Genomic DNA, 71,760 nt, shown 5'->3' on the forward strand with positions numbered 1-71,760 from the left:
CCTTTATTGCAAGTGCATCATTTGTAATTACAAATGATTACATCTTCAAGGTTAATTGGAGAGGACTACTTTTATGTGACCATTTCTGCACACATATCTGTCTGAACAGCCTATGTATAAATTAAACAGATCTTCAACAAATTCCCCTTGTTGGACTTAGAAATCAGCCTCATCCACTTTTGCAGAAACATAAGGTCAGCCACATACTGTAGACTGGACAATCACCAGATCATTGCCTGAATGCAATTTCTGCCCAACAGGGAAACAGGAGGTGTTGATGACGGCTGAGAGTAGAACCACTTTTGTACCAACACTTCACAGTCAGTCACAGAGGCCAGAGCAATGTTTGAAGAGCAGCTCCCTCAAGCACGACGGTGCCTAACTGCGCAAACAGAACGAAACGCCAGGTACGGATCTATTGAGTTTAAGGAAATGGGGGGGGGGGCCTCTGATTGCTGAAAGTAATTTTAAAATACAACACATTACATTATTTTTGTTTTCTTTAACTAGGGATGGACACAGAATTTTAACTTGAGGTAATCCAACTCTAGGCAAAAATGATTGACAGCTGCTGGATCACATGGGTCAGTGGAAAATAGGTGTAACTCTTGAGAACGAAAAGAATCAAATCCACCACAGTCACCTACCGCATCAAAGTGCTTGAACGGCGAAATGGAGATTTGTTTCAGTTTGGGGCCACTGATGATGATTGTGGATGCAGTTAAGTGAGAGCTGATGATAATTAGGAAAGACACAAAAAGGGTCAAAGGTGGCCGAGTGTCACTCCAGAGGACTGCCATCAGCCACGGGGCTGCGGGTGTGTTCATGTATACATATTTGCGCCTGCTTTGATAGCACCTGTAATGGCTCCCATCTGAGTCTCACCTCCCCCCTGAGATGTAGTGAACTACGTATGTGTGTAATAAGGCAATGGCATGCGAGTGGCAGAAGGCCGCTTCCTCTGCAGGTGACACCTTTGACCTCTCATCTGTTCCCTGTTGGCAAATGGAGGAGGAGGAGGGGTAGAATGGAAAAAAGGAAGATTCATGTCAGTCTGCATTCTTTAAAAAATACAGTTGTAGAATGGCGAGTGCCAAACAAAAACCTTGCTTAGCAAAACCTTTGGAGAATAGTTAAAAGTACTTTTCTATTGCAGGAAAATAAAACCGTAATCAAACATTCATCCAAGCATAAGAATTAGTCAGCATGTCAGTTAGACCAGCACTCGAGACAACTAGAAGCCAGTGGATGAAAATTTCCAGTGTACAGCAATCGAGATGAGGAAGGTGAGACCAATAGTTTTAGCGAATGTCTGTTACAAATACGCAGTAGCACTTCATTCAATATTTCTAACGAGTACTACTTTTTTTGTGATATGGAGTAGGAGAACATGCAAAATTCATTAGTACTTTCAGATATGCAGTTCCACAGTTCGTTTAATTTGCCTTTGTACTTTACAAGGGCATCATGTAATTTTACTTTTTGTTCTTTTTTTTGTTTTTTTTGCATATATGCCAATCTATGCAAGAGTAACCATTTTAAAATCCCTACAGTATCTATTCCAAAACAAATTTGCTCATAGGTGTGAATGAACGTTGAAAAGGTCATCTTTGATTGACTGGCGACGAATCCAAGGTGTTTCAGTGCCTTGCTCAAGGACACCTCAAACTAACATCTCTCCAACAACTAGTTGCAATTCCTCCTTCCCTCCTCACACAAAACAAAGCAATGGAACCTGATCAGTGATGACGACCAGTCAAGTGGATGGATGATTTGTTGTCAGGAGTCGGCTGATGACGTTGGGAAAGCCAATGTTATGTTGCCATTCGTCCACTGGGTGTCACTTTTTACCTTGTCGTGCTCCGTTTGCATTATTATTACTATTATAAGATGGAAAAAACAGGGACATCAGCAGCATGGAGGAATGGCGCATTAAAGACGATGATGCAACCGATTCAGAGAGGCAAGATATTCCCCATACATGGCCTCATTTCAGGGAATAGTTTGATGTTAACAGCTCCAAGAATGATTAGTAGCAAATGTGTTGTTGTGTCTTGTGCTTATAGCCTAAAAAATTTAACTACTGCCATTCAAAAATTCTCCAGCTAATGTGAAATAATTTTTTTCGGTTGTCATATGACAACTACGATAATTTAGAATTAATTGTGAATTAGTTCACAATGTTGGCAAAGCTAATGAAACATGTTGTTTTGATAAAAGCCTAAGCCAGCTAGCTGTCTTTTTTTTTAGTTCATAAAAGTGTTAATGTGCAAAATTTTAATTATTTTTTTCCTTTGTGCTAACTTATCAAAATGGGTGTTAATTGAGAGTAAAAAGCACGCCCACGATCCTAGCGAGGAAAAGCGGTACGGAAAATGGCTGAAGTATGTTATTTTTCTTAACTATTGTATTTACATTCAAGAGCCTGTACTTTTTAAACTTTACTTATAAGAGTTGAATCAGTACTTCTTCACCAACCTATTTGCACAGTACAGTACAGAGTTTGAGAAGGCTACTTTTGCTACCTCTGCAAAAAACTATCATGAGTTATCAGGCACGTGCACAGACATTTTTGGGGGCATGTGCTCCAACCAAAAATAGGAAACCCATGGCCAAAATTATTCATACTATTAAGAAATAACAGTAGTATATGTTTAACTTATGCATTTATTTCTGTTAACAGAATCTTCACCTGTACAACTCAATTGGGGGAAAAAAGGGAGGCGAAGTAAAAATAAACAACTGTGATATGATGATAGCACAACTCCACACACCCGCTTATAAATGGGGATGTGGCTGTGTTCAGAATTAAGCAATCACATTCAAACTCATGTTAAATGGGGGGGTCACCGCATTACCCCAAATAAATTAAGGTGGGAGCATATGTACAATTCCGCCAAGGACTCAAATAAATACCCCTCAAATATGAAAATATTTTGGGTGGGGATGACAGAAAGTTTAAAGTTTTTTTTTTGCTATATGAATGCCATCCATCTATCCATCCATTGTCTTCCGCTTATCCGAGGTCAGGTCGCGGGGGCAGCAGCCTCAGCATGGAAGCCCAGACTTCCCTCTCCCCAGGCACTTCCTCTTTCTTCCGAGCGGATCCCGAGGCGTTCCCAGGCAAGCCGAGAGACGTAGTCTCTCCAGGGTATCCTGGGTCGTCCCTGGGGTCTCCTCCCGGTGGGATGTGCCCGGAACACCTCAACAGGGAGGCGTCTGGGAGGCATCCTAAACAGATGGCCGAGTCACATCATCTGGCTCCTCTCAATGCGGAGGAGCAGCGGCTCTACTCTGAGCTCCTCCCAGATGACCGAGCTTCTCACCCTATCTTAAGGGAGAGCCCGGACACCCTGCGGAGGAAACTCATTTCGGCCACTTGTATCCGGGATCTTGTTCTTTCAGTCACGACCCACAGCTCATGACCATAGGTGAGAGTAGGAACGTAGATCGACCGGTAAATTGAGAGCTTCGCCTTTCGGCTTAGCTCTTTCTTCACCACAACAGACCGATACAAAGTCCCCATCACTGCAGACGCTGCACCGATCCGCCGAGGGACACGGTCGAACGCCTTCTCCAAGTCCATAAAACACATGGAGACTGGTTGGGCGAACTCCCATGCACCCTCGAGGACCCTGCCGAGGGTGAAGAGCTGGTGCACTGTTCCACGGCCAGGACGAAAACCACACTGCTCCTCCTGAATCTGAGATTCGACTTCCTGACGGACCCTCCTCTCCAGCACCCCTGAATAGACCTTACCAGGGAGGCTGAGGACTGTGATCCCCCTGTAGTTGGAACACACCCTCCGGTTCCCCTTCTTAAAAAGCGAGGCCACCACCCCAGTCTGCCAATCCAGAGGCACTGTCCCCGATGTCCACACGATGTTGCAGAGGGGTGTCAACCAGGACAGTCCTACAACATCCAGAGCCTTGAGGAAATCTCATCCACCCCCGAGGGCTTGTCACAGAGGAGCTTTTTAACCACCTCGGCGACCTCAACCCCAGAGATAGGAGAGCCAGCCTCAGATACCCCAGACTCTGCTTCCTCATGAATAGAATGGTAGAATTGAGGAGGTCTTCGAAGTATTCTCCCCACTGATTCACAACGTCCGGAGTCGAGGTCAGCAGCGCCCCATCCCCACTATACACAGTGTTGATGGTGCACTGCTTTCCCCTCCTGAGACGGCGGATGGTGGACCAGAATTTCCTCGAAGCCATCCGGAAGTCGTTCTCCATGGCCTTACCAAACTCCTCCCACGCCCGGGTTTTTGCCTCAGCGACCACCAAAGCCGCATTCCGCTTGGCCAGCCGGTACCCATCAGCTGCCTCAGGAGTCCCACAGTCCAAAAAGGCCTGATAGGACTCCTTCTTCAGCTTGACGGCATCCCTAACCGCTGGTGTCCACCAATGGGTTCGGGAGTTCGGCCACAGCTCCGGTCTTTTAGATGACTTCATTTCACCGACACGTTCTGTTTAAGTGATTTCTTGATTGAACACTTCTGGAGGGATACAGGCTTGGGTGTGGTCAGCGAAAATGAACTCGGCATTCCAAAAAATGTGATTAGTCACTGTTAATTCATGATTTAACAAGAGGGCAATTACCTTTTCAGACAGGGCCAGGTAGTTTAAAAGTTTTTTTTCCTTGAAATCCCATGCCACCATTTTTTTTTTATATATAATCTTTGATGCCATTAAATCAGTTTTGCAAGATAATCTGGGTTGGAAATGCCCAGAATACCCCTTTTCAAACTATTCTAGTTGATCTTTTATGTCAGGCAATTGAGATGGCCGGATTTCTAAATAATATTTGATATGGAAATAAAATTTGCTCTGATTGGATGATTGTTATTCTTAATTTTTAATACGGAAAACAGTTTTGATCTGATTGGTCCTTCGCGATATCACTTGCGGCTTGCAGCTACCAAGCAATCGCTGCATTTGGATCCTTGACGGAGGTGAAAATTAAGAGAGGGAGATATTTTCAGGTTATGCTCATCCCATTCATTTGAATTGAACCTGCGCATGATGAACAACGCTGGCGACACTCAATGCAAGCTTTGTTATTTCATCCACACAAAAATTTGAAATTAGTATTGTTGTCAAACAACATTTTAATTCCCACTCAATTCACAGCAGTTCCAGGTTTTAAGCAAGAATGGCTGAGACTCACACGCTTAAAACGTGGAAATGCCGTGAATTGAGTGGGTACCAACCACGAAGGAGGCAAGTACTTGAATTTTAATTGATGAAACTACATCACAATGACAGCGATTTCAAATCTACCTGTTTTGCAACCCTTATGCCATTTATTGCCTTTTGCATTCAATCAACAAACCACATAGATGTCGAACTTAAACCATGTCACAGATTCATTTTGACTTGTGTTATGCATTAAAAAAACTGTATAAATTGCTTTTATTTTGATGGCATGGGACCTTTAAAAAATAAAATAAAGTAATTTTTTTTTTTAAAAACAAGAACTTGAGAAGACGCCAAATACTTTTTCGCAACATTGTATGGGTTGAATCAGTACTTCACCATTATATTATTTATTTATTTATTTTGCATATGTTTCTGTGTACTTAATTACAGATTTCAGTAGGCTACATTTTCCACCTCTGCCAAAAGTTACTGTTGTTGCATTGGAAAATATTACGAACAAATGCTCACTGTGTCTGGCACAAGACTACAAAGATCACCTTCCTTTTGCAGCAGAGCGAACGTTTGATTTACATGACCCAACCCAAGAGTTCAGCAATACACTGAAAGAAATAATTCGAAAGAGGTTGAATTTACTTAATTTTAATATATAAGTTGCACATGATTCTATGTGGTAAACTGTAAAAGAAATTAAAGTAGTTTACCAATTTAATCATATGCAAACCTATATACATTATACACTCACTCGTCTTTGGGGGCGGGGGGTGGTATTCCTCTACTTTGCGAGTTAAGAGTTTATGCTATACGTATGTGTACTTCCGTTGAATTTTAAAGTCGAATTGAGGGTAATAAATAGCGTTGTATTTATAGAGCCAGTGTACGCTCTTATGACGTGCCGGCAAAGAATAAATGATTACGTCGCATTTTACTGCCGAGAATAATACTGATTTACTTCAAAATTAAACAACTTAGGACACCATTTCAAGACATCAAACATTAATCAGGCTGTGAGGAGGGAGGAATGATCCTGAAAATGTTGGTTGTCATTTTTTAAGACAAGCCGCTCGATGGCTTCCCTGTCATCGTCATCACCTCGGTCACGAGTTTGCATCGCGTGACCGCGCCCTCTACGTCACGATTGTCCTCCAAGTGGACGGGCGCGCGCGTCTGAAGCAAACAAGTTCAGTCCAAGCTAAAAATAGTTAGGACGTGGTATCGCTAGGTTGTGGGGCACGTCTGGTGACGTAATTTATGCTCTCTTCTCTTCTGAAGGAGTAATTTGACATTTTCCACAAAGGTCCGTTTTCCCTTGTGTGTTTTGTCACTTGTTTGTGACGCACTAAGGATGAAAAATATCTTCCCCACGGGCTGCTAACACACTAATTGTTTCTAAATGCATATTTACACGCACACAAACACAGAAAGCGCACTGAACCCATTTGGACAATATTTCAGGGGCGCACGTTGGGAATAACGATTTAAAAAAAGAAAAACAATTTGTGGTTTAGGAAGGTCCGCGTGCTTCCGTGCACTGGCCGAGCTGAGTAGGATTAACGAATGGGTCAAGGAAGGGAGCAGCACGGATGACTCATACTCAGTATGGACACCGAATATCAGTGTGGGCGAGGTGTGTGTGTGGGGGGGGGGGGGGGATTTAAAATGTTTTCTAAATCACTAGTTCCAGCTACCCTTTCAATAGCGAAATGTTGAGCCACCTGCACGGCACAGGAAAATATGGCATTGTATAGTTGTAATGCTTATACCAGGAATAATCCTATGCTTATAGCCAACACTTGCATTTTCAGTCCAACACCCCGTTCGTTCGAAATACAATTCAATTCAGACATGTTTGGTGTCGCCTGCCACTGTGACCTGCACTGCGCGCGCGCGCGAGCACGCACGCGCACAAACACACGCACACTCACACACACACTCCGTAAGTGAATGACGGCAGGTCGCCATGGAAACTGCGTTACGCTCCGGGCACCCGGAGAAGAAAACAAGAGTGAGTGAGTGGAGTCCTCATTTCAGCACCGAGCGCCTCGTGGACAGCGCCCGGGTGAAGTGGAACCCCATCACATGTCTGGTCAGGTACAGAGCCGCATGCAGAAGCAGCAGCGAGCCTCGCCAGCCTGGGTCGAGACTTCCCAAATTAAAATCAACACTCTCCTCAGCCCATCTCAGCGTGACTCAGGGTGGTTCCACGCGGTTTGATCCCAACAGCGAGAACAGGAGCCAGTGGCTCTGCTACAGCAACAGGTAATACCGGTCAGCATTATGAGGTTGGTTCATTCACTTCTGCTACATGTTGCAACATTGATGTGGAGTTAACATGGATTTTGATCGAACCAATGAGATCCCTGGCTCACTTCTACTGTTAGGTAGTGACTGACTATAAAACTCCATGTTAATTTATGAGTCAACAACTTGGACTGTATTTACAAAAAGAGTAAAGAGTAACAATTCTTTTGCATGACCCGATGAAGCCTGAGAGGCGAAATGTCTTCTAAGACAACCAGAACAGTCCAGTTGCAATGAAATGACCTGCATGGATGAGAATATTCGCAGGCATGAAAGTAAAGAGTTAACAGAATCGGTCATGTTCTGTGGAATAGTTTACGCTTATTGTAATCATTATAGGGTTTGTGGTCTTGCTTACCTCGGTTCCTCCGCAACTGTGTGCTTTGCACTGACTGACTTGACCTACGTTAAGGCTAAATGGAGAGAGACTATTTCTTAGTGTTTTATTTTAAATTTAGTTCTGTGTGTACCAAACCGGAGCATTATGTGCGAGCTGAGCTGATACGCCTGGATGAGTCACTCGGGCTGCAAGTTTGCAGAAGAGTGTGAAAGGGGAGAGGGAGACAAAGGGGCCAGCTGTACAGTAATCCTGCAATTGCTCTTTGCTTTCCAAAGACATGGTTTTATTGTTTTTATGGTCAACATTAAGGACTGTGTTTATCGCCTCTGTATGTAATTTTCTTGACAGAAGTTCTTTTTGATAAGCATACACATTTCCCCTAATAGCACTTCCCCTGTATTTTGCTTTTGTCACTGAACAGTTGAAGCGGAATCAAGTAAGTACCAAAGAAAATTGGTGATTCATATTTACTGAAACTGCAAGACGGATTGCAAGATTTATAAACACTGTCTATTGTAAAGTGTTTGTGGTTGTTACAGACTCTAAAGTCTGACAAATGACTGCCAGAGCACAGCCCATTATTATTGTTCATTAGTATCCCAGTGTTTGCCTTTGCATATTGACAAATCATAGCAATCAGCCATATTCAGCTGTATCAGTGACTGACAAGTATTGGTTAAAGCAAACAGTAGATCATAATAGGCTGCAATGAATCACATTTTCCCAGTCAAACTAATGCACTTGTTCCCTGAAACACTTAACTTATGCCCACAAGCACAGTGTACTGCATCTCATGACACAAACTTAAATGGTTAGATAAATGTAATTTGGCCTATTGAATTTGCAGAGACTGAATGATAAGTCCATATGTAGAGGGTGCATGTTGCGCAACTGCCTGGAAAACTAAATAAAATGAACAATCTGATCTCCAACCTTCCTCTAATTTACTCCAGTTACCAAAGGTGTAATGGGAAAGCTTGGGTTTGCTCATACAGATACATGGGAATTATTTCCAGTAAAATATTCACATGTGCTGTGTGCACACAGACACTAAAGCAGATGTGTGTCCTTAATTTGTGACGTTGGTGTGATTAATGAAGTCTGCTGGCAATGACTCATTCAGCTTAACCCTTGCATCTACTCATGGACACAATCACATGATAAATACTTCAGCTGTCAGAACCGATGCACATTATTAATTTTTGTGTTGGCCTTCATTATCATGTATCCTAAGTATAGATATCAAATAAACATGGCTTATAGCTTTATTCATATAAAGTTTCAGACTGAGAGGGAGTGTTAATAAAGTCTCTGTTTCATTGGATACCGGCACAGTGCATTATGCATTTCAGATTCAGTTATCTCAGTGAAACACTTCTCCTTACTTTGTTGTGATCAGGTTGCAACAGAGATGGATATTTATGCAAAGCAAAGCTTCATGAATGACTATGCGTGTCGGTTTGTCAACACAGGAGTTACATGAGCATTGTGGAAAAGCTGTCAGCCAAGCTGTGACTAGCAGCAGATATCAGACTGCCAGAGACACTCTCTCACTCCCTCTGTTTGTATCTGTGAGGGAGCCAGTTCAACATTTGTTGGTTTAAATATTAATAAACTCTCATGTTGGTTATTTGTCCCTCTTTCAAGGCAGCAGCATGTCTGAATTCAAATCCAGTCAGCGGTTCCACAGCCTGAAGCCTGAGCAAGTGGCAGTTCTCCATCAGGTTCTATCAGACATTGTTCCCATCCACGGCCGTGGGAACTTTCCAACACTGAAGCTTCGTCCTCGAGACATCATCATTGCTGTACGGGCTAGTCTGCAGAAGCAGGGGATCATGGTGAGAGACGTGCGTTTAAATGGCTCCACAGCCAGCCATGTTCTGGTTCAAGATAACAGAATGAGCTACAAAGACCTGGATATCATTTTTGGGGTGGAGCTGCCCAGTCAGGAAGAGTTCCAGGTAGGACTTAAAAAAAAAAAAACATTTTTAAAGTCAGTGAAATATTATGTGCTGTTATTTCCATTTAACACAGTTGCTCTACCTACTGTCTTTGTCAGACTGCAGTATTGACTCTTGTGCTTTTCATTTTGACACAGAAGTAATTTTAATCTAAACACATTCAATACGAATTTATTTTACAAGCAGGCTAAATTGAATTACACCTGAACCCAAAGTCTAATATTGCAAGCCATATTGCAGTCATTATTTGCAGTTTTTGTCATATTGTTGCCCTTTTCCCACAGGTGATCAAAGAGTCCGTACTTGGTTGCTTGCTGAACTGCCTGCCAGCAGAGGTCAACAGAGAGAGGATCAGCAGTGCAACGATGAAAGAGGCCTATGTCCAGAAGATGGTCAAAGTCTTTAATGACCAGGACCGCTGGAGCCTCATCTCATTGTCAAACAACAGCGGCAAAAACCTGGAGCTCAAATTTGTAAGCATGCTGAGGAGGCAGTTTGAGTTCAGCGTTGATTCCTTCCAAATCATTTTGGATCGTCTTCTTGAATCCTACCTGCAGGAGTCGCAGCACAAATATAATAATGTTATACTGAAGGACCAAGAGGCAGAGACGAAAGATGTGTCTTCTCTGCTTAAGGCCAGCACTACAGGAAAAGACAAAACCAAATTTAAAAATGTATCCCTTTTAGAGAAAGGGGCTTACAACAGCAACACAGAGCTGAAAGATGAGATGCGTGGAAAAGAAAATGCAATACAAACGACAAAACACTCCACGCAGGAGGGAGATAACAAAGACAAAACACCCACAGAGCTAAAAGAGCACAGAGCAAACCCTAATGAACCCAAACTCCCTGGGCATGCATCTTTAAACCTGATTGCAATAGAGAAACAAACCACTGAAATCAAAGAGGCTCAGTATAAACGCAAAGATGAGTTATTGCCCTCAGACTCAACTGGACTAGTATATTTAAATCACACTGCACCTTGTAATGAACAGGAAGTATTCACAGATACTGTTGGACTGAAAAAAAAGCAACAGCCAACACCGACAGAGTCCGGAAGACTGACAGAGAACTGTAACAGCAAAGAATCATCCGAGAAAAAAAAGACCTCGAGGTCTGTGTGTTTGTATAACCCAGATGTCGACGCATCACAAGTAAGGGCAGACGACAGTGTAGAGGATGAAAAAAAAATTAAAATTGATGTAGTGATAGATGCCAAGATTAAAGGGGACATGGAAAAAGGTGGAATTTCAAATGAAGTTTTAACACCGGAAGAAAAGCCAGACCATAGGCAGGCTGATGAATGTGTTTGCGCCATCGCCGTCACACCGCTTTCATACAACAACACACTCGAAACACAGAGCACAGTACAGATTGAAAAATCACCTGACAAACCTGACAACACCGCGGATACTCAGGACACACCTGCACCACCCGGCCTTGTTTCTGACAAAAAGACCTGCTGTCCTCCTTTTTGTAAGAGCTCAGAAAGACTCCCTCATATGGTGGTGCTAAAGCACTCGTCTCCAAAACCCCCACGTAGGATGTGTAAAAAGGTTACCACCATTCCTTACCCTGGCCCAGCTTTCAAGAGTGACTCCAAAACAGATTCCAGTTTACATCCAAACTCTTCCCCAGATGAACCTGATCTTAATGGAGAGCTAAGACCAAAGCCCAGTCTTTTTACAGCGACTGGTTTAGACCCCACAACAATCACAATCTTGACTACAACAAGCCCTAGGCCTGAAAGCAACCCAAACAGTGACCTTTCATCCAATCTGGACTTCCCCTCCACTCCTGATCCCGCCCCTGATTCTGTTTCTATTCTACCTCAGGAGCCAGAATCGTCTCATTTAATCACTGAGTGTTTGTTTGTGACTGACATTCAAAGCCAGGAGGAGAGACAACAATTGCCTGAGCAAAGGCAGTCTTCCCCTACAAATACTGCTCTGCAACTGAAACAAACAGAATCCCCCAATAGCCCGGATTCATTAGTTTCACACATTGATGAATCCTGCTCAAATGCTGAACAGGCCACACATACCTCAGAAGCTGAAACCAATGATGAAGAGGAGAACAGGGAATCATTGGCCAAATTAGATCAGCCAAATGGCAGCAATGAAAAGACCACAACCCTACAAGAGACCCCTCCACCTCACTCACCTTCCTCCTCCCGCAGTATCACCCCCCTTGTTTCTTGTCTTTCCCTCCCTGTACTCAGTTTCTCACCTCCCCGCTTCACCCCTTCACCCCCAAGTCTCAGCCCTCCACCATGTGTGACTCCTCCCTCTCACTGCCTCCCGTCTGCGATGCTAGACACTGCCAGCCCTGTGACCAGTTGCGGTTCTCCGCCCTTGAGCTTGAGCCCGACCTCATCCTGCATCAGTTCACCTGCTTACCTCACCCCACCTATGCTTAGCCTCAGCCCTCCCCCTGTCTGTCCAACTCCTCCTTCTCCGTGCCTCAGCCCTCCCCTTCTCTGCTTCACTCCTCCAGTGGAATCAGAGGAACCCATGTTTCCGATATCCTCAGATACAGGGCCTTTGATAGACAAGTCAGACAATGATGAACAGATTGTGGAGCCCTCTACAGTGCACGGAGACCCTGTCCTGCAACTTGAGGATAAAATAGAGCAGACTTACGTTTCTTTGTTGACTCAGGATCCAGAGCCTGCCTCTTTTCCAATCACACTTCCAAGTGCAACCTCACATGCACTTCCACAGTCTCAGTGTGGAGAACCAACTGAACATGCCCCCCAAAACACAGATGAAGCATTTAGCCCTTTGTCTGAGAACAAGGAGGCCCAGAAAACAACTGCAGACATCACTGAAGAGAGCTCAGCTCTGCAAGCAGCAGGCTGTGTCCCTACTGTCGAGGTCCTGGCTGAGAGCATGTATGGTGACTTTGAGGCTGCCATGGCCCACCTGCGCTATCGCTTAATTGCTACAAGGAATCCTGAGGAGATTCGAGGTGGCGGCTTGTTGAAATACAGTAACCTACTGGTCAGGGATTATCGACCGGCTAGTGAGACTCAAATAAAGACACTGGAGCGATACATGTGCTCACGCTTTTTCATTGATTTCCCTGACGTGCAGGAGCAGCAGAGGAAGATCCTATCCTACTTGAAGAATCACTTCATTGGTGAGGAGAGAAGCAAGTATCAGTACCTAATGACACTACGTCGTGTGGTTGACGACAGCACAGTGTGTCTGATGGGCCATGAGAGGCGTCAGACTCTCAACATGATCACAGTGCTGGCACTGAAGGTTCTAGGAGAACAGAACATTATCCCCAACACGGACCATGTCACATGCTTCTATCAGCCTGCTCCGTACCTTGCAGAGCACAACACCCCCTATATAACAGAACCCAATTACTGCAGCTACTACATACCCCAAGGGGGATCGACTCTACTTTACCAACCATACCCCTTGCACTTGCACACACAGACGGGACTAGTTTAACTGTAAAGCAAACATGCATGACTAGCTATACAAAACACACAGCAAAGGGAAAACCTGCTTGCATGAGCGAGGAGCTGGAGAATAGAAATACCGTTTGGCCTATAACCAACTTTTCGGGAGTGCAAGGGGTTGTACTTCCATTTGTACTCTTAAGTTCAAACAAAAAATGTAGTAATGATGAAAAAGAAAATCTAGTATTTTTCCTGAAAATGCTGTGCACCAATGACTCAACTCTTTGGTATCCCTGGGACCAAAGACGGGTTTCTGACCTTCACGGACATACAGATGTACCTCCAGGTTTTTTGATTCCTGTGTGTTCTTCTCCTGTTCTTACTGTGCAGTTCTTAATACGTTTAGAATGTGGACCTTGCCTGTGATTAATATTGTAGTCCATCATGGGACTGTTCTCTCACTGCCAAATACTGTGTGACTATGTTCCTGAGACAGTTTAATGTAACTTTGTTTTTCATTTACTGAAGATTTAATTTTGAATAATTATACAAAGGTGGATTCATCAGTTAGTGAAGTGTTATATTACATCTACATGCATGCACACATACTGCATGAACACATATTGTAAAATGTATGGGAAGCCAGTCAATGCATGAGCAGCTAGATTAACCGTACATACAGTATATGACACAATGCAAAGGCTTTTAATTTAATAGAAATATATATATTTTTGCAAGACTTTCCAAGATAATACTCAGAGGCAATCCTAGTGGTTCTTCATAAAGCCTTTGCAAAAGACTGTACAGCATATAGGTTACAGTATGTTGTGTGTGAATTACAATCCATCATTTTCAGGTAAACTGTGAGAAAATATGATGGATTCCTCTTGTTTGTGGAGTCCTATATGTAGTCATGTGACCTACTGGATGATTTAGTTTACTCTACACAGGTGGTCAGGTTATAACAATCTTTTGGTCATTTCTAAGCATGGCTGAGGTAGAAGCAACTGCCTTTCAACTACTGACTCTTCTCAGAATTAATCAGTATTCACGATATACATGATACAATTCCAGAACAATTTTAACCTAGTTTGAATCTAATTTAAAGCAACAGCAACTATGACCAAAGATGGTTGCATTAAGTGCCTCAATGGAAGAAATACCTTTATCTTACTGCAATGGGGGTGTTTCATATAGGTCTGGACCTGGGTTGTAGGTTTTGTTTAATTGTTGACCCCCATCACTGCTGACCATGTTGATGTCTTCTTTAATGTACTCATTTGTTGTAGTTTATTCATGTACATTTTAATAAATAAAGGAGAACTACGAATAAAAGTTCAAATATGGTATTATTTTAGAAGTAGCTCAGAAACTGAGCTAAAATGAAAAAAAAAACCAAGTCATTTTGTTCTTTTACTGTTTGCCACTGACTTCCCTGCACAACAAGGCATTGCAGCTCATGCAGCTTTCTAGCCATGAGTTGGTGCTGCAATGATCCACTTAAGCATAACAGTCACATCACGATGGTGCCCTGGAGAGTGGCCCAAAGCTGTGAAACTGTGTCTTTTTGAGGCCTCATCACAAATCACCTGTCCTTCGGACGTGTTTGAAGGTGCTGACGCACATCGCTGCAACACAGCTGGTTCAACAATGTGTTAATGCGAGGAGGCCATGGTTTCTGATCAGAAAATGATGTTTTATACCTAGTAATTAAAGAGACCAATTGTGAAATGAAATAAGGCAACTCCCTCCCAGCTGACTCCCTTCCACGTCATACTATTATTTATATCGTGGGCACACAGGGAGAATGCCTTAAGGGGCTCATACATGTGATCGCAGGTTGGTACTTTCACCCACTTCACCCATTTACTCTCAATGTAGGCGTGGCTCTCTGGGAGACAGAAGATGTGTGTGGTCTTTGAGTCTCAGTATCAGCATCTCACAGACCCCTGAGCCACTCTTGTCCACTTGAAGTTTCCATAGAGACAGGGACGGTGAAGGAGAGCATGACGTAGGACAGGGAAGACCCACACAGCAAATGGGGGCGGTGGGAGGAGGGGATTTTAAAGAAACAAAAGGAAAAGAGGCAGGTGATATAAAGGGATCAAGATAGTGGATGGGTGACTCAAAAAGAAAATAGAGAAAATAAGAAGGTAACAACAAGATAAAGACAGTGAGTGGAGAGGGGGAGATAAAGCCAAGAGGTGGGAGGGAAGAGGAGTTGATGGGGAATGCGTGGGAGGCTGTCAGGCCTCCAGTCACAAGGGAGTCACCGTGAAGTGGCTGCAGTGACGGCAGCAGTGATGTCAGAGCAGTACACACACACATAAACCCCACACACACATGGGTGTGCATGTGTACAGACACACAGCTGTATGCACAACGATTTTCCTAATGGGTAGCCCACCCGTGCACCATCAACAGTCATTTTCAAAAATCACAGAGACACCTCATCCACACAGCATCACTCATCCAGGTTTGATGGCAGAGTTAAATTTGGCATCATAGGGTGTGAACAAGGACGTTGCTAGGCATAAAGCTCTACTGGGGCACAGGCCCCTACTATATTCCCTTCCTCCCACGCACACACCACTACACACACACACACCTAAACCCACCTACAGGCACACACTGCCCACCCCATTGCTGTACTCTTACTAAAACTACTACTTGAGATATTAATGAGTGTATGGATATATTTTAACAATTATGAACACTTTAAACATGGCAGCAAACGCATATATGTGACCCTCCAGCACGAAAACAATCAGAAGCCACACGGGCATGTTTTGGCATGTTCTCCTTATATTTGCTGCTCTTAGGTTCTATCCTGAGAAAGCATGGCTTTTCCTTTCACTGTTATGCATATGAAAGTTCCATTGAAAAAGAAAGACACATTCTCAGTAATACCCCTTCTATTAAGTCTCAAAGACATTAAAACCTTGATGGCCTTGAACTTTTTAAATTTGAATGAAACAAAAACTGAACTGACAGTGTTTGGTCCAAGTGGCCTTTTCAAATTCTCGGTTGTTGACTTGGGCCCTTTGCCACAATACACAAAGACAACAGTCTCGAACTTGGGTTTTAAAATGGAAAGGGATTGTAAATTAGATTGGCAACTTGGTGCAGTAGTAAAATCATCTCATTTTAAATGAGTCATCTGGCAAAGGTAGAAACAGCAGTCCATGCCTTAATTACATCTCGGGTTGATTACTGTAATACTCTATTTTGGAGTCAGCCAGTGCATACTTAAATGTCTCCAGTTGGCTCAAAATGCAGCTGCTTGCCTCTTAACTGGAGTATGTAAGAGGGACCACATAAGTTTAGTCACTGATCCCACGCTGTGGAATGATCTCTCTCTGCACATTAGAGAAGCACCCTCAATGTCCATTTTTAAAACCCGTCTTAAAACCCATTTTTATTATTTGGCTTTCTACCGAGCTTAAGACTAAGCATCGTTTTAGTGTTTTTGTTTTTTATTGTTTGTTTCATTTTTGTTTCGTTTATCTTCAATTGTTTTTATTTCTGAAGTTCAACTGTTATCTGTGGACACTACTTTCTTTTCAGCTGTGGTTGTATTTAAAGTGCTTTATAAATAAAGTTGAGTTGAGCTGAGTTGAGGAAGCGGCATTTCAGTGTTAGCCTAACTGGTCCATGTGGATTTTTTTTTTTTAAAACACCAAAGTATTCTTTGGGGGCTTAAGGTTATTTTAAACCTAACAACACCACTGGACTGCAGTAAAGCAAGCTGGAAATCTGATCTAGTATCTGCAACACACCACAATATAATTCTTAATGGTGCGATGTGAAACATTGGTGACGCACAAACTACAAATCCCCTGATACAGGCTCCAGCTCACCTGAGACTCGAGGAACGATACCCAAATAATTTTTACACATAATATAATGCCTTTTATTTTCACTATACTCATGTACAATGAATGAAAGCAGCTCCTTCTCCAGTGGAGACTTTGGAGACTAGTGGAGCTTTATTTTGGTGACTAGCGCAAATCTAGTGCTGCGCTTGGCGTAACTCTGTGTGTTGGCAGGTTAGACCTGGTCTTTGTAATTTCGTAGACGAGCGTATTTAAAAAAGGGGCTGTCTGTGCCTCGTGAGCGTAAATACAGCCTATTTTAATCGTCCCCAATCAAACCAGCTTCTTTCATCCATTCCCTTTAAGTGAAGCACAATGACGGTCTCGCATGATGAGAGAGTGATCTTTGCGTGACTGGAGCATTGTCGCTTGGCCGGTGTGGCAAAAGACGTGATGAAATATGGTATGGTATGAACTGGTGATAATATGTCCGCGGACCTCATAAATCCATCCACTCCCATGCACGATCACTCATGCATGTGACACCCACCTGCCCCCCTCATAGCTGCATGCCGGCCAGAAATAAAAATAATCATGATGATAATAATAACAATCATAATAATGCATTCAATGAATTGCTTTCGACAATGATTCATAGGGTTCAATGTCCGCTGTTCACATATTTATGAATAAAATACGTCTGATCCACCCTACATGTCCGCGGCCCTTGTTTATCTGTCTACCTGCACCTTGATCAAATTCACCAAAGTCGCTTTAGACCGGCAGTCTACCTACTGCACCAGACTTAAAGGTGATCCCACTATCCAAGGAGGTAGGCTAGAGCTGGTTTGGTAATTTTGTGCACCAGCGTACAACCCCCCCCCCCCCTCCGCCAGAGCATTTCAAATGGGACGTCTGCGCTGGTATGAGCGTCATCACAGCCGACTTCAGTCCTGTCCAATTGAAGCAGCTTATTTCATCCTTTTTAAAGTCATAAATGTCAAAGAGGAATCAGCGATGCGCGTGAGACCGGATAATTGAATGTTAGCGGTATACCGTATTTAAATACAGCATGTGCTAGCAAAAACCTGCTGGTCATGGTGTATATTACTCTCCTATAAAATTGGTTCTCAACTGTGGGAGGGGGGGAGGTGGGGCGGGTGGGGTCTCCAAATAAAATTTCACTCAGGGCCCCAATTTGGTCAGGGGCAGCCCTGTGTAAAACACACATGATATTTACACTTCTGTGAGTCAGAGTCTGAGACCATGAAATATGAAACCGGTGTATTAGTGTTTTGTCAAATTGAGGTTTTTGAGGTAAGAGTTGCAGGACCGAAGTGGAGGGAAGCAGGGAGACAAGGCAGGAGTGCAGTAATCTAAAAAAAATGCATTTTAATTTAACAAGCAAATAAGACAAGTATCATGGAGGCAAAAGGCTAAATTAACAAAGTCCAAAATTTAAATACAAAGTAACACCAGGGAACAAAAAACTAACCACTAAAAAAACATGGCAGGACTAAGGAGGCATGGCTTTTGACGACAGATGACATACGACACTGAAGCAACAAGTACTGAAAGAAACCAGGAAACTAAATAGAAGCAAACTGACGAGACAATGAAGAACACCTAGACATGACACGAGTGGAAGAGCTGATGGGCAGACACAAGGAACAAGGCTAACGAGAACAGGTGGAAACGAAAACCTAGCGAGCATGACAAGACTTTACAATAGGTCGCAAGAAAACAAGACATAACATGAAAGAAAACTAAATAATCTAAACCACAAAAAACACAGATTATGACTTGTATATGTTACATTGATGTTGGGTCTCCTTGGTGTGATGTTACACTAGTCTGTGATGTGGAGCACTGCTGCTGTTTGGGCTGAGGAGTCATTTAGCAAGGGACTGGATGACAAGGGGAGTGTGTGTGTGTGTGTGTGTGTGCATGTGTGTGTGTGTGCATGTGTGTGTGTCTGTGCGTGTGTGTGTGTGTGCGCATGTGCAGGTGTGAGTGCGTGTGTGCCTGTTCACGTACGTGTGCATTTATGCCAACGCTGACGTCACAGACACACTCATTTCCATCTTGCCTGCATTCAACAGAGAATATATTCCCATCAGTCTGTGTCTTGTCACCCTGAAAATGTTTTGAACTCTTTTTTTTTTCCTTCTTCTTTTTGCTCCCACTCTTAATGTTCACCTCCTGTTTCTTTTTATCTTCCTTCCTCCTCCTGCCTTCCTATATTCACTCACTCTTTTGCATCCAGTGGAGCTCAGCCAGCTTGGTGGATATACAAGACAGTTTAGCATAGACATTTTAAGACAGCCACACAACATCCTCTTAGAAATGCACATTAGAGACCCTTGCCAATAAACGTGTTCATTTTAAGCATCACTAAAAGGTTCTGTATCGAAGGAGGGCGCTTTGACTAATGCACCTGATGGTTGCTTGTATGTGTACACTGTCGTCTTTTCTATTGTGTGTGTTTCTGTCCCCGCGTGTGCTAAATTGTGACGTTGTTTCCACACTAGATGTTCATCCACACTCACTCGTTGGTAACCCTGGTGACGACAGGACATCATTTACATCACTTCCTCATGAAAGGTCATCCTCATGCTTTACGCAGAAGAAGGTGTGTGCAAACTCACTCACCCACTCTCACCCTCCCATCACCATGTGTGCAAAGCAATGACCATAATTAAGTGCAGTGGGTGTGGGAAGGACAGAGAGGCTGGAAATGAGTGAGACAGCAAAGTAAGACATGCATACAGTGTGTTTAAAAAGAGAATATGAAGGCTATTTCAGTCACCATTCAAAGACTTACACAGGACAGTGGATGTAAACAGGTACAGGGCAAAGAGAGAGGGAGCTTCTGTGTGTGCGTGCGTGTGTGTGTGTGCATGCGTGTGTGTGTGTGTGCGCGTAGGTGTGTGTGCGTGTGTGGTCTAGCAAAGCTATTACAAGTCACAGGGCTGATCACAGAAGGCAGAGTTAAAGGAGTAATCGATGCACATGTTGGAACTGCAGCTGAAAGAAAGCATGCAGGTGCTAAAGAAAAAGGAGCTAGCGATGTCCCTCTGTTTGATCAATGCTTGTATTTCCCCAATAATAATAGAGACAGTGGAGAATGAATGACACAAATGGCCTCTGCAAGCGTATCTCTTAATCAAACTGTTTGGCTGGCTATGTGGTTAATAGAAAAGTATCATCAAATAGATCCTGCCTACAGATGATTAAAAGACTTGAGGACACCCACAGCAGGTATTTATCAGTGTACTAAGGAAGCTGGACCACTTCGATAAAATACATGCAAGAACAGGCAAGCATGCAAACTCCACACAGGCCTGAGTTAAGATTGAAACCCAGGATCTTATGACTGTGAGGCAGAGATGCTCACCACTATCTTAAGTGCTGCCCTACTTTTATTATGGACAAATGTATTGGGACACTTGACCATTCCAGAAGGAAGAAAATAAAAACTCTACTTTCCCTTTTCCAACCCTAATAGCTTTTGCTGTACTGCTTAGACTTTCTATTAGATTTTGGGATGTGTCTGTGGTCATTTTGGTCCATTCAACCTGAAGGAAATGTGTTCATCCCAAAAATGTTTGATTTGGTTGAAGTCAAGGCCAGTCAGGTCCTTCCGCAGCTAGTTGATCCAACCGTTTTTATGGAACTTTGTGCAATGGGGCACGGTTATGCTGAAAAAGAAAACAGCCTTCCTTCCCTATCAAGCAAGCACATACAGTGGAACCTCGATAGAACGGACTAATCGGGGCTGGGGAGTCGTCCGATATAGCCGACTGTCCGTTACATTGAAGCACTTTTCTTTTAGGCCTTATGCACCGTACAGTACAAAATTATTGCTTCGTAGGTTTTTTCATGGGCCAAAATGCACAGTATAGTACAAAGTTATTGTAAATAAATATTTTAAAAGGCTTGAAAATGTTTGAAAGTTTCACATTTTTATCCAAACGTACCATGCCGCTTGGTCATGGTGACATTGTTGACGTACAGTACTCATTATAGGCGAGTCGCTTTCATGAGCTGTGAGGAATTAGTGTGCTTCCTAGTTCAAAATCCGTTGCCAAAGGCGAACTGCTTGACAAAAAAAATCTCTCTCTCTCTCTCTCTCTCTCGCTCACTCACTCTCTCTCTCTCTCTCTCTCTATCTATCTATCTCTCTCTCTGCACTGCGCTGTGTCATTGATTTCAAATGTTCCTGTCATTTGCAAGCGGTTTTGTTGTTCAAAGGCTTTTGCATTCAAATGACAAACCTTAAACCATGTCACAGACGTATGTTATGGATAAAACAGTAGGGAAAAGATGATTCTGATGGAAGGGGGAATGTTACAGCACAGTAATTTCACAATGGAGGGTGGTATTACTCCACGATATCTCTTTTTATGACTGAAGAAGAACTTCCGCGTTTGACGTATACTTGATTGTTGCTGCACACTTGAATAAACATCACGTACATGACCAATAAGACCATGGATGGGAAATATCTTGTCATTGTTGTAGTTAAGAATTACGAATTAATTGTAATTTTGCAATGAATACTAATATTAGGCGGCACGGTGGCCGACTGGTTAGAGCGTCAGCCTCACAGTTCTGAGGAGCGGGGTTCAATGTGTGGAGTTTGCATGTTCTCCCCGTGCCTGCGTGGGTTTTCTCCGGGCACTCCGGTTTCCTCCCACCTCCCAAAAACATGCATTAATTGGGGACTCTAAATTGCCCGTAGGTGTGAATGAGAGTGCGAATGTTGTTTGTTTGTATGTGCCCTGCGATTGGCTGGCAACCAGTTCAGGGTGTACCCCGCCTCCTGCCCGAAGATAGCTGGGATACGCTCCAGCACGCCCGCGACCCTAGTGAGGAGAAGCGGCTCAGAAAATGGATGGATGGATACTAATATTATATATACATGCCCTGTGGTTGGATATCATCCACTTCAGGGTGTACCCTGCCTCTCGCCTGAAGTGAGCTGGGTTCGGCTTCAGCACATCCATGACCCTAATGAAGATAAGCGGTACAGAAAATGGATGGATTGACTTTATAAACTAATATACAGTGAATATAAAATGTCTACACACATCTGTCCAAAGGCCAGCTTTTTGTGATATAACAAAATGAGATAAAAATAAGTCATTTTAAAACTTTTTCCACCATTGATGTGACCTATACCTTGTAAAACTTCATTGAAAAAAGAGGGGAAGTAAAAATAAACTCTACATATACTGTAACATGTAGGCACAAGTGTGATGTGGCTGTGTTCAGAATTAACTATTCACATTCAAACTCAAAATGGGAGTAAGCCCTGCCACCATTTAAAGTGTCTTTGATTCACTCCAAATAAAGTTAAGGTGTTCTAGGAGGCTTTTCCTGACATTTTTTTTCTTGGATTTATAGCAGAAGCCTGGAGGTTTTGTGCAAACACTGATTGGGATTTGAAACTGTTCATAATTCCCTCCACCTTGACTAAGGCCCCAGAAAACCAAGAAAACCAACCAACCGCAAAGCATAATGCTGCCACCAGCACCATATTTCACACTGGGAATCATTTTGTTTTGCTGATGAGTAGTGTTGTGTTTCCACCGAACATATATTTTGGAATTGTGCCCAAAAAATTCAATCCTGGTTTCATCGGGTCATAACACATTTTCAACCACACGCTGGTGGGACATTCCAAGTGTGTTTTTTGAAAATGTAGCCTGGCTTTTTTTTTCTTTTTCTTTTTTTGTAAGATGAGGCTTCTGGCTTGACGTCCAGTTCTTTGTAATGTCACGACTTACTACCATATTTTTGTCTGTGATGATGACTGTCTTCACTGTGTTCCATGGTACATTTAATGCCTTGACAATTTCTTACTATCCCCTCCTCCTGGCTAATATGTTTAAACAATGAGATCTTTCTGATGCTGTGGAAGCTGTAGTGCAGACCATGGCTGGGTGCCATAATGTGACAAATAAATAAATAGATACAATTTAAAAACCTGACTAGAATATTTAAACTGTATTTGGGGTCACTCAGCGGCATTTTAAATGATAGCAGGTGTGTGCTGACACCCATTTAATATGAGCATGAATGTGATGAGTACATTCTGAACACAGGCACATAAGAGGGTGTGCGCTCTTGTGCAACCAAATTATCTCACTTGTTTAATTTTACGTCTCCTCTCCAAAAAATTAACATTAATTTTTCCAAATGAGTTGTACAGGTTACATGCCACATTAATTTTGGAAAAAAGTCTGGAAATTATTTATCTTGGTCTCATTTTTGTACATCACAAAACCTTCACCTCCATCCATCCATCCATCCATCTTCTACCGCTTATCCGAGGTCGGGTTCACCTCCTTTGCTAATATATATTTGTAATTGTTGATCGTGTTAACAGAACGAAATACATTAGGTAAATATATTGTACTGTTTTTGTTTTGTTCTTGTCTAAATAGTTTTGACGACGATTGCCTTTTTTTAGGTTTGAGCGCCTGCTCCAAAATTGTCTGTGAACGTGCCTGTCTATGTGTACGTGTCATTATGAGGATTTTTAGTTATAAACGTATTTAATATATCTGATCAACAGGCTATATTAAAAGAAAACGACAGAATATGCATAGGACAATGAATCTGTTTGTTTGTTGAAGAAGGCAATGCCGCCATCTACTGGCAGATACTTGTAAAAACAACCTCTCTGGGGACAGGGAGACAATATGTCGACAAAATGGAGCCCAGTGCTTGGCCATGACAATTGTAGCCGACTCAGAGAAGCAGCATCTGCTCCACAAAATAGACGACGAAATAGACGAAAACCATTATGACGCATTTGCTTTGGAGAATGCAGACCGCCGCAAATCAACTGCGGCCTGCAAAGCAAATCGTGGTTGGATTTGCAGCAATTGGGGCCTGAGAGAGAGAGAGAGAGAGCGAGAGCGCGAGAGAGCCAGACACAGAGTCGTATTGCTAAATCTAATTGTAAAATGTCCTATTTAGAGGTGACCATTAGCAAATGCGCACCGTATAATCAAAACACTCTGAAAATGTATATACAACAAAGACGTATGAAGCCGGGACACATGCGTTTCGTTTTAAGTCCAAAACCAAAAGCCTGTAAACTCGAGTGTGGTTTAGCTTAACAACAGCATGCATCTTTTATGATTCTGGTTACATGTAAATCTCCGTGACTGAGCCAGATTGGATAGAATTAATACAATATTTTGGGTTGAGTCCGTGGATTCGGATACTCACACTGCAGTTCATGTAGAGTTTGAAGCCTCGAGGAAAGATAAGATTCAATCACCAGAGCCATTATGTAAAATTAGGGCTACACAAAGCTAATGGAAGGGCTCTACAAAGGATGTCAGAAATGTGCTGGGATGCATGACCTTGATCGGTCCTCACTCATTTTTATCAATAAGGCCTTATTTTGTGATAATCAAATTTGTGTGCCTGTGTATTAGAAAGCTCAGCTTAATGCTTTCATGCATCACTTTAATGTCGTTGAGATTTTCAATTATAGGATTTCTTTATTTATATATACAATCAAAAACAGTCTCCAGACACAATACTTTGAGGAAAATTCCCAGGACTTGTTTTTATTAAGAGAATTTCAGAACATAAGAGAGGGACCAGACACCTGCGTTTGCGAGAGATTTCCAAATTCAAATTATTTTAAAAAACAACGGTTTTAAAAAAGCCGACATGATAGCGTGGATGGAGCAGGAGCTGTATTTTTCATCTTTCTCATAACGCCGGGTCGTCTCGGACACAGGTCGGAGGCATCACTGTTCCAGGAATGTTTCGTATGTTCGTCTTCCTCTTTCTTATGGGCATCGCGTTTAATTATTATTTTTTAAACACATTTTCAATGAGGAAAAAAAAATCATGAGACAAGTAAAAGGGAACTCACTGCACATTAAAAAATCTAAAAGAAACAGCCACGACGACATGGCTGAACCGTTAATAAAACATGGATAGGAGGCTGAACTGCGGGGAGGAGGGTCTAATCTGCAGAGGAGGTGGAGGGAAGAAAAACACAGGAATACACAAGTCACGACAGAGTCAATCCGGCAGGGGACCCTTTCTACACCAAACAAGGCTTCAACAATCACGAAATGCCGTTTAAAAAAGATTTTAGTGTGTTTTTGTTCTTGCTTGCAGACACTTGATATGACCACTGCAAATCTGCAAGGTGCTCCCTAATCAGCTTTGCTTTTTGTGCTAAAAATCTGTACGGATACTTATAAAATCATTGATAAAAATATTCCTCTGTTAACAATACGCCTTGGAGGGAAACCATGTGAGAGACTTGAGAGGGGAGATTCAAGGGGAAGGGCTGTAGAGGAGGAACGCTGGGGCAGTGGTGCTAATCTGACTTGGCCTCCTCCTTGGCCTCTTCTGGGGCTTCCTCTACCTGCGGGACACAACACATCGAGTAAGGTCAGCACCATCATTTTGACTTTCAAAGTCCACTGCCAAAGCTTCCGCTCACCTCGTTGGTCTTGGCCTCTCCGTTCTCAGAGTGGTTTTCTTCATTGGCCTCCGCATCGGCGTTCTCCTTTGTCTTCTTGGTCTTCTTGTCCTCCTTCTTGTCATTCACAGCCTTCTCTTTCTGGAAAAAGCGATACGATGAGCAGTTGGTTGGATTAATATTCAAATGCTGGATGGCTGTGTGCATGGTTGGCCTCTCCTACCTTTGCTGGCTTCTTAACCTTTGTTTCCACCTTAGATGTGGCTGGCATCTGCAAACATGGACGGGTTTGAAAATGGCTCAAACAAGTTCTTTGTTAATTTGCTTGATTAGTTTTTTTCTGTAGCTACTTTGGGTCTGGGATACAATCTTTAACAAGCAATTGTTACCGATTGCTTGTTCTATTATGATATCCAGTCATTAAGAGGGATTTAAGACTTCATGCAAAATTAAATTGATAGAATTTTGGGTTACTTTAAGTAAAATTGCCTTATAAGTTAATAATTACGTTTGTAAAAAAATGCATTGCTTTGCCTTCGATTGCATTTTAACGATTCACTCAAATCTAAAAGGAGCAAAAAAGTTCATTCGAAAGATACCTGCATAGGTGCATCTAGTATCAGATTTCTATAATCACAATTGGGTTTGCTCTCTAAATTAAGATATTGTCTGGGCTTTTCGATGGAATGTGAAAATATTCTTTTATGCCTGCAATCACAAATAATATAAACTTACTCCATGACTGTTTCTCCGAGCCATAATGGGCTTTCTTATAATTTTGTGTTTAAAGGATATGAAGCACCAACCTATGTTGGCAATTTTCTTTAATGTTAAAATAATGTATCCAACTTTTCTCTGAATGTAAGAGTATATTATATTTCAATTAAAATGTTTTTTAAGGGGGTAGCTAGTACTATTACAAGCTTATGTGCGGGTATTAACATTCATTTATTCATCTTCCGTACTGCGGGCGTGCTGGAGCCTCTCCCAGCTATCTTCGGGCGAAAGGCGGGTGACCAGTACACCCTGAACTGGTCACCAGCCAATCACAGAGTACAGAGTACAGAGTACAAACAACCATTCGCACTCACATTCATGCCTACAGGGAATTTAGAGTCTTCAATCAACCTACCACGCATGTTTTTGGGATGTGGGAGGAAACCAGAAGACCTGGGAAAACCCCACACAAAGGGGAGAACATGCAAACTCCACACAGGCGAGGCCGGATTTGAACTTGGGTCCTCAGAACCGTGAGGCAGGTGTGCTAATCAGTCATCCATCGTGCCGCAGGTATTAACATATTTATGTAATGTAAAATAAACATTTACAACTTTTTAACCTTAATAAAGTACAAATATACTGCTTGGTCTGGAATCATATTTGTGAATGATTAATTAAGTTGTTTTTTTCAAAAAGTATTATATGGAAAAGTACTTGTTTTTTATCTAAATAGTTCTATGGACCTATACAGTATATTTTAGTGCCATTTGTCGTGTTAATTTGCCATATTCTTTTAATGCAAATAAGTTATTATTAATTTTGTTTTCTTACCTCTAATAACCGGGCTGATCTCCTCTTGGGCTGAAACGGAGCAAATGTTATTTTAACCGTGTTGCTTTGTAATCTTGGGACATTGTAGAGGTAACAAATATAACATTACTATAAAAGTGTGTTTACATGGACAACTTTGTGTATAAAGTTACATTTAATTTTCTCAAAACTTACCTCCTCCTTCTCTTCTGGTTCTGTTCTCTGCATAACAAAACAAAAACGACAGCGGTTAAACACAGAAACATGAAAATGGCATTATTAAATGCTAAATGTGTGTTTATAAGTACAATAAAGTGCCACCAAACGACTTGTGCACTTAATCTGATTAACAACAGCGGTGTTGAAAAAACTTTTTCGAATCATCCCAAAACATGAAGGTGTGGCAAACAGAGCTGCTTTTGAACATTTTAGGACTGGGAAATGTGGCTGCAAAGCGTGGTTGTGGAGAGGGGCTCCCAGGAGTTGAGCATGCGGGCCTGTGGGGGCCCATTTGGAGGGCCCGGGCCTGGGTTGTCCCTTCCACTCCCCTGTGTCTGTCTGCCTCCCCATTCAATGCATGCAGCTCAGATTTGAAAGCTGGCGCGGGAGTCTCAGAAAGGGAGGGGGTGGGGGGGACCTCGCTCGTCCTCGCGGGCGCCACCCACAGGCACAGCCGCGCCACCGCACCCATTTGGGACTACGAACAAAGAGAGTAAATATATCTTTTTATCCAAACGCGACAGTGACTGTCGGATTTTGCGGCCAAAACGCAAAGTAAAGTCAGTGTAGTATTTTCTGGCGCTACTTTGGAGCGGTTTGGCGAGCAAACGGCGATAAGCGAGCCGTTAGTTCGTCGGCTGGCTCGCCGACGAAGGTGGACAAGAGCTGCAAAGCATGGCTGCTGCTGCTGCTTGTGCTTTAACTGCATGGAGAGCCACACACTTCGAGCTCCACAACGGACAGCGGCGGCTTGCACCAATAGCGGGCCGTATTAACGCGAGAAAATATTCATTCCAACGCACAAAAAGTCCACATTATTTTTAGAAAACGGGGGGAAATTACCGACGACGTCCGAGCATCGCACATTGCGTTATAATTAAGTAATGTCTCAGAGGAATGTCTCGCAGGCGTTTGCATTGCATTCGCGCTCCCTGTAGCCGTTCTAAGTCTGCTCATTTGTATTCGATTGCTCACCTTTCTCCTGGGCATGTTGATCTCTCGGGGGTTTTCACGCAAACACAACTAGAAACAGTTCAGTTTGAGTACATGTGAAGACGAGTGTCTCCCCTCTGCTCAGCAGTGTAGTAAACACACAGAAACCGAGAGGCGAGTGGTTGAATGGGGGGAGGGGTGCGGCTAAGCGCCTGATTGACGGCTGCGCCGGCCAATGGCGTGGCGCCATCCGGGGCTGCGGAACACTTGGAATTTCGGAGCCGGTGATGTTTCGGGGGGTCTGCACGAATGGCTTCTTCGTACAGCGGGAGATGGGAGGACGCCGATGAGAATGAAAGGATTCGAGGACATGTTGGCTGCATACATGTGTGGTGATTCTTTTTCGAATTCCAGCCCCACCTGTGGAGACATCCACGAAAAAGCTTTCTCCACTGAATTATCGAAATAAAAGAGATGAAACCTACACCGGCCGACAAAGGGCGATTCTATCGTCAACTGCATTTGTGTTTGAGTCCAATATGGCGCCCACTCCTCTCCTCGCTGACACATGTTTTTTTTTTTTTTTTTTTTTTCGGCTATTCCTGAATTCGTTTGAGTGGAAAGGCGTCCGCCGTCTACCCCAGACGCCTGCAGGGGGCCCACTGAGCCCGTCTCTTGGAACATGGCCGCCCTCACCTCTCACTGCTGTCTGCTGGACAAAAGAACCCTCAGTCGCGGCGGGTTACATACATTGCAACTCATTCTTTCGCCATTGTTTTGCTTGGACACATTCACGTGTCGTATGCATGTTTTGTACCGCAAAGAGTACAACGACGTCCGGCCGGACCAGACCAGACACCCTAGCACAGTGTGGCCGCCTTTTATTATTTGCCTTTCTGCGCGTACGTGTCTCACTGCTTGTGCACATCTCACGGCCCAGTCTCTCGAGATGTTGTGCTGGAAGGGGCGGGGAGGCCGAGGAGAGGCGGAGGAGGAATGCAAAGCTCCATCCAGTGCAGAGTAGGAGTGTTTGCGCACACAGTCTGCCTGCAACAGAGGATCAAACCTGGGAACTTTCTCGGTTTTTTCCCCCTCCCTTCAACAATTCCTGCCCATCAACCTGCCTCCAAAAGAGCCAGAGCAGCAACCGCCTGCATCCGTGCCTGACCATGGTCATCAAAGTGTACATTGCGTCCTCCTCTGGGTCCACTTCGGTAAGGGATGAATAATGTCACATCTTTATTGTGATGTGTGGCTATTTGCGGCATCCCCTGCTCCTAAACGTCAATCGGAGGGCAGCTGAACTTTGATTGAACTCAGAATGTGCATCAGTATGGAAATAACGGCTCCTCATGTTTTGGATAGACTATACACTTTTGAGCTGAGTTGTAGTAAGAGTACAACTTGAAACTTGCTGCTGTCAACTGTTGTGGTTTTGGTCTTTGTGTTTACTAACAAGTGATAGTTTGTGCTGATAAAACCAGGCTGGAAAACAGGAAATGCATGCGGTAGCTAAACATTTGCTGCGCATTCTCTGCTTGGAATGGTTTGAATTTGCTGTAGGAATCAGGGGTGTTTAGTTTCAGGCATGCCAATTTCATCTAGAGTGGAAAGGAATGACGGTGATGCAATTCTCCAGGGCCTTTGTAGAAGTGCAGCTGCAGAACACTGAGTTTAAGACATTTTGCATGACTGGTTTGGGCATTAAAGCATTAAATTAATCATGGGTATAAGCGCTGATAATAGTGAGCACAGGTCCACAGGTACAACTTAATGTAAGAGCTGTATTTATGTTTGATTAACACTACCAAAGTCACAGTGGTCTTACTTTAACTGTACTATATGTTTATTATTGTAATTGCTGTTGTAGAACTGCTCGGCATCATATTGAGAGGGGTTGCCAGTGTTTTGGTTCCCAGCTACATGGCAGGGCAGGCAAAAATATAAGAAATAGCTCTCAGTGTGATGCTGTGCACTTTAACACTTCCGCAAACTACAAGTAGAACAGTCACAGTATTGTTAAATTACCAGTAGTACCTTTCAGGCAGCGTCATAAAACAGGACATTCATGTATTATCTTTGTAAAGGGATCAAATTGGATTGTGTGAGTGTACTTAATGTTGTGGACAGTGAGTGTATGTTTGAGCTGTTTTCAAGCATCCGTCAGTGTCATTCAAGGTTGTAATATATTCCGTATACTTAACTAGCATGCCTTGGGATTTACATCACCTAAAGTGAAATGAAGTACTGTACTTTCGCTCAACACTCACTCAGTCACACAGTCTCTTTTCAGCTGGCAGCACGAAATGGCTTTATTGTCTTGACAGTAAATGATTGGTAAAAACTGCGGTGGTATAAAAGAACAGCGCCAATCTGTACAACGACTCAGAGATACACTTGCTACATCAACCTTGATCCTGATCTCTTTTAACAATCAGGAGCAACGGTGACTCATAAATGTGCCATGACAAACCTGGTCTGGTATATCAACTCACATTACAGTTTAATAATCCTTCCCTCGTCATTTGCGAATGCTTGATGGGAAAATTGTCCTTGTTTAGAGTATATATGAAAGTGTGTGAAGCAGCTGACTGGCTGACAATTCTAGTTCCAACTTAATGATAGAGCTTGTCAGGCCCTTTAGGGTCCCTGAAGGTGTGAAAATGACCTCTGAAAAGTATGCCGTTTCTGACAGACCACTTCCTTCCATGGTACCAAAAGAAGAACTGTGCTTCCACTAACAAAATCGTCTTCAAGCATGACAATGCACCAGCTAAAAAAAAATAATAAAAAAAAAATCAAGAAAAAACTATCCAAAAACTCACATTTTAATGGATGTAAGTATTCTGAAGCTGCTATCAAATAAGGGGTCATCCTATCTCAAAATCTAGCTTGATTTGTTATGATGTTTTTGATTGAAATAGATTTTGATTTCAGTAAATATGACCTCCCAATACTGCGAATTCAATAAATGACAATTTTCAGATCTCTTGAAACTCTTGTGCGTAATCATTTGGACCAGTGCATTTTAAGTTGTTTTATTTAAAAAAATAGTTGTTGAAAAACATTTAAATTATATTCTGATGATTGTTTACTTGTAAATTATGCCGACTGTCATTTGTGTTAACTATTCAGGAAAATTAGAGAAAAATATCATTTGCATAATAATTTGGAATCCAGTGTATATAAAGCATTCAAGGAACGCATTGTATTGTTTCAATTAACTGATACTTGGTATATGGTGTTATAAATAGGAAATATATAATGCTAAAACCAAATCATTAGCGGTTATTAAATTTACATTAACATACTGTCAGCATTTAAGCAACATTCACACACACACAAAAAAAAAAAAAACATCTACCCTTTGGCCCTTGGGCCTTACTTGTCCTAGGTCAGGTTTAATATTCGTACTAGTGTTTACTTCTGTGTTGTCACTGCCCAGTGTTGACACTTGTGGAGTTATTCATGTGCAATATGGGCATCTGAGCAGAAGGTGTTGTTTCATACGTTTCATCAATGTAAACACACACCCATACAGTTATATACGGCATATGTCACTAGAAATGCACATAGATACAATATTGGCATTAAATTGGAATTGGGCACTTGGACCTGCATTGTATTGTTTAACCCTAGGCTTTACATACACAATCAGGATTTTTAGACCCGATCACCGATCAGTGAGTTTAAATAAACCGATAACCGATCACAGACCTGATCACGACATATAAACTATATTGCCAAAAGTATTCGCTCACCTGCCTTGACTCTCAAATGAATTTAACTGGGATAGGCTCCAGCACTCCCGTGACCCTTGTGAGGATAAGCGGCTCAGAAAATGGATGGATGGATGATATCCCATTCTTAATCCATAGGGTTCAATATAACATCGCTCCACTCTTTGGCGCTATAATATCTTAAACTCTTGTGGGAAGGCTTTCAACAAGGTTTAAGAATGACTTTATGGGAATTTTTGCCCATTTTCCCAGGAGCATATTTGTGAGGTTACACACTGATTTTAGACGAGAAGCCTTGGCTCTCAGTCTCCGCTCCACCTCCAAACTGTTCCCACAAAGTTGGAAATGCCCAAAATATTAGCTCCTGAGCGCCAGTGACAGGAACTCTGAATGCTTCAGCATGCCAAGAGATTTTGGACATTTCCAACTTTGTGGGAACAGTTTGGAGGTGGCCCCTCCCTGTTCAAACACGACTGTGAATCAGTGCACAAATCAAGGTAAAAAAGAGAGAGTGTGATCTGGATGAACTTGACTGGCCTGCACAATCCTCACCTCAACTCTATAAAGCACTTTTGGATGAATTAGAGCGGATACTGAGAGCCAGGCCTTCTCATCCAACATCAGTGTGTTTAATGTTTAAACAACATTTAATCAAGCCGATCAGATCGGTGTAAAGTCTAATGAACACATTCTGCCACCACTGACTCCAGATAAAGGATAGTTTCCCTGTAAACTGCCGTCATCATTCCACCAAACTATGTTTTAGTCAACCAGCCATGGACACAATGTTGTACTATACACTCAATGTGTTTCTCAAAAGACCTTGTTGGCATTTTTGATTAAGTCACCCTAGTCCATATAGTTTCTTTAATGAATGAACTGTATACTGTACACTCATACCACATGTTATTGTTTGATAAAGATTTTAAGTCATATCCTGCTGCATATCTTTACTGCCTAGTGCCTAGTACGAACTTTAGCCACACATAATTTCCTTATTAACGCAATAAATTCACAGAGATAAGGTTTTGTTTCGTGAATACGGTACAAATGTTGTATTTACATTATTTGTGTTTTTCTCTGCCTTTGTTTTCGTCACAGAGTTTGTAGGTCAGCCATTATGTAATAAGCACGTTTTAGGCTTCTACCTCAGGCAGAAGTGAGGGAGCCTAGCAAAAGCTGTTCTTTTGTAAGTGTGTTGTAATACTGACAGAGCTCAGGCTTGGGTAGAGGTTACTGTTGTTGTCAAACCTCCAGCAAGCCTGTTAATCAAGACAAAACTATGATCACTGTCACATCGTCAGACACTCACATGCACACACATCCATGTACACACATTGGGTTGAATTAAGGGTTTCAGGCCTTCTTAAACCAAACAGCTGTATTTTTTTGTTTCCATAAGCATTTGCATTTGTCTGTGAAGAATGTTTTAAAGAAATTGTAGAATTGTGTGGGTTATTTTAACTAAATGTAAGTTGACCCTCAGCCTTAGTCTGCATTGTGGGCTATTGATCCAAGCTTGTGCTGGATACAGTTTAAACTAATCAATCCCTGCTGTTGTCTGGCTGCTGTTAATGACTGACCTTTTTAAAGGATTGATCGGGCCTGAATCTAATTTCACTTCCTTGACAACACAGCACTCATATAGTGGTGATGATGACGCTGATGACGATGTAGCTTGTAACTTAAAAACGAATCTTTTCACTCTTCCATATACCGAAGTAAGGCCTGGAGAATTACGCTAAATTGTATATGCTGTATCGTAATTAACCATCAGTCAATTTGAGGTTAAAAACACCTTACTGCTGTGTTCTATTCTATTCTATTCTATTCTATTCTATTCTATTCTATTCATGTTAGGTTAAGTGAAGATTCTAAATCCCAGGTGTCAGAGGCAAGTCCCAGGGGCCAGTGTCAGCCCACCAAAAAACAGCAGAGAAAAACAAGAAAGGAGAAAATCAAGAAATCAATAATTAATGCAGTGTCCCAGTATCCTGGGCTCTGAGTAACAAGACAGATAATATACTGTGATGTGGTAAAAAGGCACAGTGATTTGTGCAAATGCATTGGTGCACAGTGATGTTGGGAGCATGGAATATTCCAATTTTTATTTTGTAATTATTTTATTGTTTTATTTTCCTAATAATTTTGGAAAATTCAATGCTTGCAACTCTGCGGTAACAGTTTGGGGAAGGCCCCTTCCTATTCCAGCATGACTGGGCATCAGTGCAAAAAGCAGAGTCCATAAAGACGTGGATGAGAGTTTAGTGTGGGTGAACTGAACTGGCCTACACAATCGTGACACAAACGTGATAGAACACGTTTGGGGTTGAATTAGTGCAGAGCGGCCTTCTTGTCCAACATCATTGTGTGACCTCACAAACGCACTTCTGGAAGAATGGTTAAAGATTCCCATAAACACACTCCTAAACCTTGTGGAAATTAATTTCCAGAAGAGTTGAATAAGTTAAATACTGTAGCTGCAAATGGTGGACAAACACCATATTAAACCCTAAGGATTAAGAAGGGGATTTCACTTAATTTTTTTTGCAAGTCAGGGTTCGATCCCTGTGCTGTCCTGAGACCTACTTAGACTGCAGTGGGTGTCGTGAAAACAATGTGTAGTGTGAAAGCACCTGAAGAGTTCTTATCAATGCTCCGAGAGTCCAAACTGTTTTCCGTGATTATTGAGATACTGTATGTCACAACAACAATCTTATACATTTTAAATGATATCTGGAACAAGATGACCAAGGTACAGGTCAAAGTTTTACATTGCTTGCTCATATTCCTTGTTTTTACTCTACTGCTCGCAGATTTGTCTCAATCTTCAAACATTAAAGAGTGTTTGTTTTTGTTAATTCAGAAGGACATCTGATGATAACTGGCTCCCCTCATCTGATGATAACAATTCTAGGTCACCTTGTCTAAATCCACACACACACTAAAACATGTTGAGGGCTTAATAGAAAAATGTGGTGGCATGAGTGGAATGACCTGCATCAGCAGTTTTCATTCTCTGGGTATTAGAAACACATGATCCATTTCTGGACAAATAATACAGTGTGTGTGCTATTTTTCCATGGGCCCAATCTCAGTGTTATTTGCGTTGCGATCTTACTATGATGTGAAAGGCAACATACTGTATATTAGGGAACTAAAGCAGCAGACCATACGCTCATTCAGGACTCTCACTTTGTTCTTACGGTGATACATCCTGCTCCAAAAGTAATGCAACATTGATGCCAATTTATTTATTTATGTTTTTGTAGGCTTGAAGCATTTGGGTTTGGAATCAAAAGATTAAGATATCAGTTTTTCTTTTCAGGTATTTATATCTGGATCTGTTACACATCTTAGATGATACATACATATTTAAACAAATTAAAATTTTTAGGTGCACAAAAGTATTGTACTTATAGGCTTAATAAATTAAAATGAATTGAACATTTAGTAGTTTAGTAGTAGTGCAGTTTTGTACCTCGAGTGGTATGCGGGGTCTCTTTAATGGTTTGCAGATGAATCACTGAATTAAATGTTCAAACTGTACATAATGTTACAGTGGCTTGTTTTGGCAGTGTGTTTTGGGTAGGGGCTGGGCGATTAATGAAAAATTAATCATCACGATTATTTTGATTTATATTTAAATCATGATTTATCAACAGCGATTACTCGTTGATTTCAAAACTTAGCATTTATTCAACTACCAAAACTCAACTTTGAATATAACTTAAAAGAACAACTAGAATGTACATTAGTAACAAATAATCATAAAATAATAATATAATAAAATAATAGCAATAAATAACAATTAAAAAAAATACAATTAGGGCTGTGTGGTGCACACATTCCATTTACTTTAAGACAAAAAGAGTAGAAGAAGAAAGTGGTGAACTTTATTACTATAACTTGTTTTTCACAGATTAGGTATATGCGGTCAAGCTTGCACCGGATGGATCTTAGCGAGCAATCCTTTTCCAGGGTTGTAGGCATAAGAACAATGAAAAGGAACGAACTTTGTTGTGAAAATAATATCAGAGTGACACTTGCCAAGGTGAAAGGCCACAGCAAAAGTCACATTCATTGACAGTAAATTTTCATTTAATTATGTATTTGTGTTTTGTTGGTATTGTTCTTTGAACACAGTGACTGTGTGCAACTGATGCATGGCTCATCCTGTGCACAAAAAACCACACTTTATTACTTCAGTTAATAAGGGTTCTGTGAATGTGTGTATGAAACCTATGGGGTTTGTTACATTGAACAAGGTTAAGAACCACTGTTTTAAGGTCTTTCTTTTCCGCTATCAAAATGTTTCTGTCGTCAACTGTTGTTTTAATTGGCCTACTCATTCGACATCTGTTACTCAGCCTACCAGTGGTTTCATTCTTCTTCTGGACGTTCCAAATGGTTGTATTGGCTCTGGCCAATAATTGTGCAATGGCTGTGATTGAGTTTACATCTTCTCCCGGCTTCACAATTGTTTGTTAACCGTCGACAGTTCTGTGGTGTTCATGTTAGCTAGACCTCTCACTAGTGTAAATATAGTTTTCATGGGCTAAAAACTTGAAACTTAGTGCTATTTATTGTTTGAATAAATTAAGTAACACAGTTAGGCAGCAAAACACTTATCAGTCCCATTTTCCAATAATTTTGAATATGGAAAATGGGAAGATTAAAAAAAGGGGGCTATCTTCAAAGTGGTGTATCCTATCCAGATGTAGCTGAGAATAAAAGATGACTCTTGTCTCATTTTAACAATTTAATTTCAGACACAAAAATAAAACAATAAGGCATCACTGTTCCAATACTTTCAGAGGGGAGTGTAAGTAAGGGAGGCCGTCCTCTGGCTGAGGTGAAAGATAAATAATGATTAATAGTTACATGGCAACAGGGGAAGAGGAGTTATCACCTCACACACAGCCTGCCTATTTGGTTTCCTGCATATTGAAAACCCCCACATCATCACATTTAGGGGGCAACTTCCCTTATGATTAAATTTTGCTTGGAAAACTGGTGGTTGATGGAACTATTGCATTTATTGAATCAAAATAGAGATTCTTTATGCTTACCCACAATCTTTATTCATTAGTTTAGTTACAATGGAAATCCAAGAAAATTCACAAAAAGACACAAACAAGGAACTGGTGCAAAGATTACTCCTTCAGAGACAAGACTACTATGTTTAAGGAAACATAAAATGACTCATTTGTCTGAATTTGTCTGCCTCTTAATATTGCTTCAGCAGACTGCAGCTAAGCAATCTGGCTTGTCTCAATGCCGTCAGGCTGGGACGAGCATGGTGCTATCTCACTGATTATCACTCATACTTTGCTGTAGTGATCTGCCATGATGTAGGTTAGCATTGCACCAGGTGTGTGTTGATGTTCAGCTGAGGGTGTGTGTGTGTGTGTGTGTGTGTGTGTGTGTGTGTGTGTGTGTGTGTGTGTGTGTGTGTGCTAACTTGCAGAAGGCCTTATTTGGCTCGTGTTTGACTGGTTACCTCCTCTCAAGACCCAGAGGAGCTCTTGTTTCCGTCTGGCCTTGTAGGGCCATCCTCCTTCTTACATGCATCATCAAGGCCCTATTGGACAATGCACTCAAGCTCACATCGATGTAAGAGGCAGGGCTAAAACACAGTCAAGACACTCTTATGCAGGCCAATGTGGCACCCTAGGCGAGATTTTATTTGGTGCCCCCCCTTCATTTGCGATTTACATACGCTTTGTAAAGAATTTGAATAGCATTGTTTTTAACATTGTCATTCATTTATGAAACAACACACCCAATTTAAAAGACAAATGACATTTAAAATAATTTTATGCAACTATAATTTAAAATGTAAAAATGAAAAACTCAATCAATATATTTTCCACTATGCATGTATAATATACACTGTATATTTTTTCTGATATACATATTAGTAGCGTAGATTAAACCAATGGAGACATCGACTGAGTAGGTTCATTCTTCACAAATTATTTCTAATAGTTAAGACCAAAATCAGAATTGTATTATTGGCATTGTCAGTGAAAGGTACTTTCACAACTAGGATTTTTTCTCGGTCCAGTTGCAGCATGAAACATAGACATAGATAACATAGTTAATAATAACAATAAAAATTCAAATAAAAATAGATGAAGAAGAAGGAAAATAGACAATGTGCATAAGTAGGTATGTTACGAATATTTTCAAAATAACTTATATCAAAACAGATTAAATAGATATTAGTGGATAGAGGAGTGTTTCATAAATATAATGAGCCTTGGTTTGTAAGAATCGGATAAGGATTAAGGATTTGATACCACTTTTTATGTGGAAAGTTAGCCAATATTTTCTGCCCAGAAATCAATGTAAATCATTCGGAAACTTGTGATCGAAACTTTGACTCTTTGGTAGAAAAATGTTTCTTCATAGTTGAGATGGAAATGTGATGTTTAAACAAGGTGGCATCCGCTTGAGACTTCCGAGCAGTTCACTTTGATGATCAAACTGTGGGCACCATGATTGTCAGAATTACTTCAAACTTCACAAAAAACAAGAATAATAATAGTGAATCACCTTCATATAGTTTTCTACCACCTCCCAATCCAATGTGTCATTTTCAGACGCTGAAATCGAGGTTCATTTTCACCTTTGTCAGAACGAGAGAAAATCCCAACCGAATTTAAATTGAAAAAAAAACGATGTGGTAATTTGAAAATAACAAGTATTACCTTGTGCGAAACAATGAGAAAATGAGATTTTGGTGGACCTCTGCTAAATTCACGTACCCACTTTCCAGGGTACAAAAAAATGGGGGGGGGGGAAATGGCGGCCGTTTTTCTGGATTTAGTAACATACCTACAATAAGTACAAGCAGTGTGTAATAAGCATCAGGTGTAGGTGTGAAGTTTTAATGGTTGATACAGGCTTATTTAGTGTTCATGAGTGACGGGCAAGGGGAAGAAGCGGTGGATACCTGCGTGCAGCAAATCTAGAGAAATTAAAACTGGTTATTCACTGACTAGCATATAATGTTGAGGCTAGTCACTAAGGAGCAAATTGTCAAGCAAGTACACAGTGCTAAATAACTGGAGGTGTGTGAGCTATTTGCAGAGGTAGGAGCAAGTGACAATGTGTGATTTTTTTTAATGGCATAGTTTCCAGTTTCAGTCTTCATATTGACTATCATTTTAGTGTCTTAGCAATTCAGTGCGTAACCAACGTCAAGCTTTGTTAATGTTTGACCAGCTACAGCATGTGAGCTAACTGTGAGGTTAGCATAGCTTACATGCATGCGCCTGTAGTCTCATGGAACCGGATAAAGTTAGATGCCGTAGTTGTTGTGACTCTTATCTTTGATTTGGATGTCACCATTCTCTTTTTCCTGATTTTATCCCCCAAGATCCTTGAATTCAAATGTAATCATTGAGGATATCACTGCTCCATGATAACTTGCTTCATGAGGCGCCCTCTGGGTGCACTTCGAGTCATACCGTAGTTGCGGGTTGCCAGGTTTACACTGTCCACCAGTCCAAGCAAGCTACACTTTCAAAAACAAAATACACTTTCTTGAACATCCATCCATCCATTTTCTGTACCGCTTATCCTCGTTAGGGTCGTGGGTGTGTTGGAGCCTATCCCAGCTATCTTCGGGCGAGAGGCGGGGGTGCACCCTGAACTGGTCACCAGCCAATCGCAGGTCCTTTCTTGAACATTGATTTTATATCGTCATTTGGTGGAATAATAACTTGGCATTGATTTACATCTCAATCTATGTCATCGCCAGCGTTGCCATTTTAAGAGTTGATAGTTGTCGCCGTTTTTTCCCATTTTTGTGGTGTTCCCTGAAGCCACTGTGTGCTTAACATTTGCCTTTTTCACCTATCATGCTCATGTCCATTTCAACGGAATGACAGAGGCCGCTGCTTATTCTTCTGCTTCTAAAACTATTGTTTTGCATACAGTATAATGTAATATACATAATCAGAAGTTAATGTCTTGTTAAATCTGGTGTAAATCCCATACAATCATAAATACTGTTGTGTATGCTTGAAGGAACACACATTTCCAGTTAAATTGTAAGGGATTTAAGCCTAATATTGCTATTTTCCTTCAAACTTGAAATGCACGGTTGTAGACAAAAATGTATTGGACCAGGAACTTTCTTGATTACTTTTCAATATGCAAGTGGTTAAAATAAAAACTAGAATGCCACTCAGATGAGTAAGGAATTTGTAATTAGCAAGCTACTTCCTGTTTTGTGTCAGAACGCTGTAGACCAGGGGTCTCAAACTCAATTTACCTTGGGGACGCTGGAGGCAGAGTCTGGCTGAGGCTGGGCCGCAGCCTCGGCGCACATGTACGCGCGCGCAATTTAAATTAGAAATTTAAAAAAAATCCAATCTTCTCAAACATCTTTTTTATTTTTTAACACAAAATACGATAAACAAGGATGCTGGTGTAAACAAGTTGTGTGCAAAACTACTAATAAAACTCTCAATCAATCACTCAATCAACAAATAAATAAACAAGCAGAAAATAAAATTAACAAGGACCCTGGTGTAAACAAGTTGTTTATAACTTTCCTCGGGTACATCACTTCTTTGGTAGTAAATGTGTATGGAACATACTGTACTGTTAACTGTATTATGTTTTCTGTACAAAACTAATCAAACAATCAACAAATACATAAACAAATTAAGAACTGATAAGTATTTAAAAAAAAAAGTGTTTTAAGTTGCTGCCCAGCGTGACATTATACGACGTATATAGGTTAGGTATAGGTATATAGGTTGTCTTTTTTTTTCCATTTAACATGGGAGTGGATGGGGGTTGCCATGCCATCCAAGCATCTTTTCTTTTTTTCCATTTAACATGGGAGTGGATGGGGGCCACGATGCGTGGCGCGCTCAGCCCAACTGCAGCCCACCCCCACACAGATCCGACCGGACTCAGACCGCAGACCACACCAACAAGTTCCCCACCCTTCTTTTAGCTCGCCGCGCAGGCATCACTTTGATTTATTCAGAGAGAGACATAACCTATATACGTCGTATAATGTCACGCTGGGCAGCAACTTAAAACACTTTTTTTTGGACGTGTTGTGAACACAGCGCGCTGGGACGAATGTCCGCGTTTGCCGAGTCAGGCACAGAAGAAAAATCTCCATGGCAACGCTGCTGTAACTTTCACTCATTGAAAAATGTTTCTCTGCTTGCATCAAGCCCGGTTGAAGGCACGCCCCCAAAATCCATATACCGCACCGTGATTGGTAGGTTCGTCAGCTCCGCACACAACACTGTAAAAATGCCATTCATATAAAACTCGACTAACATTAAACTTTCATATTAACATGGGGGCCACAAAATATCGTCTCACAGGACGCAAATGGCCCCCGGGCCGCCAGTTTGAGACCCCTGCTGTAGACGTTTCCATCAGTGGGATAGTTACTCAAATGGCACAAGTGAATTATTGTATTACATGTATCCTGATAAATAATGGGATAGCCCCTTGTCCATACACTACCCCTAAAAAAAGTATTGTTTAAATTGTTGGTTTTTTGCCTAATGCTGCAACCAACAAACCAACAGCGATGGAAACAATATCTCTCTCGCCTCTTTGATTTGTAATTAGAGTCCTGTTTCTCCACCTATAGTATATTGTTAGCTACTTGGGAATTTCATCAATCTTCTGATAAAACAAAAATATAATAATTAAAGAGGGAGGTATCATTGCCGACACTGAGCTCTCAAGTACTCGTATTAACACGAATCTTAATATTTTGTCATTCTTTATTATTTTATTTCTTTCACACACACTGAAGTTTTTGTTGTGTGATTTATCACAGCAAGGAGGAAGTGTGGAGTTTTTTTCATGCAGATCCTTCACAGTTTCGTGAAACCAAGCTATTCTGTTTCCTCAAATAGCTCTTCGTAGTTGACTCATCACTAACTGACAACTTCCTCTTTTGCCCTCTCCCACCTCCCTCTACCCATACACAGATTAAAAAGCAGCAGCAGGACGTGATGGGCTTCCTGGCAGCCAATAAGATCGGGTTTAAGGAGTGTGATATAGCCGCCAACGAGGCTCACCGGAAGTGGATGCGAGAGAACGTTCCGGAGGAGTCACGGCCAGCCACAGGGAACCCTCTTCCACCACAGATATTTAATGAAAGCAAATATTGTGGGGTGAGATAGAAACAAATGCTATAAAGTGGAACTAAACCCTGGATGTCAACACTTAGTGTTGTATTGTAAATGTGCAAATCTTCTTTAAATGATGCTTTTTACTTAAATCTACAGAGTATTTATCAAATGTAAGGCAACAAGCTATATACAGTATATATTTACTAGGCTTTACGCGATCAGGATTTTTGGGGCCAATCACCGATCACGATAACCGATCACCGATCCGAAAAACACGATAACCGATCACCGATCCGATCACAAGATGGAGAAATGTTTCTATATAACTGACCTGTTCATTTACTGTATATACTTGTGTATTTAAAAAATATATATATATATACAATAAATAATGTATATCTTTGTTCCTCAATTTATGCCAGTAAGGCATAGTGACAGACACAAATGAATGATCTTCTATTAGATGGCAGGAAGTAAATACAGTAATTAATGTATCCACTTTTTGTGACATTTTTGTTTGTTGGTGTGTCGTGAGATTTTTTAATTGTAAAATATGTTCTTTGGCTACATAAAGGTTGGAAATCACTGCTCTAGTCAGATCGTGTATTCTAATCAGTCAGGTCAAACCAACATTACATGACAGAAATAATGGGTGCTAACTTACTGTAATTAAATTACTTTATTTTTAATTAAATTACTTCACCCACACCGAAACTTTAGAGCAGGATACGACAGAATGGCGGAATGTTTACGTACAACCGTCAGTGCTTGCAGTAGCTTGCTAGGCTACATAACGTTTTGTTGCCTTCTTTTCGAGCCGTATCGTATTACAATAAAAGTATGTGAACATACCTCAAGCAAGCCTTAAACAAACGTCCTTTCCTGTCCTGAGCACCGGTGACCACCAACACACGTTTTTCCCAATTTTGTCCTTATAATACAAAGTTGCCGCGCTCCACGCTTGTTGTCGCCGCCACGGTAACGAGTTTATTCGGTCGGTTTGAGTTGACAAGATAAAGCCCGATGATCGTAAAAATGGGACGCAGCGGTATCGGAATACAAGATTTTATTGCAGTAGTCTGACAGTGCAATCGTGAAAGAGCAAATTTGTCTTGTAGTCTGATCCGTGCATTACGTGTTGTCTGTTCCTCACCGCCGACATGTTTTTTTTTTTGTTAGTTTTTTTAAATAACTTTATTGGCCGTCAGATATTTCCAATACTACGTCAAAAGACACACGACAAGGCTAAAAATAAACTAGCTTTTGGATTCAAATATACTGTGCAGGTGGCGACGCGGAGTAAATGTCTTTTGCCTAGCCGGTCAATGACGTCATTGATTGGGTCGACGAATTATGACATTAAAGCCGATCAGCATAAAAAGGTAAATATCGGCCAATACCGATCAGCCTGATAAAATTGGTGTAAAGTCTAATATATAATAATATTTATTTATTGACTGTTGCTATAAGAAATCTTCACACCCTCCTTCAAACGCCAGATTTTTTGCAAAAAAAAGGAGACCGTGTTTAACTCATTAAAAAAATAATAACCCACCATTAAAGTGAACTATTACCTGTACAACTCAACTCAAGTCTTTTTTCATCTTTTCGAGAGAGGAAGATGAGAGGAAGTAAAAATCTAAATCTGGAATTATTATTATATAATTAAATATGTTTTTTTAAAATTGTGATGTACATGTCATACGCCGGCGGCCAATAATAATAATAATACAGTATTAATACAGTGTCAGGCGGCACGGTGACAGACTGGTTAGCACATCTGCCTCATAGTTCTGAGGACCGGGGTTCAAATCCCGGCCCCGCCCAAAAACGTGTGGTAGGTTGATTGAAGACTGTAAATTGGCCGTAGGTATGAATGTGAGTGTGAATGGTTGTTTGTTTCTATGTGCCCTGCGATTGCCTGGCGACCGGTTCAGGGTGTACCCCACCTCTTGCCCGAAGATAGCTGGGATAGGCTCCAGCGACCCTGGTGAGGATAAGCGGTACGGAAAATGGATGGATGTTATACGCCGCACGTTTTAAATAATTTATCTTGGTTTTATTATTATTTTTCTACAAAAACATGGTAATCTAGCAGGGGTGTGTAGACTTTTTATATCTCCTCTATCTCTCGGTATACCGATTTATCTGGATACTTTTACTACTTTATGTTATCATTCCTTGGAGGAGAGCTTGTTTTTTGGGGTGCAGATTCATATATCATCTCTCAAGTTGTTTTTCCTTCTCTTTCCTTGCTTCTCAGAACTACGAGGCCTTCTTCGATGCAAGAGAGGACAACGCTGTGTATGCATTTCTCGGTCTGACTGCTCCCCCCGGCTCAAAGGTAAATATTTTAGGAACCCATCACACATACTGTACTTTCTTACCGCACACCATGTTTTTCCCGTGTATGTTCTGTAAATACTAATACTCTCATCCTCAGCAAAGACTGTGATTACCTTTAAGAAAACAATTTAATTCCACATTTTTGTGACGTCACTTAAGTATGGCTCATGAGTGTCTCTCTGCTGCACACTGGCGCCTCCCTCCTGTCTTAATAGCAAATGCAGGAAGGTGTGCCAGTTACCATAGAAACAGAAGGGATTTCCCCTTTTATGTAGCCGGGTATGTATGTATAAATAATCAGTTTTAATATTGCATTCTGTCTCACACTATGTCGTTCCTTTCTTGCCATTTGTGTCTCTTTGCAGGAGGCTGAGGCTCAGCTGAAGAAAGCACAGCAGTAGCGTTCACCTTTTCTGTTGGACAACCAGAGCTAGCCTGACCAGGAATACATTTAGAAAAAAAGTATGAAAAATGTTCATTTTTCATGTTTTTAAGATTTTGTCATTAATTGTGCCTTGTCGGCTATTGTGAAATGAGGTACAACAAAAGAAAACAGAATATTCTGCTTATCAAGACTGCCACGCTTCCTCAACCTACCGTAACCTTAGCCTGCTTGCCTATTGGTCCAATGTCAAGTCGATCATCCATTTAGCATGATTAAAAGATGTGCAATGTAGCCTCAAGATGTCCTTGTGCACTATATAATGTGCACGTCACACTCATCATCAGAATATTGATTAATATAAGGTCTTAAATCTTCTTGAATTATAGAAATATTTTCATTTTGTGCTCCTGTCTGTTCTGTTATTGCCAAAACTCCAGCACCTTCTGCAGGAGCATCCCAATCCCATGTTTTATGTTTATGCTTCTTCCTTCTAACTGTCTTAAAGCTGTTTTAACAGACCTTTTTCTAAGAGAAAATATATGTTTAACATTGAGACATCACAGCGACAGGTGTGACATTTTTATTTGCTGTTTGAGGTTTTTTTTTTTTTTTTTTTTTAATGAGTGCAACAAATATTATGTAAGCCTCCTCTTTTATATTGTGTTGGAAATACCAGTCTTTAGGGGGAATCAAAGTTATCTTCCCTAACTTAAAATAAAATGCTGAACTACAGAGGTTTCTGTGTCTTTTTAATGGGTTTGAAAAAGGGACAAGAAACATTTGAATGCATTTATTCCTGCCAGTCATTTGTAGTACATTCCAAATGTATTTTATGGGGTTGAGATCAAAGGTTCTCAGGCTTTTCTCCAGTGTTTGTCAACCTTCTTTCAGTTGACTAGCTACTGATGAAATAAAAAAAATACCACCTCTGCCTCATTGTAATGTGGATGCTTAGAACTTAAATAGGTCAGCAGTCAAATAATTTGAGTCCAAATAAAAACCCAAAAGCGTCCTAAAATGATGTTTTTTGTTTGTTTGTTTTTTGTTTTGTACAACTATTAAAGTTCCCAGGGCGCCACGATGGACGACTGGGTTCTGATCCGGCCTTCGGCTTTCCTGTGTTGATTTTGTATGTTCTCCCCGAGCTTGTGTTGATTTTCGTCCTTTGCATTTACATTAGGCCTAGATGTTATTTAAAAGATTACATAGTTCAACTACTAAATTTTTCACAGACCACTTGCTCTTGGTTTCTCTTGGAACACCAGATCACACCAAACTCATCGCATCTCATGAGGTCCTTGTGAAACCTCGCTTTACGCACTGCTCCACAGTCATGTTGGGACAGAAAAGGGTCTTCCCCAAACTTTTTTCCCAAAACTGGAAGCATAGAATTGTCCAAAATATCTTGGTAAAATGAAAATGTTGGTTTGAATTAAGGGATGTATCACAATCTTTCATGGATTATCACTTATTAAGAGGAGTGTTCAAAGAATCATGTTGTAGGCTGCACTTCAGTATAACGGAAACATGGCAAGCATATGTTATTCACCATAAAAATAGACATTTTATTGTACTACTGAATGGCTGTATTCTACTTCATTTGTCCTCTACTACAGTGTTTCTCAAACAATTCCAGACTGTCACTGAGAAATTGCTACGACACCAGTCAGTCACAAGCAACCATTCCCTCGCACATTCACACCTATGGGCAATTTAGAGTTTTCACTTCGCATGCATGTTTTTGGAGTGTGGGATGAAGCCGGAGTACCAACAGAAAACTCGTGCAAGAAAAAGGAGTACAACTTAGAAACTTTCTAATCGACTTGGTCTTCAGCTATTGATTCGTCTTCTAAGTTGACTCATACCTAAGCATCCACTACTGGTGTCACAAAAACATGGGGTGTATTGAGTGGAGGACCACACTTTGACAACACCACTCTACACCAGTGATTCCCAAGTAGGTTGTTTTGGCACCCTAGTGTGCCTTGAAAGATCATCCAGCGTGCCGTGGGAAATGATCCAATTTCACCCCATTCGTCTGAAAATTGGGAAAAACAGCTTTGTATTCAATTAAACAGGCCGAAAATCTCTTATTGAGAAAGTCAATTTGTGTATAAATTGAGAAGAGATCACGATTTGAGTGTCCTTTTTTGTTGACATTTTTCTTTGGTGGTATGCTATGGGACCTTTCCCTACATAAAAATGGTTTCTTGGCTCAATAAAGGTTGGGAAACGTTGCCCTACACAGCACGCGCCTACATAATCTCTCACTTGCTCAGGTCCATACTATAGTTGAGTTTAAGCTAAAATATTTTCAGATTAAATTTCTTTGTATGACCTGAAAGAAACTAACATCAACAGTTCATATGTTTAATTAGCTGAATCCCTGAGATGACACAATGTTAAAACACAAAAATTAACAACAACAACAAAGAGTCACACAAAGAGGATACATTTTAAATTTCAAGTTTGTCTACTCATCATGAAATAGCAGTCGCCTTCTTCTCTTTTCTTATTGTTTTTTTAAATTCTTGATTAAGGAAGTAAGTTGAGTGGGTGGAGAGGTCACTTCTCTGTTGGAGAAGTGACACAGTCCAGTCGATCTCCACATTTACATCCGCAGTCACATTTTAATTCTAGTTTTAACGACTAGCAACAAAAAGGCAATAGCAAAGACATAATTGTGAGTGATGCTGGGAGAAGGTTTTCTGAGGGTGTTGCTTTACAAGGAGGACAAAAAGGTTACTTCTGATTCCATGGGACACAAGTTACAGACAAGCTCGAGTATTCCTCAGACAGACCTTCAACAGAGAGGTGAGTTATCGCTCATGAGTTATCACTAAACTTTTGACTGCACTGTGAAATAGGACTTCTTAGGGAATGACAAATTACAAACTCTTTTATTGTCTGTGTATTTTGTGTATTGTATGTTTAGGTCTTGACCAGGATGAGACTGACTACAGACTTTCTAATAAATTGCGCAAAGTACCTCCAGCTGCCACAGGCCTTTCTATCCCCAGGTGTTCACCTGCTCAAACCCTCGAAATGGACCTGACCCTCTGTTCAGGTCCTTGCAGCCTCCTGGAACATTATCCTGACCTCCAGGTGGCTGACTCTGGCCCCATCTCTTATAATCCCAAAACCAGCGCCACTCAGCAAGATCTTTATGCTCACTCTTGTGCTTTGACTCTGTCAGAGCGTGCAGAACAGCAGCAGTTACTTCACGAGCCTCTCCTATCACTGCCAGACCAAGGCTATCTGGTTATGGGTGATGGGGTGAACACCAGCTTGGGTCTGCCCACCTCACAGTTAGAGCCCATGTCAAACTCATTGCTAAATGGACTTCTGGAGAAAAAGCTGGATGAGGTATATTTGCAGCACCTGACCGATAACCTGGCTCGATGCAACTCCAACCTGGGTAACAGCCTCCTGCATGGCCTGGTGCCCCCTCTGCAACCTAACAACTTACAGCAGGACCCCGACTCGCTGGAGTCCAGTTTGGAAAAGGGACCTGGAGGAGAGAGAGGCAAGAAGATAAGTCAACTGACCACCCCAAACTTAGCTCCGTGTTCCTCCAACTTTAGCACTCCCATCCTTCGTATTTCTGAGGATGTTCACCCAGAATGAAAGCATTTAAGGTGGTACTTACATATGTTACTTACATTACAAACATAGTTGATTTTTATTCTTTTCATCCAATGAAATTTCAAGGACTCCAATGTGTTTTGTTTCACTGTAATGGATAATTTGAGAGTTCGCTCACTTTTGGTGACGTGATTCTTCTTTGACTGCTTGCATATGACACCTGCTGGTAGATTTTTGTACGGCACCACTATTTCAACATACCACTGGTGATATACCTGAGATTTGTCAGACATTTACTACATTTATGTAAACTGTGATTAAGAGTAACTCTCCTTTGATACGGAAGAAATATTGTAAAGAAAAATAAATCTATCATCTTTTCCTTTCAGCTTGTCCCTTTTGTGGTCACCACAGCGCGTCATCGTTTTCCATCTAAGCCTTTATTCTGCATCCTCCCTTTTTAACAGCAACTACCCTCATGTCTTCTCTTAGGGAATCTATCAACTTTCTCTTAGGTTTTCTTCTAACTCCTAACTCCTTGCCCGGCAGCACCATATACTCATCATTCTTCCACCAACATACTCACTATTTCTCCTCTGAACATGTCCAAACCATCGAAGTCTGGTCTCTATAACATTGTCTCCAAAACATCTAACCTTAGCTGTCCATCTGATGAGCTCATTTCTAATCCTACCCACATTGGTAGTGACGAGTGTTGAGGTTCATGGCTGGTGAGGCACTAATATTGGAGTCAGATTTACAAATTTCTAAGCCAAACATTATGGCGTATCTGCCCTTGAATTTATATATATTTATATATGTATATATATATACACAGTAGGTGAAATAAGTATTTAACACATCACCATTTTTCTCACTACATATATTTCCGAAGATGCCATTCATGTGAAATTTTCACCTGATGTTGGGAACAACCCAAGTAATCATACAAGTAATCAAACATAAAAAGTATGTGCCCTGCGATTGGCTGGCAACCAGTTCATGGTGTACCCCACCTCCTGCCCGATGATAGCTGGCATAGGCTCCAGCTCGCCCCGCGACCCTAGTGAGGAGAAGCGGCTCAGAATATTGATGGATGGATATATATGTATACATACATATATATATTTATATAGAAAATGCCAGGAACAGCCTACTTCACAATTCGCTGCAATTGTTCAGTTATTTATTTTCACTGTCACCCTCTAAAAATGCATTTCAGTTACAGTGAATTATACAGGTTATAGGTCACATTAATTGTGGAAAATGACTTTCAATTATTTATCCTGGTTTCATTTGTTTAAATCACCACCTTGAAATTTGAACAGCAGTGTGCAGACTTTTTCTGTCCACTGTATATCCCATGTGACTAGTAAAAAAAAACATTATCGTACAAAGAAGTGTTAAAAGGCCTACGACGGACCAGAGGTGGTAAAAGTATCCACACTCTCCAGGCTACTTAAGAAGTACAGAAAAAAGTACTCTGGTAAAAGTAGAAGTACTTATTAAACACCTTGACGTCTCAGGGCACCAATGAATGTTGTTGTTTCATTTAATTTTGATTTGGGAGACATTTGTCTCCAGTAGATGGCAACAAAAACCACATTTTTAAAGTTCCACACCCAGGCCATAAAGTAATATTAGTTGTTCATTGTTTGAGTAACTATGGACTGTTCGCTATAGTTTTGATGTTTAAATTCTTTGGACCAAGACTTATATGCAACTACAGTAGAAAGAGATCCATAAAGACACGTGAAAGAAAGAGAAATGCCTAAAAAACTGCTATTATAACATACCAGACCAAAGTGAGCAGACAAAAATTACACAGGTATGCAATGCATCTGCTAGAAATGAGTGTTTTACATTTGAAGTGTTAAAGAATATTGACTGAAATTTAGTGACTAGTGTTCCTGTACGGTGTATGTCACATGAAATAATTGGCACTCATTACAGAGAGCATTCTCAAACATTTTCAAGACCAAAGTTGAAGTTTTGTTCCTCTTCTTACTACAGTTATAATACAATATTTTTTTATAAATGAAAATTGATAATATAAAACATACTTTTTCTTTCCTCTGAAACATTTTTTTTTTATCAGTTATTACAAAAATAACATTTTAATTTTATATAATTTTCACACATCCATCCATCCATTTTCTGAGCCGCTTCTCCTCACTAGGGTCGCGGGCGTGCTGGAGCCTATTCCAGCTATCATCGGGCAGGAGGGGGGGTACACTCTGAACTGGTTACCAGCCAATCGCAGGGCACATACAAACAAAAAAACATTCACAATCACATTCACACCTATGGGCAATTTAGAGTTGTCAATTAACCTACCATGCATGTTTTTGGGATGTGGGAGGAAACCGGAGTGCCCGGAGAAAACCCACACAGGCACGGGGAGAACATGCATTTTTTTTAGAGGATTTTTTTATACAAACTTGCAACTTCATTCACGTCAAATGATATCTTCTCTTGTAAAATCACGGCTTCTTTTGTCAAGTGCATCTTACCTATGCGGATCCTCTCTGTGAAAAGTGCGTTACAGGGCTATACAATTATTAATAATATTTATAATATATAATGGTAATATAATACACCTGAATCAAAAAGTTACCTGGGATGCATGACCCATTTCGTATCAGGCTTCCCTATACTGTACATAATAGGAAGTGGATGAAGAGTTCATTGGAAGGCAGACTGCAGACTTATTGAGTCATAAAATATTAATATAAATATTAAACTATTGTTTAATATTTATATTAATATTTTATGACTCAATAATAATAATAATAATAATTAATGCCATTACTTTTTATTTATTTGCACTGGCACTGCCCCATGTCCATAATGTGTCACCAGAGATACAGGAGATAAAAGTACACATTGTGACTTCACACAGGAAAATAGCCCGCTTTTACCCAGCTTTTCTAGTGTCGCCGTTCTCCATGCTCCAAGTGAACACTCATCAGAATACAAAAGCATTTCCCACGAGATGGTCTCTGATGGTCTCAGTTCCACCTGCCACATAGAAACACCCCCGCTTTGCTTTGAATCAAGAATAAAAACTTTGACAAATAAGAGGGCAGACACAATTGACCATTACAAGGAGTGTGTACAATCTAATGTAAAACCTTCCTTGCCTAAAGATTTGAAGGTCATTTGGATCTCCGGTCTAATTCCTTTTCAAAGTGTTCCTCATAGAGTAACACCAAGCTAACAGATACGTTACGTTCCTTAAAGCTTGCACACTTGCCGTCTTCATTCTACACACACAACAACCAGTCCCCATTGCCTTTACAAATGCTTGGCACACCAAGGGAAATTTGACGAGGGCAGACATGCTTCCGAAAATAACTCTGGTACCCCTGCCTGCCCTCCTTAGTTACTGGAGCTTCTTGCCCCCTCACAGCTCCCCGCATGCCAGGGAGTGGTCCAGAAAAAGTTTGGTAGAGGGCTGCAGAGTGGACAACGCCGAGGTGTCACTAATCTCAAAGTCTGGAGAGAAGATAGTTGTCAAGAGGATTCTCGGTTGGAGCTATGAGGGTGGGAGCTGCAGCCTTAGCTGGGGGGATATTTGGAGCATTGGGGACCGTATGTTTCTTTTTGGCCTTTGGTACAGACTACTGGTTGGTGGCCAGTGACAATTGTGGACCTTACCCATGGCCAAGCGCACAAACAACAGTAGAAAAAGATGCCAACGACACTGAGGTAAGACATGTATGACATTTTTTTTGTTGAAATGGATGAAGTGTATTTTAGAGTATACTGTTTATAAACATAGCCAAAATAATGTTTCATAGTTTGTTTTTCCCACAAAATGGAGGAAATGCTTGGCACACTTAGTATACTGTATCTAACACGTCCTGTAGTTTTTCCTCGCAATACTCACTTTCATTGGTCAGCAAATTGCGTCCAGTGCTTCCCACAACATTCGCCACATTGTTATGAGATTTCAATATGAGGTGGTTCAGATATGTTCTGGGATACTGTAATGTTCCTTAATTAAATATTCAGAATTTGAGGCATTTATTCAGTAGAATTAATTATGCAGGCACCCAAAACTCTGAATGCAATATTACAAAGCTGCACAAATTGTTCATTTGTGCTAATTTTCTTCCAGCACTGTGCATATATCTAGATTTGCTGTTATTAGCAATGCTATGATGACTTTACCGATAGTATATATTTTATACTGAACTAAACTACTATACTTTAACTAAAATCTCACTAAGTAGGACTAACATCCCGTCAACAGAAGTGAAAAAAAGTAATAGGAGTATTGTATTGTGACATACAAGCAACATATATTTTTTTGTTGGTCCATCTGTTTGACAATTGTTGTTACCGTTGCCCCCAAATTGCGGAATCCTTTCCATTTAAGCTGCCTCTTCGTGACATTTTTGAAAAGCAGCAAAAAACACATTCCCGTAAAACCAGATTGTTCTGTTGTTTTTTTCCCCTTGTATTGACTTTGTTAATATAAATTGTTATTGTTAATCTCACTACGGGCCATATTCAACAATCGTGCCCCAGTTGTGAAAGAATGCAGCAATAGCAAAGGCATGATTCATTGACAATGGAGGGTCTCTGTAAATCTTGGAAAATGTATTTTTCCTGAAACTTGTAAATGTCAGTTAAATCCGTGAAAAAGATAAAGCACACTTTAAATTTGAAAAGGCCTTATGCAGTGGATGCAGTGCAGTCAGGAGTCAGAATGTGCAAACTGCTCTGGCTACACTTTGAAGGAGAGCATGAAATAAATCCAATAAAGGTAATTTCACCAGACCACCTTATGACAGAATGCATGTTTAGATGTCCATTAAAAAAAATTGGTGTGTGTCTACCGTCCTTTTAGGTTATTGAAATCAATTGGCTTGTTACTTTATTGAGCACTGTTAAGGTAGTCAGGGGAAGCGCCAGGTGTGGCCACGACGATCGTTCGCCCCTCCCCCATCGACGAATTCACTTCATGGCCCCGGAATGCAGTGGGGTTGTTGGTCTGGCTGGAGTGCTAATCCTCCAATAGCCGGCATACTTGAACAATGGCCTCACAGTCTAGTCAAGTCAATGTTGGTGTACAGTGTGCCAACAGGTTGAAATTGCGATGAAAAAGAAAGCAAATAAAAAGAAAACATCTTTCTTACAGTGGGATTTTAAATAAATGTGATATATTTCTGGAAGTGTCACTGATGGTGTAGTGGTGCACTCGTCTGACTTTGGTACAGGCAGCGTGGGATCAGTTCCCACTCAGTGACGGCGTGAATGTGAGTGCGAATTGTTGTCCGTGTCTATACGTGCCCTGCGACTGACTGACAACTAGTTCAGGGTGTAGTCCGCCCTTCGCTCGAAGTCAGCTGGGATAGGCTCCAGCGCCCCGCGACCCTAACCAGGATAAGCGGTGTTGAAAATTAAATGGATGAAATGCTCTAGTCGACATGAGAATACGCGGAATGCCAGTTTTGACAGGTAACACCAGCATTTTAGGGATGCTCCACCCAGAGCGCCCATCTGGCATGAAGGTGTATAAGTGGCAGACATCAGTTCATGGGAGAAAGTGAGTAGCCAGAAAGGCATCTAACTGCACGCCTTTTCCCACATATGCTCATGGGAGAATATGGCCCTAAGTACAGAGGCACACATTTACACATTTATGAGACCAAGTAGTCCTGAAAAGTCCAATCTAAGCATATCATTTTCCATAGGATGATTGTGTGTCATCAATCATATTTTTGTCATGTCAGTGGAAAGTATGAGCACGCATGTTTCATAAGTTCTTCTTCATAGCTGCACAAACCTCCCGATCACAACCACATTGGATGTCTTGAAACCTTTCATTTAGCAATGTGGGCCCTAAGAGCAGCAGCACAGTCGTATGTTGACTGACTGATAGATATTTCGGGTGTCGTGTCTTTATTTATTTTTTGACAACTGATGTCAGCCTGTCTCTTTTTGTTCTTCAGCTGCAGTTTGTAAAAGTAGTCACCACCTCTCCTGCATCGCTCACCCTCCACCATGAAGGCTTTTTTTGGCGCTGTGTGTTCCAGGTGGAACCCACTGCAGATGCAGTCTTGGCAACATTTTTCAGTATGTGAAAGACTTTTACAATGAGGCTGGTTTTGATCTGTATAGTGCTGTAATTTTGGACAAGAAACCATATTTGTTAACTTATTGTATGATGCCAAAAAATAAATAACAAAAAAAGAAAAGAAAATATAATTATGAAAGAAAGAAAGTAAAAAAACGCACACACAAAAGCTTAACATAATTGCCCATGATTGAAATTTTTTACAGATTTTTAACAAATTCAAATACCATATAACAATATACATACACATAGAAAATATACTGTGTTCCATATTATCAAGAATATGCAGTTTTTGCATATATCCACTTATTCATTTTGAATTTGATGCCTGCAACACCCTCGTGGGTTGTTGCATTGTCTTCCAGGTCAATAATTTTACTGCAGAAAGCACAGTCCTATGGCAAGAAATTGTCTTTTTGATACTCCGCATACTGAAATTTGCAGAGATAATTTCTATTGACACCTTCAGAAATAGGGCTACCGTTTTACGCCCCATTATTCCTGCTCAGAACATCACTCAATCAAATCTCAGCTTTAAACATTTGTTTGCTGATCATTGGTGGCTTTTTAACATCTTAAAAGGATATATGCCTCATATAAACCTTCCTTAATATGCCTTTATCAAAACATACCCATTTGCTCTCCGAATCTGGCTTTTCATCAGCAAAAAGATCCTTTTTTTTTTAACCATTATGCATACAAATTGTGATTTGCTTAGTACTGTGAAACAACCTCATGAAGTAATTTTCCTTCAGTAGGTATATTGCTGGGGACTCTTTTTTTTTTTTTAAACTTATGTTTTCCTTTCAATTGTAGCAAACCAACCAGAATCAAAGGTGTGTGTCCAAGGCTACCTCTTCCCTTTCCCAGTTGTACTAGGACCAGTACCTCATCCCATTTATGATGCTACAGCAGGTGGTGAATCTTTCAATCTTTAAATCATTTGCTTACAGTTGCTCAGGAGATTATTTGAGATGAGATTACTAACCTCCTGTTGATGAACATCATATTTCCAGTCAAGAACACCATAGATTTTACACTCACACACACACAGGTGCACAGATGCACACACGCATGCACGCACAATGCAGGTTAGATTATTACTGATGTGCTTGTATTTTTGTCAGTGTTTCGAGGTTTCTGGACAGTGTTTATAATCCTCGCACTGGCCTCAACTCTGACCGGAAGCTTCCTCCTGGTCTGTGGGGTCCCCTTTATAAGTCATAGACTCTACAAACTGGGTGGAGCCTTTCTCATCATTGCAGGTAAAATAATAAACTATGTGAAGACCACAATTGGTCTGTCGTGTGAAATATAATGTACACAATCCATCCATCCATCTGTACCGTTTATCCTCACTTTGGTCACGGCCGTACTGGAGCCTATCCCAGTTGATTCTGGGCGAGAGGTGGGGTACACCCTGAAGTGGTCACCAGCTAATCACAGCGCACATATAAACAAACAACCATTCTCACTCACATTCACAACTACGGGCAATTTAGATTCTTCAATTAACCTACCATGCATGTTTTTGGAATGTCGGATTTGAACCTGGGTCCTAAGAACTGTGAGGCAGATGTGCTAACCAATCGGTCACCGTGCAACCTACTGTACACAGTTTCCTCCCTTATGCAGCTATAGTAATTCTTAGTATTCTGTGCAATCTACAATATTATGAAGTGCATCTGGGGGGGGGGGCTTTGCTCATTCATAAAAAAAAACATGTATCAGGTCAGATAGGTATTTGTCTGGGTTGAGTTCAGGGCCAGGGAGTTATTCCTCACCAAACTCATCCAACCATGAGATTATGGATCTTGCTTTGTGCACTGGAACACACAATTTAATTTCTGAGCGTATTTGTAATAATTTCTTTGTATATATGGATTAATTGGGTTGTTCCCAACATCTGATGAAATTTTAAGGTCAATAGCACCTTTGGAAGTATATTTAGTGAGAAAAATGGTGACGTGTTAAATACTTATTTCAGCCACTGTGTGTGTATATATATATATATAGTGTCTATTTTTGGAGAAAACAAATGTTGCAGTCATTACTGCTGTCAGCTGTTCATGCCTGTTACATGACAGCAACACCCTGCATACACTGATGTGCATATCTCACTTGCAGTTGTCATAATTACTGTTGGGTGTAAACTTTGCTACCATGGCAATAGCAAAAACGGGAATGGTGTTTTTTTAAAATGTTTTTATTTATTTTATTTTTTTTAAGCAATTGTCACCTGATCTATGTTTCTCCACAGCATGCTTGTTCCTCTTTGTGTTGCTGCTCTTCATACTGTGGATGGAGGTAGTTGATGTGAAGCGTTACATCCTCCAGGAGAGAGGGGAGACGTGTACCGATATCCAGGTCTCGGTGCTCTACGGCCTGTCGTTCATGATGGCTGCAGCTGGCGTGCCCCTGGAGCTCCTCTCTGGGTTGATCTTCATGCTTGTGGGACGAGTGCTGCTTGCCAACAAGTGAGCGAGGCCATCTGACAACTGACCTTTTTATGTCCTGCACAGGGACTGAGCAAAGAATTGCTCAAAATCACATCATCATCCTTCCAAGTCATTGCTGCAGAGACATTTTGTTGGGGGGAATAGACCAAAATATAAAAAGTGTCTGTGCTCCCAGAGAGCACATACGCCTCTCCAAGGGCCTTACACATGTGTCAATGTCAATATGTGGAAAAGAAATTACAATCTAAACTGATGAGGTGCAAGCAGCAGAACAGAATGTATCTGGGTGGCACTTTGTTTGACAATTTACTGCATTCTTTTATTCAAATAGGATCAAATTTGACAGACATGATTCATTTTTAAAAGTTTGTTTCTTTTCACCCATTGAAAGGACTGAATTCATCACCATTTGTTGATTGTTTTTGTGACATCACAAATGTGTTAATTTCTTGCCAGTGTTTCAAGTCAGTGTCTGGAAAAATACCATTTTTATTTCATATAAAACAGTTTGATTAATTAAAAAGGAAGTTGCATACAAACCAACCATTAGGAATATGGAATATGCTGTTGTTAGGGTTAAAATTACCTAAAATTACCGTACAGCAAACCAACGTACACAGTGGTTTTTCAGACACTCTAATCAGTCATTAGTCAGTGTGCAAGTCACAAGTGAGATATACTGTACCTGTAGAGTTGTGTAAGAAAGTACAGAAATTTATCTTGGACTGCATAAACTCCCCATCAACTGTATAAGAAATAAAGAACAAATAAAAAACAGTTATAATCAATAATGAGAAGACGGATGGCTCGGTCCTTGTTTTAGTGTATTAACAAAGCTTCATATGTAACATAGATGGATGAACCTTTGTTAATATTTATTTAAAACTACCTGATGCTAGTCAAACCATCAGTGTTTCATGGATTCCATTCACGAACGTTTGTATTTATCCACGCTACAAGAGACACAAAGGGAAGCAATGCAGCTGTGTGTCCTGTCCTTCGGCAAGGGATCAGACAAGTTGGAAAGCAGCATGACTATGGTGAGTGGCTGGGTGGACCGGAAACTAGAATTATTTGGACAGGGAGGAGGTTGAAGCAGGAGAGGGATGACAATGACTTTGCCTGTGAGAACTGATCCATTTTGAGGATCCAAGGGTGCGTTTGAAAAGTGAATGACAGGTTGGTATGCAGCATACAGTCACCCACCACTTCTCCTAACTAGCAAAACCAAGCTTTAACTACCTATACCAGTGATCTCATTTTCCCCAACATCATCCATTTTCTCACCTTATTAGGTTCATGGATGAGCTGGAGTCTATCCCATCAGACTTGGAGCCAGAGGCGGAATACATCCCAGACTGACAGTCAGGCAATTATTCACAGGGCACGTATAGACAAACAACCAACACTCACAACATTCATTGTTTTCCATTTTCCAACAGGCCTCAATATGGCTTATTTGCATAATTCTAGCAACAATATGACATGAGATGATACACTTTCATCATGTGTATTGTGTCTTGACTGCAAAACCAAAGTAACACAGTCAGTTTCTTCTAGTATCTGGGGCAGATTACCACAGTATGGTGATGTACTCAAACTGAATTAATAATCTTTTATCTGATTTTTTGACACTGCTCTTTTATTGGATCTCATGTTGCTAATGTTAGCCAGTTTGTTTAGACGTTATATTAGATGTACACTGAAGTAAAAGTCGTTAGAATGTAGTTAATTCCAATATGTACATTGGTTACACATAATTAAAACATGTTAACCAAACACATTTCATTATTTTCGAGGAAAAGAGCGGGAAATTACATCAGTTAGCTACATTTTAATCGCGTGCAACCGAAAAATAAGTGCTTTTTTTTCAGTGTTGTATATATTTCAAGATTATGTCTTGTATTAGGACAACCTCAATAATTCATTAACAATGTTTCGATTTTCCACAATTCACATTTTTGGTGTTTCATTATTGTAATTATGAAATAATTAATACAATATCCGATGACGGGAAAGAAAGTTAATAAGTCAAGTTTATTTCTAGAACACAGTTAAACACAAATCCAACTGCACCAAAATGCTGTAACTAGTGCATAAGGTAAGAAAAAAGAGGATTCTGGCAAAAGATTATAAATTCAATTTTAATACATCACCATATATATACTTTGGTGTTTCCAGTAATCTGCCCTAAATTGTAGCTACATGACATAATGAAACAACAGTAAATCAGAGGTTTGAAAATAAAATGGCATCAAGAGACAAACATAGACGGCCGTACCAGGGAGGGCCAAAGTAAAAAGGTCTGTTTTCAGCCTAGATTTGATTATTGTTGTTGTTATGATTTTTGTGTGAAATCACATGGGCAATAATGTAATTCATCTTCAAGTCATGGAATGTATAATTGACTGTTAATTAGAAGTTAGGAATCTATTAACGACTTTCAAACTGAACATCTGTCGATGGTAATTCCCACATGTGGCCAGCTGAGGTCTCTGCAGCTCTCCTCTTCAGAGGGAACGTTTTCCATGCATGATTGGACAGAAGGACGAATTATGGTGGAAAAGGCACCAGGAAGGAAGGGAAAACGCAAAAAGCAATTACAAACAGACATTTGAGGTACAACTGACCGTAGATATTTGTGCCCATAGTTTTTTTCTGATCACCTTATCAATAATAATTGGAAAACATTGTAACTTCCCTGGCGGCACGGTGGACGACTGGTTAGAGCATCAGCCTCACAGTTCTGAGGACCCGGGTTCAATCCCTGGTCCTGCCTGTGTGGAGTTTGCATGTTCTCCCCATGCCTGCGTGGGTTTTCTCCGGGCACTCCGGTTTCCACCCACATCCCAAAAACATGCATGAATTGGAGACTCTAAAGTGCCCATAGGTGTGACTGTGAATGCAGATGGTTGTTTGTTTGTATGTGCCCTGCGATTGGCTGCTAACCAGTTCAGGGTGCACCCAGCCTCCTACCCGATGACAGGTGGGATAGGCTCCAGCACGCCCACGACCCTAGTGAGGAAAAGTGGCTCAGAAAATGGATGGATGGATGTAACTTCCCTCTAAAATGTGTCTAATTGAAACCTAGTGGATCCAGGGAACATAAGCACTTACCGGCCACTTCATTAGGTACACCTGCACTGTGCGTATAACAAGATAACTATTGGGGCAACCAATTTTTTTATATATTGTCTCTGTCGGGCTGAATCCCCCCACCTCTAAAATGACAACTTTTCAAAAAACAAAAACAAAACAAAAATAAAAAAGACATCTTGCTTGAGTTTCCAAAAAAAGCGATCATATACTGTTTTACACTCACATGATCACAACAACACGCTAAAATTTTGTTCAATCGCTAATTTAACATCCACCAAAATCACGAAATACCGCAATGAGCTGAGAAAACCCGTGTATAGGTAGAAATACATTTGCATAACTTACTTGATGTGTCTGCCTTCCTTCTGCAACAAAGAATGACAGCGATCGCTAAGAAAACAAGCCTACTCAAATGTATCTAAATTCACTATTTTCACTCATTATTGTTAAAAAAAAAACATCCAGACTTTCAATATAGACGACTATTATGCCACAGAACACGTACTAGTTTGTTAAAGACGTGCTCGTCTTCTGCTGCTGACGTCATGCAGGTTTTGACCTAAAAGTGGGTGAAAAAAAAAATCTGGCTGAAAATTAAATATGTCTACTATTGAGTCAATTTTTGGGGAATCATTTCTGCAGACATCACTTTTAAGTCCAGAACTATATACCTTTCGTTGGGGCCGGTGTGTTTACATCCAGCCAGTGTACCAAGTACACGTTTGCATTAACAAGATAACAGAATACATATTTTTTTTATTTTCAAACATTATTTTGTGTCACAAAATGCAGGCAAGGATAGGAAAATGCTTCCCTACACATCCCTCAGTCCTCTGGCGCACCAGGACTGAAACGCAAGTGAGCTCTAATCCATTCAAATACAGGATACACTTGGTGTGAACACTTTTCTTCCATGCCTTAACCCCCTAACCATAGTGAGCCGATTACTTGCTCTGTGTGCGAGCCCTCTGAGCGTGCATCTGTGTGTATGTGTGTGTGTGTGTGTGTGTGTGTGCGTTTGTGTGAGTGTGTGCGTGTGTGTGTGTGTGTGTGTGTGTGTGTGTGAGTGTGCTTGTGTGTGAAAGTGCAGACGGACACAGTTGCTCTCAGATAAAGGCTTTTCTCCTGTCAAAAATGACTGCCAAGATAAGCGCTGATATGAGAGAAAAGCAAGCCTTATGGCATCGCGCAAGCCTTTTTAAAAAAAAAAAAATTATTGTTTTTTTTTTTTTTTCCTTTTGTACATCTCAAATTCCCCAGTAACGGACCCACCTCCTCCAAATACACGTGCGCACACAAAAATACACACATACTGTATGTACACACTGCTAATCTGTTTTGAGGGTTTAAGGTAGAGAGGCAGCAGGTGGAGGGATAAAGAAGAGTTTCTGTGTGCATTTCTTTTTTTCAGTTTTGTATAAATAACAAGTGTGGACTCATGAAAGACATCCCTCCCCTTGACACACACGCACACACACTGAAGTGAAAATGCAGGCAGATTATGTCTGAGACAGTCACAGCTCCTGCCTTCAATTAACCTTACAAAGACAGGATCACTTACACCAGATGATGATAGCAGGAGGCAGTTAAAAAGGTTGAACTAATGGAGAATGGTATCATGTTATGTGTTAATTCATTTTTTTTAACATAATATACAACTGTGTATCTGCGACTGTGTAAAAGTGATCTCTTTTTTGCTAATACGTGGCAATGAAAGTACAAAACTTTACTTGTTAGGAATGCAACATTTATTCATCAGCAACATTGTCAGCTCAAGATCAAGTGTAACCAACGATTCTTCAAAGACTACAGATGATGATTTTCAAAAATATCAACTGATCAACATGATCTGGTCGCAAAACACGTCTCTGTGTGTTCACTATGTTCTCTATGTAAATTTAAGAATTTTAGATGAATATGCACTTGTAACGCCACTCACCTATATGAATGAGACGTTTGTCATTACAAGTTAAAATTCAGTGTTTTCTTGTTTCTTGTTTGTACAGCGGTATGATGTCAAATGTTCAAATGTTACTAAAAGATTTTCTGTGCTGACCATAGTTTACCGACCTGGAGCTAATCAATCTTAAGCCTCCTCCCACTAACTTCCAACATCAAACTATGCATTCTATTTTCTTGTTTTTTTTTCTACCGCTCCAAAATCCAGTGTCTGCTTGACACTCAGAGTGTTTTGTTACCAACACAAGTGTTTCTTTAGCCATGAAGCGTTTCAGCCAAAATTAATACCACAGCTCATTTTCTCTGTTTTCTCTGCTCATGTACCACCAACGTTTGTGTCAGATATATAAAGGGCCAAATTTTACTGCAATAAACTGCAATTCCAGCTGCATTTTTTTCTTTCTTTTTGTGTATTTTGGATTAATTGTCCATGGATAGACTGTTGTTCAAAAGTAAATAATAAGTTTCATTATGCAAACATAAATTTTAACGTTTTTTGGGAGGGTGGGGTGGGGTGTGTGTGTGGGGGGGGGGGGGGGGGTGGATTATTATGAAGAGCAATTGCTCCGTAAATGCTGCAAAATGCTCACTGACCTAAAACACAAAAGAAAGAAAAGGATTGAAGACTATAAAGCTACATAATCATAGCATATCAACAAATTTTATAGTTATATTCATCCATGTACGCCGCTTGGACTGTGACAGGTGTGTGCTAACTCTCTTTTAACATGACTTTGAATATGATTGGTTAATTTTGAGCATATCTAAGGTGGTGCGCGCACTTGCACAAATAAATTATCTCAGTCATTTGAGTTTACTTCCCCTCTCAAAAAGATTCTTTTTTATTGTTGTTGATTCTTAGGTACAGGTTATAGTGTCACAAAGGTGGAAGAAGTGTTGACATTGATTCATCCAATAAGCACATGTACTTACTACACACTCACAGAGTTCTCTGGCAAACAAAACAAATATGTGACTGTTGTGGAATCCCCTTACATACAGTACATAAAACAAAACAAAATAAAACCAAGCGCTTGGCACATTGACAGGAAGAGGTCTGCATGGACAGGAGACACTCGTTTGTGTACCCACAATCCCTTTTTTTCTTCTGTATTGTACGTCTGTATTTCCCTTTAATATCTCCTTAACACACAAGCACACGATCGTGCAGCATTTGTTTCTTCAAATTCTTTCATTTCTCCTTAAGGAAGAAGAAGAGAAGGAGGGAGGAGAAGGAGGGCATTGCGATTAGTTTCAGGACTACAGCTCACTTGATTGGCAGCTGGCAGCATATGGAGTTGTGAGACAGGTTTGCGCACACTCGCCTCGGAGGAAACAAATATTTGCCTGAAGGAGAGAGCGGGAAAGAGAATAAGGGGGGGAAAATAATTAGTTTGCAGACGCAGTGAGAGATAAAAGGCAGCAAGTCGCATCCATCAAAAGGCAGCAGAGTTGGTTACAAAATTGAAATCTTCTCCAAGCTGACAGATCCAGTGGGTGGTTGGGAGAGTTAAACACATGCACGATGGATAAGCACACTGGAAGCCAACACACAGTGTACATTAACATCTGTGCACACGGAATGAACACTTAGGCATGAATCTTCCACGCTTCAGCAACATGTCTCAAGCCCCTCCAATTATTTCTTAATTACCATCTCCGCATTAAAACACAATTGTGTGTTGACAACAACAAATATGCAACATGTCAGATATATTGAAGGTAAAAACACATCTTTTAGGAGATGTGTGCTTTGACAATTAAAAGATGATTTAGTATATTTTAAACATCGTTTTAGATTCCAAATGGATAGATAGGTGTCTGCTTAAGTGTAGCTGTCTTAAAATATAGACTTGAATATTCATTTCAGACGTCACTCAGTACTCATTTAAACGTATTTATGAATTAAATTTGAGTAGTTAAGAATACAATTAAATATAGCATTTCTTGTCAAAATATTCAACACTGTGCTCATTTGAATTGTCGCCATCCAAATTTACAATGTCGTGCGCATGTTAAGCACAAATTTAATAAAGTAAAGCCTGAAACTTCATTTAATTTTGGGTTAATTTACTTTGCCTACTGTATTTAAATGCAACACATCTTATATTCTCATTTGACAATCTCACTCATACATGCTTCCAGCCTTGTGAGTATTGTAGTATTCAGTCACAAACTGTTACAAAAAAAAAAACACAAAAAAAAAAAAGATATGTTTGTAGTGGCGGAACTGTGGACGACTGGTTAGCACGTCTGCCTCACAGTTCTGTTCAGGGTGTACCCCGCCTCCTGCCTGCTGATAGCTGGGGTGGGCTACAGCAGCCCGCGACCCTAGTGAGGAGAAGCGGCTCAGAAAAGGGATGGATGGACGTTTGGAGTTCCATTCTTAATGGTGTTACTTTTTATTTCAATCAGCCAAAATGTATTTTCCTCATTGTTTTTACATAACAACATTGTGATTGTATCATGTGTGGAGTTAAGAATCAGAACCTACTGTATCCACAGCCATTATACAGCGTCTGGCAATCAGGAATGTGCCACACATGACAGAGAAAATTAAAATCACATTTATTGCTTCCAGTAGTGAAACTGAGATAATTATTTTTAGAATTTCGAGATACCAAAGAAAATGGAGCCTATGGCGTGAATGGGTGAATGTGAGCCTCTGTAAAGCACGTATGGCACAGTGACGGTGTTATTAAAACGCTATATTAGTGCACTCCATGCACCATTTATCAATCCAGGTGACTTTAGGTGAAAGGTAGACTACAGTACACCCTGGACTCATCACTAGTCAATCACAGGTCACATATAGAGACACAGAACCATTCACACCATCAGTGATTGTGAACAAAAACCAATGCTGCTTGAACGGAGCTCAGGTGAATGAACTACCATCATTAAATTGCAAAATATAGGTGAGCTAAATATGTTGTTACAAGAATACAGTGGCATATTTCACTAACAGGTAGGAACTGCAACAGCTGTTTTCCAGCATCATGATATCACTGTGCATGCACACAACATGCAACTACATGTTGTTATATTTTTTAAGTTTGTGGGTCATTGAAAATTAAGCATTTTTTAGTGAACCAAAATTCCTTTTTTTAAACTATAAAAAACATTATAACTTTTAATTATTTTAATAAAAAAAAAAAGTTATTGTTGTAGTGTAGTGGTTCATTTGCTTGACTTCCATTTGGGCAGCATGGGTTTTAAGTTCCCACTTAGTGACGGTGTGAATGTGCGTGAACGGTTGTCTGTCTCTATAAGTAACCTGTGATTTACTGGCGAGCGGTGACCAGTCCAGGGTGTATTCTGCCTATATATATATATATATATATATATATATATATATATTTATATATATATATATATATATATATATATATATATATATATATATAGTATGGATCAATATCCCTTAATAGGCACATCTGGCCCGCTGGTCGCTTACTGTGGTCCCTGAACTGTTAAGGCCTTTTAACACTGCACTTAGCACAGCGCAGTGCACTGTTTATGTGCGCCCACACAAGGTTGGCGCTGCAAAAACCACGTGTTTAGTGGTTTAGTCAGCACATGGATTTGTTTCCACGCCAACATTACACAGACAGCCTGTTACTGGGTTCACTGCTGCTAGTAAAGGTTTGGACTTTCACTTTTGTTTTTGGACCAATGCGCAAACTACGCCTACTGTTGACCCTTGCCAGCTGTAGGAGCCTACAGTATATTGAACAAAAACGGCATGTTCCAAATTTCGCTGCCAAAACAAAAGTGGGCAATGAACATTGGCAATTCAAAAAATAATGGACTGAAACATTTAATTCATTCTCCCTCTCACCAGCATAAGACCAAGACTGGAGATCATGGCTATGTTACAGATTTCTATTCTGAAATGGCATTATGAGTTAAAGCATATGAATTATACAAAGACATTTCCTCCAAATTCAGCAGTGAGAACAACAAATTAAATTAAATGCACAAATTTTGTAAAATCAATCTGCAAGCAGGATTCTTTTTACATCTATGACAAAGCAACAAAAAAGGGACACTTTGAGTGGTGTGAATTTTTGGTAAACACAAAAAGCCATTCTCAGATGCAGAAATCAAAGAATGTAGGACTGAGGTGATGGACAACAAAAAGGCAAACAAACAAAACAGACAAAAAGGAAATTGCAGATAAATTAAACAAATACCCCTCACAGTTTTTATTTTTTATATATCTGCGTCAAAATGAAAATGGACCTATATAGCCTATATATGGACATATAGCCTGACCAAACTCAATAAATGGACCGTTGACTCATTGAGAAATTAATTTGTGGGCTGTTAAGATTTGTTATCGATAAATACATTTTATGGCGGTTTCTGTTTTATCGTGTACCTGGTGAATACACTCAACTGAATTATTGCAGTGTTTAAGATGGGAACTGGTAGTGCATATGTTCTAAACAGCTACCATTTACCATCTAGCCTGGATTGTCTGAGGTTGTGTATCATAACTAAAATGGATTAATATTCAAATTTATATTTGTTACACAGCAACAAGCACAACCACACTAAACCAAGAAAAGCATTTATGATCTCGTCAAGGAGATGATGTATTCATGTGTTAGTTCGCAGGGTTACCTCGAAAGTACTCAAATGATTCCCTTAAAACTTGGTAGAGGGATGGGCCATGGGCCATGGAAAAACATGTCGGACAAAATACAGATCAAGGAATAGATTTTCGCCGCCATACTTTTGCAATGCGTATTGCATGAATCTTAATGACCAAATTCAGCCATATACAGGAAGTGGGTGTCTATGAAGTATTTTGGTCCTTGTCCAAATTACGATTATGCGGGCTTTAGTGGTCCATTTTAGCTCTGTTTTCCTTTCTTTGTTTCCAAAAAAAAAAAAACTAATTCCCTTACGCCGACCACAAAAATCCAAACAGGGCATGAAAAAGAGCCACTCTGCTTTGATACATTCAAACACTGACCATGGGATTATGCAGCACTGATAAGGTAATTAAGAGACTATGATAGTGTAATTAAGCAACATCTGAGAAGAAAGGCTGCTGGAGTGGCGCATTGCTGTGACTGTGCATGAAAGCTGGTTGCTCTGTTGGAAAATGTGGGACAGGCGGTGCAAGACCATTTGGGTTTCACTCAGGTCCCCTCGACAGTGGCCCCACAAGGGCTAGGAGAACATTTGAGGGGAGTGAGAATTCGCCTTAAAACACTATTGTGATGGAAATGAAATTACACAACTCAGTCACTTGAAATGGTCACAGATCATGAAGAGGAAAACAGTGGCAATGTGATATATTTCTCTCTATCAGCACTCCACTGCAGCCCAATAAATGGGAATTGCATGATTTCACTGAGGTGTTTACCTTGCTTCCTTTTATTTGTTGCCATCGGGCAGTGCGCAGTATTCTCCCACTTCTCCTCTGCATGCTCTGAATCAGCAGAAATTACATTTTATTCTATTTATTTGCTTATTTACTCTTATCTGTGTTCCATTCCAGAGGCCTCCTATCAGAAAACTGCCAGCCTAAGAAGGAGAATGGCGGGGGAGCTGTATGTGTGCGTGTGTGTGTGTGTGTGTGTGTGTGTGTGTGTGTGCGCATGCATTCGTGTGTTTCAGGAGATTGGTATGAAATTAAAATAGAAATTATAAAAACATTAAATTCATCACTTTTGTTCTACAGTTTATAGCTCCCACAGTTAAACACATTTCTCTCAGTTAATGAAACCGAAATAAAGTGAAATATTTTCACACACTGACTTACAGTATCCTTTAGCAACACTTGCTTTCTACACCCAATAACTAAAGTAATAGTTCTCACCATACAAATGTTACGCCACAATTTCTGATGCGAGCAGAAAATTTTTTAATGTTTAACATCACGAACAAAAGATAGCGACAGTAATCATTCTATATTTAAGATAGTATGCTAAATAAAATACGTTTGCCTTTTCTGAACTAACACCTTTACCACAACTTCATGTTCCTCTCCTTTTACCTTTCCATATTTACTTGTAGGATAAATATAGTGCAGTATACACTGAGAAGTCTTATTCCTTTCCCATTTGATCAAAACGGAATGTTCTCATAGGTGCTTGTAAAGATTTTGTAGCAAATAAAACATCTTCATCCGGTAATTCCACTAACCCATCCATCCATCCATTTTCTACAGCTTCTCCGAGGTCGGGTCGTGGGGGCAGTAGCTTTAGCAGGGACGAACAGACTTCCCTCTCCTCAGTCACTTCATGCAGCTCTTCCGGGGGATCTTGAGGCACTCCCAGGCCAGCCGAGAGACGTAGTCTTTCCAGCATGTCCTGGGTCGTCCCCGGGCTCTCCTCCGGGTGGGACGTGCCAGGAACACCTCGCCAGGGAGGCGTCCAGGAGGCATCCGAATCAGATGCCCCAGCCACCTCATATGGCTCCTTTCAATGCGGAGGAGCAGCGGCTCTACTCTGAGATCCTCCCGGATGACCAAGCTACTCAAGCTATCTCTAAGGGAGAGCCCGGACACCCTGCGGAGGAAACTTGTTGGATTTATCTCATCAAACATTATAATGAATAAACACAAAAGGAATGAAGACGTTGGTCATTTTACTCATGAGGAGGGCGCATGGGAGATTGTTCAGGTTACAGCCTCTCAACACGCTCTAAACAATCTCATTTCAGCCGCTTGTATCCGGGAGCTTGTTCTTTCGGTGAGGGTAGGAACGTAGATCGACTGGTAAATTGAGAGCTTTGCTTTTCGGCTTAGCTCATTCTTCACCAAAATGGACCAATACAAAGTCTGCATCACTGCAGACGCTGCACCGATCCCCCTGTCAATCTCCCGTTCCATTCTCCCCTCACTCGTGAACAAGACCCCAAGATACCCAAGATACAACAGTTAGGACTCCGTCCCCCCACCCGAAGGCGGAGGGAGGCTACTCTCTTGTCCACCGGGGTAAACCCCAACGTGCAAGCGCTGAGCAGGGGGGCAATAAGTATACCCACAACTGCTCGGCACCTCTCACCGTGGGCAACTCCAGAGTGGAAGAGAGTCCAACCCCTCTCAAGAGGACTGAGAGTTAAATAGTTCCATACTAATTCCAAGAAAACATTCAACACAATTTGTATTTGAGACAGGTCAGATGATTTTTCCTTCATACACCGTGCACCTTCTTTGGTTTTTAAATACAATAAAACAATCGAGATGTGAGTGAAGGTAAGACTTTCAGCTGTCATTCAAGAACTTCCACAAAAATATTATTTTATGCAGAGTACCTCAATGGGCACGGACGCAAAAGCATTGGTGCAATTGACTCACAATTGGCCACTTATGGGACAGAAATAACAAGATGAATTGTGAGGCGTTTAAGGGCCATATTCTCTGCACATATCCATCCAAATACTGATGAACAAAGAATCACAGTGCAGATGAGCAATAACTGGAAACTATCAAAGCAACTATTTTCCATCCATCCAACCATCCATCCATCCATTTTCTATACCACTTATCCTGTTCAGGGTTGCAATGAGCTGGAGCCTATCAACCATCTGATTTCTTGCAAAAGTAAAACTAAACCCTGGACTGGTTACCAGTCAGTCAGAGTGCACATGTAGTGACAGACCACCATTTACACCATCACCGAGTGGGAACCGAACCCAGGCTGCTTGCATGGAAGTCAAGCAAGTGAACCACTACATTTATCAGTTATGTATATATTTGCAAAGATATATTGTCCAAATTCTACTGCGCCTGGGAAAATAAATCATGGGTCCCAAACTACCACCAGGCCGAGGACTGATACCGGTCTGTGGGACATTTGGTACTGGACCACACAGACAGACTGAATGATGATCACTATTGATGAGCACTGAATACCTTGCATCCTGTCTTTGTGAAGTGGGATTTTCTGCAATGATGGCTTCCAAAACAACATTACAGAGTGGACTGGATATAAGTTATACAATTCAGGTATCACCGTCTTCGATTACACCAAGATGGGACCGGATGATTGAAAAGAATGAAGCGCAGAGCGTCTACAAATTGCAACAACTCCACTCAGCGTAATCGTGAATTGTACTTCTCTCACTATATTGTTTTAATTAGATTTTTTGTCTATCCATCAGAATATTGCTTTATGTGAAACTGGTCCATGGCTCAAATAAGGTTGGGGACAGCTGCTCTATCTTAGATTTATGTCAAAGATTCTAATCAAACTCCTTAAGCCACCATCACCCAACTGAAGGACTCAAAGTCTAATGCTGTCATGTTTGTCTTTATCTTAAACTCGCCATTTTGCTGTCCTTCCCGTTCTTCAATAAGTAGAACTTTAATATTGCCTACCCTACAGGTTGTGAGGTCCTTTGTTTTCTCTTTAAAAACCACCGTCTGCGATTGGCTGGCGACCAGTTCAGGGTGTACCCGGCCTCTCGCCCGGAGATAGCAGGGATAGGCTCCAGCACGTCCGCCACCCACGTGATGATAAGCGGATCGGAAGATGAATGAACAAATGAAAAAAAACAATGTCCGTTATGCATGACTTCCTGAATGATGACTAAGGAATCTTTTGAGCATGTCAGCATGAACTCATTAGTTTCCTAAATAAATAAGTCATGTATGACATGTACAAATATACCATGTGGTACACACTGCGAATTATAAAGGTGCTATTTACATACATACATCACTACCTTATTAACGACAACATCCTCGCCAATCCATCCAAGTCTGTAGGCGTGTGTGTGCGCGCGCGCACTCGTGTGTGTGTGTGTGTGTGTGTGTGTGTGTGTGTGTGTGTGTGTGTGCGCGTGTCCACTCAGGAGGAACGAGTGAGTGATCTGGCCAGGATCTGAACTGCTGCTTTGATCTATCAAAATCCAAACAGAGCAAAAGAGACGCTTGCCCCTCACTGTGAGGATTAAATATCCCTGAGTCGGGACATCACAACACCCCCCAACCCCACCGCTCCTGTACCCACACCCATTGCTCTTTCCTCCTCCCGTCAGCCTTAGTTATCACTGTGTCTCCTGAGGGCTTGCATGGGCGCAAAGGAGATGGTGAGAGGAAGAGGAGAAAATAAATTAAAGGAGCGGTTTTACGGTTCTAAAATGCCAAAGAGGACATCTGGGTCCTCCAGTAGTGATTTACTCACACAGGTCAAATTGTGGATGCTTCAAGGTTTTCCTCGCATCTGCATTCAGAGACGAATCTCACATTGGACAGGATTCATTCAAGAGTTAGTGTCAGAAGTGTTTAAGAAAGTGGAGTCCAAGGTGCGGAGAGATGGAGGGAAGTCAAAACATCCAGAGTACAAGACGAATTGTTGTTGTAATAATCCAAATACACTCTGACTGGCACACATCTGTGAAACTCTCACATGAGAATGTTATAAAGAAGCAAATGTCACCAATAAATTATTGTTCAAACGTATTGTGAAGTCCACCGTGCCGCCGAACACGTAATACTTTATTTTTATTTACTTGCTCTTATTTTGAAATTCACAGCCCTACTTTTATTTAGTGAATGAGAAAACACACAGTTGTGCTCATATGTTTGATTACCCAGGCAGAATTTGTAAGATGTTTTCTTTATTTTGTCTTGTTTTTCAAATGTTCCGAAATGACAGCACACACTTTGACATTGACAAATAAGAGAGCTGCTTTATATATATAGTATTATATGTATATATTTTTTAAATATGAAAAACAAGTATTTACACATCCCAAAAACATGCAGGGTAGGTTAATTGAGGACTCTAAATTGCCCATAGGTATGAATGTGAGTGCGAATGGTTGTTTGTTTATATGTGCCCTGTGATTGGCTGGCAACCAG

The 71,760-nt window shown here is 40.9% G+C and overlaps 5 protein-coding genes across 6 annotated transcripts; 4 read left to right on the forward strand and 1 right to left on the reverse strand.

Moving 5' to 3' along the window:
• The first annotated feature begins 7,115 nt into the window (after positions 1 to 7,115).
• Positions 7,116 to 14,479, forward strand: LOC133407666 (uncharacterized). 2 transcript variants are annotated; one of them, XM_061685779.1, is made up of 3 exons: positions 7,116 to 7,418; positions 9,452 to 9,761; positions 10,046 to 14,479. In XM_061685779.1, the coding sequence occupies exons 1-3, from the start codon at positions 7,120 to 7,122 to the stop codon at positions 13,223 to 13,225; spliced, it is 3,789 nt and encodes a 1,262-aa protein (XP_061541763.1). In that variant the 5' UTR covers positions 7,116 to 7,119; the 3' UTR covers positions 13,226 to 14,479. The 2 variants fall into 2 exon arrangements, with proteins under 2 accessions (XP_061541763.1, XP_061541764.1); XM_061685780.1 differs by having other exon boundaries at positions 7,352 to 7,418; positions 9,448 to 9,761.
• Positions 14,480 to 24,556: 10,077 nt separating this feature from the next.
• Positions 24,557 to 28,311, reverse strand: LOC133407717 (non-histone chromosomal protein HMG-14A-like). The gene is made up of 6 exons (XM_061685892.1): positions 28,183 to 28,311; positions 27,184 to 27,210; positions 27,010 to 27,039; positions 25,682 to 25,729; positions 25,480 to 25,599; positions 24,557 to 25,401 (listed from the first exon to the last, which is right to left on the reverse strand). Exons 1-6 carry the CDS (start codon positions 28,195 to 28,197, stop codon positions 25,354 to 25,356), a joined length of 288 nt encoding a protein of 95 aa, XP_061541876.1. The 5' UTR covers positions 28,198 to 28,311; the 3' UTR covers positions 24,557 to 25,353.
• Positions 28,312 to 28,932: 621 nt separating this feature from the next.
• sh3bgrl (SH3 domain binding glutamate-rich protein like) lies at positions 28,933 to 45,473 on the forward strand. The gene is made up of 4 exons (XM_061685687.1): positions 28,933 to 29,354; positions 41,867 to 42,052; positions 44,274 to 44,354; positions 44,722 to 45,473. Exons 1-4 carry the CDS (start codon positions 28,947 to 28,949, stop codon positions 44,755 to 44,757), a joined length of 711 nt encoding a protein of 236 aa, XP_061541671.1. The 5' UTR covers positions 28,933 to 28,946; the 3' UTR covers positions 44,758 to 45,473.
• Positions 45,474 to 47,328: 1,855 nt separating this feature from the next.
• si:dkey-237j10.2 (uncharacterized protein LOC568721 homolog) lies at positions 47,329 to 48,664 on the forward strand. The gene is made up of 2 exons (XM_061686256.1): positions 47,329 to 47,555; positions 47,677 to 48,664. Exons 1-2 carry the CDS (start codon positions 47,432 to 47,434, stop codon positions 48,366 to 48,368), a joined length of 816 nt encoding a protein of 271 aa, XP_061542240.1. The 5' UTR covers positions 47,329 to 47,431; the 3' UTR covers positions 48,369 to 48,664.
• Positions 48,665 to 51,866: 3,202 nt separating this feature from the next.
• On the forward strand, positions 51,867 to 56,895 carry LOC133408185 (transmembrane protein 182-like). The gene is made up of 5 exons (XM_061686738.1): positions 51,867 to 52,037; positions 54,290 to 54,413; positions 55,231 to 55,329; positions 55,542 to 55,679; positions 56,675 to 56,895. The coding sequence occupies exons 1-5, from the start codon at positions 51,867 to 51,869 to the stop codon at positions 56,893 to 56,895; spliced, it is 753 nt and encodes a 250-aa protein (XP_061542722.1).
• The last annotated feature ends 14,865 nt before the right edge of the window (positions 56,896 to 71,760 follow it).

The sequence above is a fragment of the Phycodurus eques genome, chromosome 9 (assembly GCF_024500275.1).
Source record: "Phycodurus eques isolate BA_2022a chromosome 9, UOR_Pequ_1.1, whole genome shotgun sequence".
In the NCBI taxonomy this organism is placed as follows: Eukaryota; Metazoa; Chordata; class Actinopteri; order Syngnathiformes; family Syngnathidae; genus Phycodurus; species Phycodurus eques.

Coding starts and splice junctions, on each gene's coding strand:
- sh3bgrl (XM_061685687.1), top strand. CDS start 28,947: ATGTTTTGTACCGCAAAGAGTACAACGACGTCCGGCCGGACCAGACCA. Junction 42,053..44,273: donor ATGAAAGCAAATATTGTGGG/GTGAGATAGAAA, acceptor CTTGCTTCTCAG/AACTACGAGGCCTTCTTCGA. Junction 44,355..44,721: donor CTGCTCCCCCCGGCTCAAAG/GTAAATATTTTA, acceptor GTCTCTTTGCAG/GAGGCTGAGGCTCAGCTGAA.
- si:dkey-237j10.2 (XM_061686256.1), top strand. CDS start 47,432: ATGCTGGGAGAAGGTTTTCTGAGGGTGTTGCTTTACAAGGAGGACAAA. Junction 47,556..47,676: donor GACAGACCTTCAACAGAGAG/GTGAGTTATCGC, acceptor TTGTATGTTTAG/GTCTTGACCAGGATGAGACT.
- LOC133407717 (XM_061685892.1), bottom strand. Junction 27,040..27,183: donor AACCAGAAGAGAAGGAGGAG/GTAAGTTTTGAG, acceptor GCTCCGTTTCAG/CCCAAGAGGAGATCAGCCCG. Junction 25,730..27,009: donor GATCAGCCCGGTTATTAGAG/GTAAGAAAACAA, acceptor CCATGTTTGCAG/ATGCCAGCCACATCTAAGGT.
- LOC133407666 (XM_061685779.1), top strand. CDS start 7,120: ATGGAAACTGCGTTACGCTCCGGGCACCCGGAGAAGAAAACAAGAGTG. Junction 7,419..9,451: donor TGGCTCTGCTACAGCAACAG/GTAATACCGGTC, acceptor CTTTCAAGGCAG/CAGCATGTCTGAATTCAAAT. Junction 9,762..10,045: donor CCAGTCAGGAAGAGTTCCAG/GTAGGACTTAAA, acceptor CTTTTCCCACAG/GTGATCAAAGAGTCCGTACT.
- LOC133408185 (XM_061686738.1), top strand. CDS start 51,867: ATGAGGGTGGGAGCTGCAGCCTTAGCTGGGGGGATATTTGGAGCATTG. Junction 55,330..55,541: donor CATTTATGATGCTACAGCAG/GTGGTGAATCTT, acceptor TATTTTTGTCAG/TGTTTCGAGGTTTCTGGACA. Junction 55,680..56,674: donor AGCCTTTCTCATCATTGCAG/GTAAAATAATAA, acceptor GTTTCTCCACAG/CATGCTTGTTCCTCTTTGTG.